The sequence below is a fragment of the Myxine glutinosa genome, chromosome 9 (assembly GCF_964187855.1).
Source record: "Myxine glutinosa chromosome 9, kmMyxGlut1.1, whole genome shotgun sequence".
Lineage (NCBI taxonomy): Eukaryota > Metazoa > Chordata > Myxini > Myxiniformes > Myxinidae > Myxine > Myxine glutinosa.
The window spans coordinates 141,679,230-141,751,318 of NC_136269.1; positions in this window are offsets into that span (position 1 = coordinate 141,679,230).

Below are 72,089 nucleotides of genomic sequence, written 5' to 3' on the forward strand. Positions count from 1 at the left end.
CACGAGCCTCATGCAATAATTGCAGCAGGCCAAATGCCAAAGGGATCCGGGGGGCTGGAGTTGACCAAGGATGTGTTCCTCTTTTACCACAACATGCTTGTGCACAAGGCCTGTCTTGTGAAGGCCACCATTCGCGACTGTGGCTTCCAGCAGCTGGACCACCTCATACAGCAGAGACCTGTGCTCCCCTACAGAGACTGTTATGTTTCAATATTTGAAGTTCCACCCACGTGACCATTGATTCACCGACGACGAGGAACTGACAGAAGCATTCCACAAACATTCTGCTTGTAAATATTGCATTGGACATGCATTTTATTATTATCGGACCACACTGCGATAGAGTGCGGTACCATAGCTATAAGATTGTATAAAGTATTATGCTTTCGAGTACTGAGATATACCTTGCTCTGAATTGTACAGTGTAGTGTGGTATCTGGTGTAGAACATCCAGGGCAAAAGTTTGGACTGTAAGCCAATTGGGACAATGTATACACCGCTCGTTCAAAAATAATTCAGGCCCAATCTAGAAGGATAAGTTTGACTTAAAATTTCATTTCGACACATGCACTATTAATATAATCCTTTGTGATATCAACACACTTCTTCCATCAGTATTCAAGTTTCTGGTGGTCCTTCAAGAAAATTGATTGATGGTCCTGAAACCAATTATCATAATTATCACATAACACCGCATCACATTTAGTTATGTGGCTGATGGTTAATATAGGATGTAGGATTGGAGCAAACCCTTTAATGAACTGGATGGTATTCATCGAATACTTACCCTGCGCAGTCAACTTGTTGCGAGGCAACTCTTGTGTTTTTGAACATTTTTCTTCTTTGATCCAATATGGCTGCCAGACCACGTGAGCGATTACATCATAAATTTATATTCTCTAATAAAATTGTTGCATAGATCACGCTCAATACATTTCAAACTGATCCGACTAAGCGTTGTCCCTGTCGAATTATGATGTCATAATTATGGCACCAATGACGTCATCGTTAACACCTATTCCCCATGTGGAGTTTTGCCAAAGAGCCATGTTTCAATTTTTCCAGTGGAGCGGTTTCGGAGATATAGAGGTGCAACCTTTTTCGATTTTCCCCAAGATGGCGTCTGTACCACGTGACCTATGACGTCATAATTATCCTTAAAAAATTCTACAGGAGGAGCTGCACATATTCTGAAAATTTCGTGTGCATCAGACTAACAGTTGCAGAGGAATTTTTGTTTTATTCATACTGATCAGATCAAGCGTTGTACTTGTCGAATTATGACATCATAATTAAGGCACCGATGACATCATCATCAACATATCTTATTCCACATGGTGAGTACTTGACAATGAGCCATGTTTCAATTTTGTTCCATTGAGTGGTTTGGGAGATATAGAGGTGTAACCTTTTTCCAAGATGGCGTCCGTACCACGTGACCTATGACGTCATAATCACGAATAAAAAAATTATACAGCCGGAGGCGCTTCTGTGGTAAAATTTCGTGTCAATCGGACCAACAGTTGACGAGAAAATGAATTTTTAAAATGCAGACACGTACGGCACACACACGTCCGGCACACGGCACACGTACGCACCTGAATGCTTAACCCCGCTTTTCGCTTCGCGAGTGCAGGGTAACCAGCTGGCCAGGTCTGAGGTTCAACTGAGGCCCTCATTCTGAAGGGCCAAGTCAAATTGAACCCACAACATTGCAACAAGGCAAAACAACAAGGCTTTACCCACTCAACCACCTTGTCTTTCCTCAAGAAACAACCAGTTATCAACATTATAAATGAATAATGCCTTCATCAAACCCAAAATGCTTTCCTTGGATAGTTATTTGTTTACCCCGTGTGCCCAAAGCGAAAAACGGGATTACGCACTTGGTTCACCTCTGTCTGTCTGTCCGTCTGTCTGTCTACAAAAGTCTATTTCTATGATCGATGAACAACTTGTTTCAATTTAATGTTATATTTTGGACGTGAATCAGAAAACTAACTTGTAGTTTAGTAGTACTTTGGCTCTGAATTTGGCCTAATCATACTTGCACAGAAAGGAGTGAGGTAACATTTTTTCATCTGTCTGCGTGTCTGGCAGTCAAGCTTGAAAACAATTCTAAGCAGGAAACGTAATGTTTTTAACAATGTCATAAAGGACATAAAGAGCAGGTGCTAAGAACTGATGTGACGTGTTAAACAAGGTGGTGTAAAAGGCGCTGCATCAACGGCGGTTAACTTCCGAATTATTTTTTATAATCTAAAACCTTTAAAATCTTTATTTTATTTCAATTAAATTATATACTTCAACACTGTAGAACACAAATCACCTTTTTAGCACTTTCAACCCATTTCCGTTTCGCAGATTTGGACAAAATATTCATGCCCCAAGGGTAGAGTAACTATGAGAAAATCTATTAGAATCAGTATTATTGCCATCATGCCCTGAGGGCAACATAACTGTTTGAGATTTTGCATTTCAATAAATATGGCTGCACATGGTGGTGTTTGTTTTGGGGCATCTTTTCCTCAATGAATGTTTTGATGAACTCAATGAACTCAATTAATTTTTCTCAATGTTTCTCAATTTCTCAATGAAAAATGAATTTTCTCAACACACATAATAAGGTGAGCGGGTGGAAGGACAGGTCAATCTAAAATAAATTTATATACACCACAAAATTACAACCCGTGTTGCAAAATCGTCGCTTTCTCCAAGAGCAGTTGGCAGAAGGTTTGTAATGACACAAATGCATGGATAAACCTTTATAGTGATGAAACACGCATCTTCTGGACTGTTCCCTTTGACCCATTGGCTTGGTATGGTTTCCATCACTCCTGTCATGCAAGGTTCACAACAAAATAGCATAAATCGGGCTTGGAAATGCAAAGCAAGAGATTAAAAGACTCTTCCCATGTCCTTTTTGTCAAACATACACGGGGAAGGTGTTCTCTGAACTCTCTAGTTATATATATATATAGAGTCGAGGTTCGTGGAAGAGCTGGAATGCAGAATTCACCAGGACATACCAATACGAAAAGAATAGTCAAAATAGGGGGTGGAGGAAACACACCAACAGCAGGGAAGAGGGACAAAATAGAGGGAGACATATTTGTTGCAAAAAGTATCTAATGCTCGTCGTGGAGCTGCCAAAACACACACACACACACACACACACGCACGCACGCACGCACGCACACACACACACACACACACACACACGACAAACACACAAGACACAGAACAGGACTGTTAGATGAGACAAACGCAGCCACTGAGCTTGGGGGAAGTGCCATTACTTCCAGGGGCACTCTGGGTACCAGCAACATAACAACAATGGCGTCGCCTTTCCCACCACACTCAGTGGGGCATTTCTTTCGGAGGAATTTCCTCTTTCCCATGAATGCCAACCTATGTGGATTGTCCATGCTCTTATCCTTTTTTTAAAATGGTGAACAGCAAGCAAGGAAGCAGAACATACTATTTTTATAGTCTTTGCTATAACTCAGAAAGACCTTCCAGACTTAGGGCGGGCAGTCTAACCATTACACCCCCGAGTCTGGTCAATGACTTGCAGGAAGAAATGATAAGTGGAAGAATGAGAGCGAGGGTTAGGGGAGGAAGACAGGTGTGATCAAGCTGGATACAGGTGCAAACCCTCAATCAAAAAAGTAGAAGGGAAAACTGGGGAAGAGCAGATATAGAATGAAAACAAACCAAGAGGAGGGTTAGGGAGAAGGGAATAACCTTATAATCTAGAAAGGGGTGGGTTTGGGGAGGGTTAATGAGGGTAGAAAAGGTCATACAATCGGTATGGGATGAAGGTGACGTGAGTCTGTGGTGAACAGCCCTGGATTGAAGATAGTGGTGAACGTATCCCTGTCTTGAGTGATGGATTGAAAAATGAGATGAAGCACACTTAGATAAGTGGTCCCACAGGTCAGAGAAAAGAGTAACGAATGAGTGGAAGTGAGCAGCGTACCTGGATCCTGGGACTTTCACTAGAAAGGTGGACCACATGAGTAGTAGGAAAATGTTGGTTCTAAGACACACCTAATTTTACATGTAAGTGAATCGGGAAAGTGCGTTAGAACTTATGGGCCACCCACCCAAAAACATCAAGAAATTTCTCCCTCCCCATCTAAGCCATAAACAAGGGTTAAATCCTCAATAGACCCCCAAACCCCTTATTGATTCTAAAACACATATTTTCTTTGAGCACCGCCTGAGCCACATATCATTTTTTTCCTAAGCCCTGACCACTTTTTTCCAAGCCCAGCCATTTTTCCCCAATCCCTGCCCACTTTCCCTAAGCCCCGCCCACTTTTACAAACCTCACCCACTATAACATCATTTCCAGTTAAGCCTTGCCCAGGCTTGCCGAGAGATTGTCTCAGAGAATTTACAAAGGAAGCCACACCCACCATTCTTATATAAAGGGTTGAACAACAGGCTAAATTTAAACAATATTTTACTTTATTGAGAATGGACGACTCTGCTGAGCTTGAGTGGGATGATTTTGGAGTTCCTTGGAGTCCTACTACCTGTGTGGAACTAAACCTTAAAATTGATGAACTGGATTCAAACCTCTTATCAATGGAGGAAAGAATTTCTTTGAATATTTACAGAGGTTGATTTATACATATAATAATTTTGAATTAAATTAATACATTGTTATTTTCTCTCACAGGAAATTGTATCGGAGATACAAAATGAAAATACTGCTTTTACCACAACTTGGGGTGAACTCAGTGATTTGTTTGAAGACCTTTTTTACAACCATGACCCACAGAACGAGTTTTACCTTGATAATCCAGCCAAAGAGTTATACCTTGGTGACTCGCTAAATTTGGGAAAAACACCATGAGTTCTGCCTGGATGGTTCTAAATGTGGAGCCTACATTGGAGACTCCCTAAATTTGGGTAAAACATATTATGAGTTCTGCCGAGATGGTTCTAAATGTGGAGCCCTCCTTGGAGACACTAAATTTGGGTAAAACATGTTATGAGTTCTTCCTAGATGGTTCTAAATGTGGAGCCTACATTGGAGACTCCCTAAATTTGGGTAAAACATGTTATGAGTTCTGCCTGGATGGTTCTAAATGTGGAGCCTACATTGGAGACTCCCTAAATTTGGGTAAAACATATTATGAGTTCTGCCTGGATGGTTGTAAATGTGGAGCCCTCCTTGGAGACACTAAATTTGGGTAAAACATATTATGAGTTCTGCCGAGATGGTTCTAAATGTGGAGCCCTCCTTGGAGACACTAAATTTGGGTAAAACATGTTATGAGTTCTGCCTGGATGGTTCTAAATGTGGAGCCCTCCTTGGAGACACTAAATTTGGGTAAAACATGTTATGAGTTCTTCCTTGATGGTTCTAAATGTGGAGCCTACATTGGAGACACTAAATTTGGGTAAAACATATTATGAGTTCTGCCTGGATGGTTCTAAATGTGGAGCCTACATTGGAGACTCACTAAATTTGGGTAAAACATATTATGAGTTCTGCCTGGATGGTTCTAAATGTGGAGCCCTCCTTGGAGACACTAAATTTGGGTAAAACATATTATAAGTTCTTCCTAGATTGTTCTAAATGTGGAGCCTACATTGGAGACTCCCGAAATTTGGGTAAATCATATTTTGAGTTCTGCCTAGATGGCTCTAACTGTGGATCCCTCCTTGGACACTCACTAAATTTGGGTAAAACATGTTATGAGTTCTGCCTGGATGGTTCTAAATGTGGAGCCTACATTGGACACTCACTAAATTTGGGTAAAACATGTTATGAGTTCTGCCGAGATGGTTCTAAATTTGGAGCCTACATTGGAGACTCACTAAATTTGGGTAAAACATGTTATGAGTTCTGCCTGGATGGTTCTAAATGTGGAGCCCTCCTTGGACACTCACTAAATTTGGGTAAAACATGTTATGAGTTCTGCCGAGATGGTTCTAAATGTGGAGCCTACATTGGAGACTCACTAAATTTGGGTAAAACATGTTATGAGTTCTGCCGAGATGGTTCTAAATGTGGAGCCCTCCTTGGACACTCACTAAATTTGGGTAAAACATGTTATGAGTTCTGCCGAGATGGTTCTAAATGTGGAGCCCTCCTTGGACACTCACTAAATTTGGGTAAAACATATTATGAGTTCTGCCGAGATGGTTCTAAATGTGGAGCCTACATTGGAGACTCCCTAAATTTGGCTAAATCATATCATGAGTTCTTCCTAGATGGTTCTAAATGTGGAGCCTACATTGGAGACTCCCGAAATTTGGGTTAAACATATTATAAGTTCTTCCTAGATGGTTCTAAATGTGGAGCCTACATTGGAGACTCCCGAAATTTGGGTAAATCATATTTTGAGTTCTGCCTAGATGGCTCTAACTGTGGATCCCTCCTTGGACACTCACTAAATTTGGGTAAAACATGTTATGAGTTCTGCCTGGATGGTTCTAAATGTGGAGCCTACATTGGACACTCACTAAATTTGGGTAAAACATATTATGAGTTCTGCCGAGATGGTTCTAAATGTGGAGCCCTCCTTGGAGACACTAAATTTGGGTAAAACATGTTATGAGTTCTGCCTGGATGGTTCTAAATGTGGAGCCCTCCTTGGAGACACTAAATTTGGGTAAAACATGTTATGAATTCTTCCTAGATGGTTCTAAATGTGGAGCCCTCATTGGAGACACTAAATTTGGGTAAAACATATTATGAGTTCTGCCTGGATGGTTCTAAATGTGGAGCCCTCCTTGGAGACACTAAATTTGGGTAAAACATGTTATGAGTTCTTCCTAGATGGTTCTAAATGTGGAGCCAACATTGGAGACACTAAATTTGGGTAAAACATGTTATGAGTTCTGCCTGGATGGTTCTAAATGTGGAGCCTACATTGGAGACTCACTAAATTTGGGTAAAACATATTATGAGTTCTGCCTGGATGGTTCTAAATGTGGAGCCCTCCTTGGAGACACTAAATTTGGGTAAAACATATTATAAGTTCTTCCTAGATGGTTCTAAATTTGGAGCCTACATTGGAGACTCACTAAATTTGGGTAAAACATGTTATGAGTTCTGCCTGGATGGTTCTAAATGTGGAGCCCTCCTTGGAGACTCACTAAATGTGGGTAAAAATATTATGAGTTCTGCCTAGATGGTTCTAAATGTGGGGCCTACCTTGGAGACTCACTAAATTTGGGTAAAACATGTTATGAGTTCTGCCTGGATGGTTCTAAATGTGGAGCCCTCCTTGGAGACACTAAATTTGGGTAAAACATATTATAAGTTCTTCCTAGATGGTTCTAAATTTGGAGCCTACATTGGAGACTCACTAAATTTGGGTAAAACATGTTATGAGTTCTGCCTGGATGGTTCTAAATGTGGAGCCCTCCTTGGAGACTCACTAAATGTGGGTAAAAATATTATGAGTTCTGCCTAGATGGTTCTAAATGTGGGGCCTACCTTGGAGACTCACTAAATTTGGGTAAAACATGTTATGAGTTCTGCCTGGATGGTTCTAAATGTGGAGCCCTCCTTGGAGACACTAAATTTGGGTAAAACATGTTATGAGTTCTTCCTTGATGGTTCTAAATGTGGAGCCTACATTGGAGACACTAAATTTGGGTAAAACATATTATGAGTTCTGCCTGGATGGTTCTAAATGTGGAGCCTACATTGGAGACTCACTAAATTTGGGTAAAACATATTATGAGTTCTGCCTGGATGGTTCTAAATGTGGAGCCCTCCTTGGAGACACTAAATTTGGGTAAAACATATTATAAGTTCTTCCTAGATTGTTCTAAATGTGGAGCCTACATTGGAGACTCCCGAAATTTGGGTAAATCATATTTTGAGTTCTGCCTAGATGGCTCTAACTGTGGATCCCTCCTTGGACACTCACTAAATTTGGGTAAAACATGTTATGAGTTCTGCCTGGATGGTTCTAAATGTGGAGCCTACATTGGACACTCACTAAATTTGGGTAAAACATGTTATGAGTTCTGCCGAGATGGTTCTAAATTTGGAGCCTACATTGGAGACTCACTAAATTTGGGTAAAACATGTTATGAGTTCTGCCTGGATGGTTCTAAATGTGGAGCCCTCCTTGGACACTCACTAAATTTGGGTAAAACATGTTATGAGTTCTGCCGAGATGGTTCTAAATGTGGAGCCTACATTGGAGACTCACTAAATTTGGGTAAAACATGTTATGAGTTCTGCCGAGATGGTTCTAAATGTGGAGCCCTCCTTGGACACTCACTAAATTTGGGTAAAACATGTTATGAGTTCTGCCGAGATGGTTCTAAATGTGGAGCCCTCCTTGGACACTCACTAAATTTGGGTAAAACATATTATGAGTTCTGCCGAGATGGTTCTAAATGTGGAGCCTACATTGGAGACTCCCTAAATTTGGGTAAATCATATCATGAGTTCTTCCTAGATGGTTCTAAATGTGGAGCCTACATTGGAGACTCCCGAAATTTGGGTTAAACATATTATAAGTTCTTCCTAGATGGTTCTAAATGTGGAGCCTACATTGGAGACTCCCGAAATTTGGGTAAATCATATTTTGAGTTCTGCCTAGATGGCTCTAACTGTGGATCCCTCCTTGGACACTCACTAAATTTGGGTAAAACATGTTATGAGTTCTGCCTGGATGGTTCTAAATGTGGAGCCTACATTGGACACTCACTAAATTTGGGTAAAACATATTATGAGTTCTGCCGAGATGGTTCTAAATGTGGAGCCCTCCTTGGAGACACTAAATTTGGGTAAAACATGTTATGAGTTCTGCCTGGATGGTTCTAAATGTGGAGCCCTCCTTGGAGACACTAAATTTGGGTAAAACATGTTATGAATTCTTCCTAGATGGTTCTAAATGTGGAGCCCTCATTGGAGACACTAAATTTGGGTAAAACATATTATGAGTTCTGCCTGGATGGTTCTAAATGTGGAGCCCTCCTTGGAGACACTAAATTTGGGTAAAACATGTTATGAGTTCTTCCTAGATGGTTCTAAATGTGGAGCCAACATTGGAGACACTAAATTTGGGTAAAACATGTTATGAGTTCTGCCTGGATGGTTCTAAATGTGGAGCCTACATTGGAGACTCACTAAATTTGGGTAAAACATATTATGAGTTCTGCCTGGATGGTTCTAAATGTGGAGCCCTCCTTGGAGACACTAAATTTGGGTAAAACATATTATAAGTTCTTCCTAGATGGTTCTAAATTTGGAGCCTACATTGGAGACTCACTAAATTTGGGTAAAACATGTTATGAGTTCTGCCTGGATGGTTCTAAATGTGGAGCCCTCCTTGGACACTCACTAAATTTGGGTAAAACATGTTATGAGTTCTGCTGAGATGGTTCTAAATGTGGAGCCTACATTGGAGACTCACTAAATTTGGGTAAAACATGTTATGAGTTCTGCCGAGATGGTTCTAAATGTGGAGCCCTCCTTGGACACTCACTAAATTTGGGTAAAACATGTTATGAGTTCTGCCGAGATGGTTCTAAATGTGGAGCCCTCCTTGGACACTCACTAAATTTGGGTAAAACATATTATGAGTTCTGCCGAGATGGTTCTAAATGTGGAGCCTACATTGGAGACTCCCTAAATTTGGGTAAATCATATCATGAGTTCTGCCGAGATGGTTCTAAATTTGGAGCCTACATTGGAGACTCACTAAATTTGGGTAAAACATGTTCTGAGTTCTGCTTGGATGGTTCTATATGTGGAGCCTACATTGGAGACTCCCTAAATTTGGGTAAAACATGTTATGAGTTCTGCCGAGATGGTTCTAAATGTGGAGCCTACATTGGAGACTCACTAAATTTGGGTAAAACATGTTATGAGTTCTGCCGAGATGGTTCTAAATGTGGAGCCCTCCTTGGACACTCACTAAATTTGGGTAAAACATGTTATGAGTTCTGCCGAGATGGTTCTAAATGTGGAGCCCTCCATGGACACTCACTAAATTTGGGTAAAACATATTATGAGTTCTGCCGAGATGGTTCTAAATGTGGAGCCTACATTGGAGACTCACTAAATTTGGGTAATTCATATTATGAGTTCTGCCGAGATGGTTCTAAATTTGGAGCCTACATTGGAGACTCACTAAATTTGGGTAAAACATGTTCTGAGTTCTGCTTGGATGGTTCTTTTTTGTGGAGCCTACATTGGAGACTCCCTAAATTTGGGTAAAACATATTATGAGTTCTGCCTGGATGGTTCTAAATGTGGAGCCCTCCTTGGACACTCACTAAATTTGGGTAAAACATGTTATGAGTTCTGCCTGGATGGTTCTAAATGTGGAGCCCTCCTTGGAGACACTAAATTTAGGTAAAACATGTTATGAGTTCTGCCTGGATGGTTCTAAATGTGGAGCCCTCCTTGGACACTCACTAAATTTGGGTAAAACATGTTATGAGTTCTGCCTGGATGGTTCTAAATGTGGAGCCTACATTGGAGACTCCCGAAATTTGGGTAAAACATATTATGAGTTCTGCCTGGATGGTTCTAAATGTGGAGCCCTCCTTGGACACTCACTAAATTTGGGTAAATCATATTATGAGTTCTGCCGAGATGGTTCTAAATGTGGAGCCTACATTGGAGACTCCCTAAATTTGGGTAAAACATGTTATGAGTTCTGCCTGGATGGTTCTAAATGTGGAGCCTATATTGGAGACACTAAATTTGGGTAAAACATGTTATGAGTTCTTCCTAGATGGTTCTAAATGTGGAGCCTACATTGGAGACTCCCTAAATTTGGGTAAATCATATTTTGAGTTCTGCCTGGATGGTTCTAAATGTGGAGCCTACATTGGAGACTCCCTAAATTTGGGTAAAACATATTATGAGTTCTGCCTGGATGGTTGTAAATGTGGAGCCCTCCTTGGAGACACTAAATTTGGGTAAAACATATTATGAGTTCTGCCTGGATGGTTTCAATACCTACCTTTCAGACTCACTAAATTTGGGTAAAACATATTATTAGTTCTGCCGAGATGGTTCTAAATGTGGAGCCTCCATTGGAGACTCCCTAAATTTGGGTAACAATATTATGATTTCTGCCGAGATGGTTCTAAATGTGGAGCCTACATTGGAGACTCCCTAAATTTGGGTAAAACATATTATGAGTTCTCCCTAGATGGTTCTAAATGTGGAGCCTACATTGGTGACTCCCTAAATTTGGGTAAAAATATTATGAGTTCTGCCGAGATGGTTCTAAAAGTGGAGCCTACCTTGGAGACTCACTAAATGTGGGTAAAAATATTATGAGTTCTGCCTAGATGGTTCTAAATGTGGGGCCTACATTGGAGACTCCCTAAATTTGGGTAAAAATATTATGAGTTCTGCCTAGATGGTTCTAAATGTGGAGCCTACATTGGAGACTCCCTAAATTTGGGTAAAAATATTATGAGTTCTGCCTAGATGGTTCTAAATGTGGAGCCTACATTGGAGACTCCCTAAATTTGGGTAAAACATATTATGAGTTCTGCCTAGATGGTTTCAATACCTACCTTGGAGACTCACTAAATTTGGGTAAAACATGTTATGAGTTCTGCCTAGATGGTTCTAAATGTGGGGCCTACCTTGGAGACTCACTAAATTTGGGTAAAACATGTTATGAGTTCTGCCTAGATGGTTCTAAATGTGGGGCCTACCTTGGAGACTCCCTAAATTTGGGTAAAACATGTTATGAGTTCTGCCGAGATGGTTCTAAATGTGGAGCCTACATTGGAGACTCACTAAATTTGGGTAAAACATGTTATGAGTTCTGCCGAGATGGTTCTAAATGTGGAGCCCTCCTTGGACACTCACTAAATTTGGGTAAAACATGTTATGAGTTCTGCCGAGATGGTTCTAAATGTGGAGCCCTCCTTGGACACTCACTAAATTTGGGTAAAACATATTATGAGTTCTGCCGAGATGGTTCTAAATGTGGAGCCTACATTGGAGACTCCCTAAATTTGGGTAAATCATATCATGAGTTCTTCCTAGATGGTTCTAAATGTGGAGCCTACATTGGAGACTCCCGAAATTTGGGTTAAACATATTATAAGTTCTTCCTAGATGGTTCTAAATGTGGAGCCTACATTGGAGACTCCCGAAATTTGGGTAAATCATATTTTGAGTTCTGCCTAGATGGCTCTAACTGTGGATCCCTCCTTGGACACTCACTAAATTTGGGTAAAACATGTTATGAGTTCTGCCTGGATGGTTCTAAATGTGGAGCCTACATTGGACACTCACTAAATTTGGGTAAAACATATTATGAGTTCTGCCGAGATGGTTCTAAATGTGGAGCCCTCCTTGGAGACACTAAATTTGGGTAAAACATGTTATGAGTTCTGCCTGGATGGTTCTAAATGTGGAGCCCTCCTTGGAGACACTAAATTTGGGTAAAACATGTTATGAATTCTTCCTAGATGGTTCTAAATGTGGAGCCCTCATTGGAGACACTAAATTTGGGTAAAACATATTATGAGTTCTGCCTGGATGGTTCTAAATGTGGAGCCCTCCTTGGAGACACTAAATTTGGGTAAAACATGTTATGAGTTCTTCCTAGATGGTTCTAAATGTGGAGCCAACATTGGAGACACTAAATTTGGGTAAAACATGTTATGAGTTCTGCCTGGATGGTTCTAAATGTGGAGCCTACATTGGAGACTCACTAAATTTGGGTAAAACATATTATGAGTTCTGCCTGGATGGTTCTAAATGTGGAGCCCTCCTTGGAGACACTAAATTTGGGTAAAACATATTATAAGTTCTTCCTAGATGGTTCTAAATTTGGAGCCTACATTGGAGACTCACTAAATTTGGGTAAAACATGTTATGAGTTCTGCCTGGATGGTTCTAAATGTGGAGCCCTCCTTGGACACTCACTAAATTTGGGTAAAACATGTTATGAGTTCTGCTGAGATGGTTCTAAATGTGGAGCCTACATTGGAGACTCACTAAATTTGGGTAAAACATGTTATGAGTTCTGCCGAGATGGTTCTAAATGTGGAGCCCTCCTTGGACACTCACTAAATTTGGGTAAAACATGTTATGAGTTCTGCCGAGATGGTTCTAAATGTGGAGCCCTCCTTGGACACTCACTAAATTTGGGTAAAACATATTATGAGTTCTGCCGAGATGGTTCTAAATGTGGAGCCTACATTGGAGACTCCCTAAATTTGGGTAAATCATATCGTGAGTTCTGCCGAGATGGTTCTAAATTTGGAGCCTACATTGGAGACTCACTAAATTTGGGTAAAACATGTTCTGAGTTCTGCTTGGATGGTTCTATATGTGGAGCCTACATTGGAGACTCCCTAAATTTGGGTAAAACATGTTATGAGTTCTGCCGAGATGGTTCTAAATGTGGAGCCTACATTGGAGACTCACTAAATTTGGGTAAAACATGTTATGAGTTCTGCCGAGATGGTTCGAAATGTGGAGCCCTCCTTGGACACTCACTAAATTTGGGTAAAACATGTTATGAGTTCTGCCGAGATGGTTCTAAATGTGGAGCCCTCCATGGACACTCACTAAATTTGGGTAAAACATATTATGAGTTCTGCCGAGATGGTTCTAAATGTGGAGCCTACATTGGAGACTCACTAAATTTGGGTAATTCATATTATGAGTTCTGCCGAGATGGTTCTAAATTTGGAGCCTACATTGGAGACTCACTAAATTTGGGTAAAACATGTTCTGAGTTCTGCTTGGATGGTTCTTTTTTGTGGAGCCTACATTGGAGACTCCCTAAATTTGGGTAAAACATATTATGAGTTCTGCCTGGATGGTTCTAAATGTGGAGCCCTCCTTGGACACTCACTAAATTTGGGTAAAACATGTTATGAGTTCTGCCTGGATGGTTCTAAATGTGGAGCCCTCCTTGGAGACACTAAATTTAGGTAAAACATGTTATGAGTTCTGCCTGGATGGTTCTAAATGTGGAGCCCTCCTTGGACACTCACTAAATTTGGGTAAAACATGTTATGAGTTCTGCCTGGATGGTTCTAAATGTGGAGCCTACATTGGAGACTCCCGAAATTTGGGTAAAACATATTATGAGTTCTGCCTGGATGGTTCTAAATGTGGAGCCCTCCTTGGAGACACTAAATTTAGGTAAAACATGTTATGAGTTCTGCCTGGATGGTTCTAAATGTGGAGCCCTCCTTGGACACTCACTAAATTTGGGTAAAACATGTTATGAGTTCTGCCTGGATGGTTCTAAATGTGGAGCCTACATTGGAGACTCCCGAAATTTGGGTAAATCATATTATGAGTTCTGCCGAGATGGTTCTAAATGTGGAGCCTACATTGGAGACTCCCTAAATTTGGGTAAAACATGTTATGAGTTCTGCCTGGATGGTTCTAAATGTGGAGCCTATATTGGAGACACTAAATTTGGGTAAAACATGTTATGAGTTCTTCCTAGATGGTTCTAAATGTGGAGCCTACATTGGAGACTCCCTAAATTTGGGTAAATCATATTTTGAGTTCTGCCTGGATGGTTCTAAATGTGGAGCCTACATTGGAGACTCCCTAAATTTGGGTAAAACATATTATGAGTTCTGCCTGGATGGTTGTAAATGTGGAGCCCTCCTTGGAGACACTAAATTTGGGTAAAACATATTATGAGTTCTGCCTGGATGGTTTCAATACCTACCTTTCAGACTCACTAAATTTGGGTAAAACATATTATTAGTTCTGCCGAGATGGTTCTAAATGTGGAGCCTCCATTGGAGACTCCCTAAATTTGGGTAACAATATTATGATTTCTGCCGAGATGGTTCTAAATGTGGAGCCTACATTGGAGACTCCCTAAATTTGGGTAAAACATATTATGAGTTCTCCCTAGATGGTTCTAAATGTGGAGCCTACATTGGTGACTCCCTAAATTTGGGTAAAAATATTATGAGTTCTGCCGAGATGGTTCTAAAAGCGGAGCCTACCTTGGAGACTCACTAAATGTGGGTAAAAATATTATGAGTTCTGCCTAGATGGTTCTAAATGTGGGGCCTACATTGGAGACTCCCTAAATTTGGGTAAAAATATTATGAGTTCTGCCTAGATGGTTCTAAATGTGGAGCCTACATTGGAGACTCCCTAAATTTGGGTAAAAATATTATGAGTTCTGCCTAGATGGTTCTAAATGTGGAGCCTACATTGGAGACTCCCTAAATTTGGGTAAAACATATTATGAGTTCTGCCTAGATGGTTTCAATACCTACCTTGGAGACTCACTAAATTTGGGTAAAACATGTTATGAGTTCTGCCTAGATGGTTCTAAATGTGGGGCCTACCTTGGAGACTCACTAAATTTGGGTAAAACATGTTATGAGTTCTGCCTAGATGGTTCTAAATGTGGGGCCTACCTTGGAGACTCCCTAAATTTGGGTAAAACATGTTATGAGTTCTGCCGAGATGGTTCTAAATGTGGAGCCTACATTGGAGACTCACTAAATTTGGGTAAAACATGTTATGAGTTCTGCCAAGATGGTTCTAAATGTGGAGCCCTCCTTGGACACTCACTAAATTTGGGTAAAACATGTTATGAGTTCTGCCGAGATGGTTCTAAATGTGGAGCCCTCCTTGGACACTCACTAAATTTGGGTAAAACATATTATGAGTTCTGCCGAGATGGTTCTAAATGTGGAGCCTACATTGGAGACTCCCTAAATTTGGGTAAATCATATCATGAGTTCTTCCTAGATGGTTCTAAATGTGGAGCCTACATTGGAGACTCCCGAAATTTGGGTTAAACATATTATAAGTTCTTCCTAGATGGTTCTAAATGTGGAGCCTACATTGGAGACTCCCGAAATTTGGGTAAATCATATTTTGAGTTCTGCCTAGATGGCTCTAACTGTGGATCCCTCCTTGGACACTCACTAAATTTGGGTAAAACATGTTATGAGTTCTGCCTGGATGGTTCTAAATGTGGAGCCTACATTGGACACTCACTAAATTTGGGTAAAACATATTATGAGTTCTGCCGAGATGGTTCTAAATGTGGAGCCCTCCTTGGAGACACTAAATTTGGGTAAAACATGTTATGAGTTCTGCCTGGATGGTTCTAAATGTGGAGCCCTCCTTGGAGACACTAAATTTGGGTAAAACATGTTATGAATTCTTCCTAGATGGTTCTAAATGTGGAGCCCTCATTGGAGACACTAAATTTGGGTAAAACATATTATGAGTTCTGCCTGGATGGTTCTAAATGTGGAGCCCTCCTTGGAGACACTAAATTTGGGTAAAACATGTTATGAGTTCTGCCGAGATGGTTCTAAATGTGGAGCCTACATTGGAGACTCCCTAAATTTGGGTAAATCATATCATGAGTTCTTCCTAGATGGTTCTAAATGTGGAGCCTACATTGGAGACTCCCGAAATTTGGGTTAAACATATTATAAGTTCTTCCTAGATGGTTCTAAATGTGGAGCCTACATTGGAGACTCCCGAAATTTGGGTAAATCATATTTTGAGTTCTGCCTAGATGGCTCTAACTGTGGATCCCTCCTTGGACACTCACTAAATTTGGGTAAAACATGTTATGAGTTCTGCCTGGATGGTTCTAAATGTGGAGCCTACATTGGACACTCACTAAATTTGGGTAAAACATATTATGAGTTCTGCCGAGATGGTTCTAAATGTGGAGCCCTCCTTGGAGACACTAAATTTGGGTAAAACATGTTATGAGTTCTGCCTGGATGGTTCTAAATGTGGAGCCCTCCTTGGAGACACTAAATTTGGGTAAAACATGTTATGAATTCTTCCTAGATGGTTCTAAATGTGGAGCCCTCATTGGAGACACTAAATTTGGGTAAAACATATTATGAGTTCTGCCTGGATGGTTCTAAATGTGGAGCCCTCCTTGGAGACACTAAATTTGGGTAAAACATGTTATGAGTTCTTCCTAGATGGTTCTAAATGTGGAGCCAACATTGGAGACACTAAATTTGGGTAAAACATGTTATGAGTTCTGCCTGGATGGTTCTAAATGTGGAGCCTACATTGGAGACTCACTAAATTTGGGTAAAACATATTATGAGTTCTGCCTGGATGGTTCTAAATGTGGAGCCCTCCTTGGAGACACTAAATTTGGGTAAAACATATTATAAGTTCTTCCTAGATGGTTCTAAATTTGGAGCCTACATTGGAGACTCACTAAATTTGGGTAAAACATGTTATGAGTTCTGCCTGGATGGTTCTAAATGTGGAGCCCTCCTTGGACACTCACTAAATTTGGGTAAAACATGTTATGAGTTCTGCTGAGATGGTTCTAAATGTGGAGCCTACATTGGAGACTCACTAAATTTGGGTAAAACATGTTATGAGTTCTGCCGAGATGGTTCTAAATGTGGAGCCCTCCTTGGACACTCACTAAATTTGGGTAAAACATGTTATGAGTTCTGCCGAGATGGTTCTAAATGTGGAGCCCTCCTTGGACACTCACTAAATTTGGGTAAAACATATTATGAGTTCTGCCGAGATGGTTCTAAATGTGGAGCCTACATTGGAGACTCCCTAAATTTGGGTAAATCATATCATGAGTTCTGCCGAGATGGTTCTAAATTTGGAGCCTACATTGGAGACTCACTAAATTTGGGTAAAACATGTTCTGAGTTCTGCTTGAATGGTTCTATATGTGGAGCCTACATTGGAGACTCCCTAAATTTGGGTAAAACATGTTATGAGTTCTGCCGAGATGGTTCTAAATGTGGAGCCTACATTGGAGACTCACTAAATTTGGGTAAAACATGTTATGAGTTCTGCCGAGATGGTTCTAAATGTGGAGCCCTCCTTGGACACTCACTAAATTTGGGTAAAACATGTTATGAGTTCTGCCGAGATGGTTCTAAATGTGGAGCCCTCCATGGACACTCACTAAATTTGGGTAAAACATATTATGAGTTCTGCCGAGATGGTTCTAAATGTGGAGCCTACATTGGAGACTCACTAAATTTGGGTAATTCATATTATGAGTTCTGCCGAGATGGTTCTAAATTTGGAGCCTACATTGGAGACTCACTAAATTTGGGTAAAACATGTTCTGAGTTCTGCTTGGATGGTTCTTTTTTGTGGAGCCTACATTGGAGACTCCCTAAATTTGGGTAAAACATATTATGAGTTCTGCCTGGATGGTTCTAAATGTGGAGCCCTCCTTGGACACTCACTAAATTTGGGTAAAACATATTATGAGTTCTGCCTGGATGGTTTCAATACCTACCTTTCAGACTCACTAAATTTGGGTAAAACATATTATTAGTTCTGCCGAGATGGTTCTAAATGTGGAGCCTCCATTGGAGACTCCCTAAATTTGGGTAACAATATTATGATTTCTGCCGAGATGGTTCTAAATGTGGAGCCTACATTGGAGACTCCCTAAATTTGGGTAAAACATATTATGAGTTCTCCCTAGATGGTTCTAAATGTGGAGCCTACATTGGTGACTCCCTAAATTTGGGTAAAAATATTATGAGTTCTGCCGAGATGGTTCTAAAAGTGGAGCCTACCTTGGAGACTCACTAAATGTGGGTAAAAATATTATGAGTTCTGCCTAGATGGTTCTAAATGTGGGGCCTACATTGGAGACTCCCTAAATTTGGGTAAAAATATTATGAGTTCTGCCTAGATGGTTCTAAATGTGGAGCCTACATTGGAGACTCCCTAAATTTGGGTAAAAATATTATGAGTTCTGCCTAGATGGTTCTAAATGTGGGGCCTACATTGGAGACTCCCTAAATTTGGGTAAAAATATTATGAGTTCTGCCTAGATGGTTCTAAATGTGGAGCCTACATTGGAGACTCCCGAAATTTGGGTAAATCATATTTTGAGTTCTGCCTAGATGGCTCTAACTGTGGATCCCTCCTTGGACACTCACTAAATTTGGGTAAAACATGTTATGAGTTCTGCCTGGATGGTTCTAAATGTGGAGCCTACATTGGACACTCACTAAATTTGGGTAAAACATATTATGAGTTCTGCCGAGATGGTTCTAAATGTGGAGCCCTCCTTGGAGACACTAAATTTGGGTAAAACATGTTATGAGTTCTGCCTGGATGGTTCTAAATGTGGAGCCCTCCTTGGAGACACTAAATTTGGGTAAAACATGTTATGAATTCTTCCTAGATGGTTCTAAATGTGGAGCCCTCATTGGAGACACTAAATTTGGGTAAAACATATTATGAGTTCTGCCTGGATGGTTCTAAATGTGGAGCCCTCCTTGGAGACACTAAATTTGGGTAAAACATGTTATGAGTTCTTCCTAGATGGTTCTAAATGTGGAGCCAACATTGGAGACACTAAATTTGGGTAAAACATGTTATGAGTTCTGCCTGGATGGTTCTAAATGTGGAGCCTACATTGGAGACTCACTAAATTTGGGTAAAACATATTATGAGTTCTGCCTGGATGGTTCTAAATGTGGAGCCCTCCTTGGAGACACTAAATTTGGGTAAAACATATTATAAGTTCTTCCTAGATGGTTCTAAATTTGGAGCCTACATTGGAGACTCACTAAATTTGGGTAAAACATGTTATGAGTTCTGCCTGGATGGTTCTAAATGTGGAGCCCTCCTTGGACACTCACTAAATTTGGGTAAAACATGTTATGAGTTCTGCTGAGATGGTTCTAAATGTGGAGCCTACATTGGAGACTCACTAAATTTGGGTAAAACATGTTATGAGTTCTGCCGAGATGGTTCTAAATGTGGAGCCCTCCTTGGACACTCACTAAATTTGGGTAAAACATGTTATGAGTTCTGCCGAGATGGTTCTAAATGTGGAGCCCTCCTTGGACACTCACTAAATTTGGGTAAAACATATTATGAGTTCTGCCGAGATGGTTCTAAATGTGGAGCCTACATTGGAGACTCCCTAAATTTGGGTAAATCATATCGTGAGTTCTGCCGAGATGGTTCTAAATTTGGAGCCTACATTGGAGACTCACTAAATTTGGGTAAAACATGTTCTGAGTTCTGCTTGGATGGTTCTATATGTGGAGCCTACATTGGAGACTCCCTAAATTTGGGTAAAACATGTTATGAGTTCTGCCGAGATGGTTCTAAATGTGGAGCCTACATTGGAGACTCACTAAATTTGGGTAAAACATGTTATGAGTTCTGCCGAGATGGTTCGAAATGTGGAGCCCTCCTTGGACACTCACTAAATTTGGGTAAAACATGTTATGAGTTCTGCCGAGATGGTTCTAAATGTGGAGCCCTCCATGGACACTCACTAAATTTGGGTAAAACATATTATGAGTTCTGCCGAGATGGTTCTAAATGTGGAGCCTACATTGGAGACTCACTAAATTTGGGTAATTCATATTATGAGTTCTGCCGAGATGGTTCTAAATTTGGAGCCTACATTGGAGACTCACTAAATTTGGGTAAAACATGTTCTGAGTTCTGCTTGGATGGTTCTTTTTTGTGGAGCCTACATTGGAGACTCCCTAAATTTGGGTAAAACATATTATGAGTTCTGCCTGGATGGTTCTAAATGTGGAGCCCTCCTTGGACACTCACTAAATTTGGGTAAAACATGTTATGAGTTCTGCCTGGATGGTTCTAAATGTGGAGCCCTCCTTGGAGACACTAAATTTAGGTAAAACATGTTATGAGTTCTGCCTGGATGGTTCTAAATGTGGAGCCCTCCTTGGACACTCACTAAATTTGGGTAAAACATGTTATGAGTTCTGCCTGGATGGTTCTAAATGTGGAGCCTACATTGGAGACTCCCGAAATTTGGGTAAAACATATTATGAGTTCTGCCTGGATGGTTCTAAATGTGGAGCCCTCCTTGGAGACACTAAATTTAGGTAAAACATGTTATGAGTTCTGCCTGGATGGTTCTAAATGTGGAGCCCTCCTTGGACACTCACTAAATTTGGGTAAAACATGTTATGAGTTCTGCCTGGATGGTTCTAAATGTGGAGCCTACATTGGAGACTCCCGAAATTTGGGTAAATCATATTATGAGTTCTGCCGAGATGGTTCTAAATGTGGAGCCTACATTGGAGACTCCCTAAATTTGGGTAAAACATGTTATGAGTTCTGCCTGGATGGTTCTAAATGTGGAGCCTATATTGGAGACACTAAATTTGGGTAAAACATGTTATGAGTTCTTCCTAGATGGTTCTAAATGTGGAGCCTACATTGGAGACTCCCTAAATTTGGGTAAATCATATTTTGAGTTCTGCCTGGATGGTTCTAAATGTGGAGCCTACATTGGAGACTCCCTAAATTTGGGTAAAACATATTATGAGTTCTGCCTGGATGGTTGTAAATGTGGAGCCCTCCTTGGAGACACTAAATTTGGGTAAAACATATTATGAGTTCTGCCTGGATGGTTTCAATACCTACCTTTCAGACTCACTAAATTTGGGTAAAACATATTATTAGTTCTGCCGAGATGGTTCTAAATGTGGAGCCTCCATTGGAGACTCCCTAAATTTGGGTAACAATATTATGATTTCTGCCGAGATGGTTCTAAATGTGGAGCCTACATTGGAGACTCCCTAAATTTGGGTAAAACATATTATGAGTTCTCCCTAGATGGTTCTAAATGTGGAGCCTACATTGGTGACTCCCTAAATTTGGGTAAAAATATTATGAGTTCTGCCGAGATGGTTCTAAAAGCGGAGCCTACCTTGGAGACTCACTAAATGTGGGTAAAAATATTATGAGTTCTGCCTAGATGGTTCTAAATGTGGGGCCTACATTGGAGACTCCCTAAATTTGGGTAAAAATATTATGAGTTCTGCCTAGATGGTTCTAAATGTGGAGCCTACATTGGAGACTCCCTAAATTTGGGTAAAAATATTATGAGTTCTGCCTAGATGGTTCTAAATGTGGAGCCTACATTGGAGACTCCCTAAATTTGGGTAAAACATATTATGAGTTCTGCCTAGATGGTTTCAATACCTACCTTGGAGACTCACTAAATTTGGGTAAAACATGTTATGAGTTCTGCCTAGATGGTTCTAAATGTGGGGCCTACCTTGGAGACTCACTAAATTTGGGTAAAACATGTTATGAGTTCTGCCTAGATGGTTCTAAATGTGGGGCCTACCTTGGAGACTCCCTAAATTTGGGTAAAACATGTTATGAGTTCTGCCGAGATGGTTCTAAATGTGGAGCCTACATTGGAGACTCACTAAATTTGGGTAAAACATGTTATGAGTTCTGCCAAGATGGTTCTAAATGTGGAGCCCTCCTTGGACACTCACTAAATTTGGGTAAAACATGTTATGAGTTCTGCCGAGATGGTTCTAAATGTGGAGCCCTCCTTGGACACTCACTAAATTTGGGTAAAACATATTATGAGTTCTGCCGAGATGGTTCTAAATGTGGAGCCTACATTGGAGACTCCCTAAATTTGGGTAAATCATATCATGAGTTCTTCCTAGATGGTTCTAAATGTGGAGCCTACATTGGAGACTCCCGAAATTTGGGTTAAACATATTATAAGTTCTTCCTAGATGGTTCTAAATGTGGAGCCTACATTGGAGACTCCCGAAATTTGGGTAAATCATATTTTGAGTTCTGCCTAGATGGCTCTAACTGTGGATCCCTCCTTGGACACTCACTAAATTTGGGTAAAACATGTTATGAGTTCTGCCTGGATGGTTCTAAATGTGGAGCCTACATTGGACACTCACTAAATTTGGGTAAAACATATTATGAGTTCTGCCGAGATGGTTCTAAATGTGGAGCCCTCCTTGGAGACACTAAATTTGGGTAAAACATGTTATGAGTTCTGCCTGGATGGTTCTAAATGTGGAGCCCTCCTTGGAGACACTAAATTTGGGTAAAACATGTTATGAATTCTTCCTAGATGGTTCTAAATGTGGAGCCCTCATTGGAGACACTAAATTTGGGTAAAACATATTATGAGTTCTGCCTGGATGGTTCTAAATGTGGAGCCCTCCTTGGAGACACTAAATTTGGGTAAAACATGTTATGAGTTCTGCCGAGATGGTTCTAAATGTGGAGCCTACATTGGAGACTCCCTAAATTTGGGTAAATCATATCATGAGTTCTTCCTAGATGGTTCTAAATGTGGAGCCTACATTGGAGACTCCCGAAATTTGGGTTAAACATATTATAAGTTCTTCCTAGATGGTTCTAAATGTGGAGCCTACATTGGAGACTCCCGAAATTTGGGTAAATCATATTTTGAGTTCTGCCTAGATGGCTCTAACTGTGGATCCCTCCTTGGACACTCACTAAATTTGGGTAAAACATGTTATGAGTTCTGCCTGGATGGTTCTAAATGTGGAGCCTACATTGGACACTCACTAAATTTGGGTAAAACATATTATGAGTTCTGCCGAGATGGTTCTAAATGTGGAGCCCTCCTTGGAGACACTAAATTTGGGTAAAACATGTTATGAGTTCTGCCTGGATGGTTCTAAATGTGGAGCCCTCCTTGGAGACACTAAATTTGGGTAAAACATGTTATGAATTCTTCCTAGATGGTTCTAAATGTGGAGCCCTCATTGGAGACACTAAATTTGGGTAAAACATATTATGAGTTCTGCCTGGATGGTTCTAAATGTGGAGCCCTCCTTGGAGACACTAAATTTGGGTAAAACATGTTATGAGTTCTTCCTAGATGGTTCTAAATGTGGAGCCAACATTGGAGACACTAAATTTGGGTAAAACATGTTATGAGTTCTGCCTGGATGGTTCTAAATGTGGAGCCTACATTGGAGACTCACTAAATTTGGGTAAAACATATTATGAGTTCTGCCTGGATGGTTCTAAATGTGGAGCCCTCCTTGGAGACACTAAATTTGGGTAAAACATATTATAAGTTCTTCCTAGATGGTTCTAAATTTGGAGCCTACATTGGAGACTCACTAAATTTGGGTAAAACATGTTATGAGTTCTGCCTGGATGGTTCTAAATGTGGAGCCCTCCTTGGACACTCACTAAATTTGGGTAAAACATGTTATGAGTTCTGCTGAGATGGTTCTAAATGTGGAGCCTACATTGGAGACTCACTAAATTTGGGTAAAACATGTTATGAGTTCTGCCGAGATGGTTCTAAATGTGGAGCCCTCCTTGGACACTCACTAAATTTGGGTAAAACATGTTATGAGTTCTGCCGAGATGGTTCTAAATGTGGAGCCCTCCTTGGACACTCACTAAATTTGGGTAAAACATATTATGAGTTCTGCCGAGATGGTTCTAAATGTGGAGCCTACATTGGAGACTCCCTAAATTTGGGTAAATCATATCATGAGTTCTGCCGAGATGGTTCTAAATTTGGAGCCTACATTGGAGACTCACTAAATTTGGGTAAAACATGTTCTGAGTTCTGCTTGAATGGTTCTATATGTGGAGCCTACATTGGAGACTCCCTAAATTTGGGTAAAACATGTTATGAGTTCTGCCGAGATGGTTCTAAATGTGGAGCCTACATTGGAGACTCACTAAATTTGGGTAAAACATGTTATGAGTTCTGCCGAGATGGTTCTAAATGTGGAGCCCTCCTTGGACACTCACTAAATTTGGGTAAAACATGTTATGAGTTCTGCCGAGATGGTTCTAAATGTGGAGCCCTCCATGGACACTCACTAAATTTGGGTAAAACATATTATGAGTTCTGCCGAGATGGTTCTAAATGTGGAGCCTACATTGGAGACTCACTAAATTTGGGTAATTCATATTATGAGTTCTGCCGAGATGGTTCTAAATTTGGAGCCTACATTGGAGACTCACTAAATTTGGGTAAAACATGTTCTGAGTTCTGCTTGGATGGTTCTTTTTTGTGGAGCCTACATTGGAGACTCCCTAAATTTGGGTAAAACATATTATGAGTTCTGCCTGGATGGTTCTAAATGTGGAGCCCTCCTTGGACACTCACTAAATTTGGGTAAAACATGTTATGAGTTCTGCCTGGATGGTTCTAAATGTGGAGCCCTCCTTGGAGACACTAAATTTAGGTAAAACATGTTATGAGTTCTGCCTGGATGGTTCTAAATGTGGAGCCCTCCTTGGACACTCACTAAATTTGGGTAAAACATGTTATGAGTTCTGCCTGGATGGTTCTAAATGTGGAGCCTACATTGGAGACTCCCGAAATTTGGGTAAAACATATTATGAGTTCTGCCTGGATGGTTCTAAATGTGGAGCCCTCCTTGGACACTCACTAAATTTGGGTAAATCATATTATGAGTTCTGCCGAGATGGTTCTAAATGTGGAGCCTACATTGGAGACTCCCTAAATTTGGGTAAAACATGTTATGAGTTCTGCCTGGATGGTTCTAAATGTGGAGCCTATATTGGAGACACTAAATTTGGGTAAAACATGTTATGAGTTCTTCCTAGATGGTTCTAAATGTGGAGCCTACATTGGAGACTCCCTAAATTTGGGTAAATCATATTTTGAGTTCTGCCTGGATGGTTCTAAATGTGGAGCCTACATTGGAGACTCCCTAAATTTGGGTAAAACATATTATGAGTTCTGCCTGGATGGTTGTAAATGTGGAGCCCTCCTTGGAGACACTAAATTTGGGTAAAACATATTATGAGTTCTGCCTGGATGGTTTCAATACCTACCTTTCAGACTCACTAAATTTGGGTAAAACATATTATTAGTTCTGCCGAGATGGTTCTAAATGTGGAGCCTCCATTGGAGACTCCCTAAATTTGGGTAACAATATTATGATTTCTGCCGAGATGGTTCTAAATGTGGAGCCTACATTGGAGACTCCCTAAATTTGGGTAAAACATATTATGAGTTCTCCCTAGATGGTTCTAAATGTGGAGCCTACATTGGTGACTCCCTAAATTTGGGTAAAAATATTATGAGTTCTGCCGAGATGGTTCTAAAAGTGGAGCCTACCTTGGAGACTCACTAAATGTGGGTAAAAATATTATGAGTTCTGCCTAGATGGTTCTAAATGTGGGGCCTACATTGGAGACTCCCTAAATTTGGGTAAAAATATTATGAGTTCTGCCTAGATGGTTCTAAATGTGGAGCCTACATTGGAGACTCCCTAAATTTGGGTAAAAATATTATGAGTTCTGCCTAGATGGTTCTAAATGTGGAGCCTACATTGGAGACTCCCTAAATTTGGGTAAAACATATTATGAGTTCTGCCTAGATGGTTTCAATACCTACCTTGGAGACTCACTAAATTTGGGTAAAACATGTTATGAGTTCTGCCTAGATGGTTCTAAATGTGGGGCCTACCTTGGAGACTCACTAAATTTGGGTAAAACATGTTATGAGTTCTGCCTAGATGGTTCTAAATGTGGGGCCTACCTTGGAGACTCCCTAAATTTGGGTAAAACATGTTATGAGTTCTGCCGAGATGGTTCTAAATGTGGAGCCTACATTGGAGACTCACTAAATTTGGGTAAAACATGTTATGAGTTCTGCCGAGATGGTTCTAAATGTGGAGCCCTCCTTGGACACTCACTAAATTTGGGTAAAACATGTTATGAGTTCTGCCGAGATGGTTCTAAATGTGGAGCCCTCCTTGGACACTCACTAAATTTGGGTAAAACATATTATGAGTTCTGCCGAGATGGTTCTAAATGTGGAGCCTACATTGGAGACTCCCTAAATTTGGGTAAATCATATCATGAGTTCTTCCTAGATGGTTCTAAATGTGGAGCCTACATTGGAGACTCCCGAAATTTGGGTTAAACATATTATAAGTTCTTCCTAGATGGTTCTAAATGTGGAGCCTACATTGGAGACTCCCGAAATTTGGGTAAATCATATTTTGAGTTCTGCCTAGATGGCTCTAACTGTGGATCCCTCCTTGGACACTCACTAAATTTGGGTAAAACATGTTATGAGTTCTGCCTGGATGGTTCTAAATGTGGAGCCTACATTGGACACTCACTAAATTTGGGTAAAACATATTATGAGTTCTGCCGAGATGGTTCTAAATGTGGAGCCCTCCTTGGAGACACTAAATTTGGGTAAAACATGTTATGAGTTCTGCCTGGATGGTTCTAAATGTGGAGCCCTCCTTGGAGACACTAAATTTGGGTAAAACATGTTATGAATTCTTCCTAGATGGTTCTAAATGTGGAGCCCTCATTGGAGACACTAAATTTGGGTAAAACATATTATGAGTTCTGCCTGGATGGTTCTAAATGTGGAGCCCTCCTTGGAGACACTAAATTTGGGTAAAACATGTTATGAGTTCTTCCTAGATGGTTCTAAATGTGGAGCCAACATTGGAGACACTAAATTTGGGTAAAACATGTTATGAGTTCTGCCTGGATGGTTCTAAATGTGGAGCCTACATTGGAGACTCACTAAATTTGGGTAAAACATATTATGAGTTCTGCCTGGATGGTTCTAAATGTGGAGCCCTCCTTGGAGACACTAAATTTGGGTAAAACATATTATAAGTTCTTCCTAGATGGTTCTAAATTTGGAGCCTACATTGGAGACTCACTAAATTTGGGTAAAACATGTTATGAGTTCTGCCTGGATGGTTCTAAATGTGGAGCCCTCCTTGGACACTCACTAAATTTGGGTAAAACATGTTATGAGTTCTGCTGAGATGGTTCTAAATGTGGAGCCTACATTGGAGACTCACTAAATTTGGGTAAAACATGTTATGAGTTCTGCCGAGATGGTTCTAAATGTGGAGCCCTCCTTGGACACTCACTAAATTTGGGTAAAACATGTTATGAGTTCTGCCGAGATGGTTCTAAATGTGGAGCCCTCCTTGGACACTCACTAAATTTGGGTAAAACATATTATGAGTTCTGCCGAGATGGTTCTAAATGTGGAGCCTACATTGGAGACTCCCTAAATTTGGGTAAATCATATCGTGAGTTCTGCCGAGATGGTTCTAAATTTGGAGCCTACATTGGAGACTCACTAAATTTGGGTAAAACATGTTCTGAGTTCTGCTTGGATGGTTCTATATGTGGAGCCTACATTGGAGACTCCCTAAATTTGGGTAAAACATGTTATGAGTTCTGCCGAGATGGTTCTAAATGTGGAGCCTACATTGGAGACTCACTAAATTTGGGTAAAACATGTTATGAGTTCTGCCGAGATGGTTCTAAATGTGGAGCCCTCCTTGGACACTCACTAAATTTGGGTAAAACATGTTATGAGTTCTGCCGAGATGGTTCTAAATGTGGAGCCCTCCATGGACACTCACTAAATTTGGGTAAAACATATTATGAGTTCTGCCGAGATGGTTCTAAATGTGGAGCCTACATTGGAGACTCACTAAATTTGGGTAATTCATATTATGAGTTCTGCCGAGATGGTTCTAAATTTGGAGCCTACATTGGAGACTCACTAAATTTGGGTAAAACATGTTCTGAGTTCTGCTTGGATGGTTCTTTTTTGTGGAGCCTACATTGGAGACTCCCTAAATTTGGGTAAAACATATTATGAGTTCTGCCTGGATGGTTCTAAATGTGGAGCCCTCCTTGGACACTCACTAAATTTGGGTAAAACATGTTATGAGTTCTGCCTGGATGGTTCTAAATGTGGAGCCCTCCTTGGAGACACTAAATTTAGGTAAAACATGTTATGAGTTCTGCCTGGATGGTTCTAAATGTGGAGCCCTCCTTGGACACTCACTAAATTTGGGTAAAACATGTTATGAGTTCTGCCTGGATGGTTCTAAATGTGGAGCCTACATTGGAGACTCCCGAAATTTGGGTAAAACATATTATGAGTTCTGCCTGGATGGTTCTAAATGTGGAGCCCTCCTTGGAGACACTAAATTTAGGTAAAACATGTTATGAGTTCTGCCTGGATGGTTCTAAATGTGGAGCCCTCCTTGGACACTCACTAAATTTGGGTAAAACATGTTATGAGTTCTGCCTGGATGGTTCTAAATGTGGAGCCTACATTGGAGACTCCCGAAATTTGGGTAAATCATATTATGAGTTCTGCCGAGATGGTTCTAAATGTGGAGCCTACATTGGAGACTCCCTAAATTTGGGTAAAACATGTTATGAGTTCTGCCTGGATGGTTCTAAATGTGGAGCCTATATTGGAGACACTAAATTTGGGTAAAACATGTTATGAGTTCTTCCTAGATGGTTCTAAATGTGGAGCCTACATTGGAGACTCCCTAAATTTGGGTAAATCATATTTTGAGTTCTGCCTGGATGGTTCTAAATGTGGAGCCTACATTGGAGACTCCCTAAATTTGGGTAAAACATATTATGAGTTCTGCCTGGATGGTTGTAAATGTGGAGCCCTCCTTGGAGACACTAAATTTGGGTAAAACATATTATGAGTTCTGCCTGGATGGTTTCAATACCTACCTTTCAGACTCACTAAATTTGGGTAAAACATATTATTAGTTCTGCCGAGATGGTTCTAAATGTGGAGCCTCCATTGGAGACTCCCTAAATTTGGGTAACAATATTATGATTTCTGCCGAGATGGTTCTAAATGTGGAGCCTACATTGGAGACTCCCTAAATTTGGGTAAAACATATTATGAGTTCTCCCTAGATGGTTCTAAATGTGGAGCCTACATTGGTGACTCCCTAAATTTGGGTAAAAATATTATGAGTTCTGCCGAGATGGTTCTAAAAGCGGAGCCTACCTTGGAGACTCACTAAATGTGGGTAAAAATATTATGAGTTCTGCCTAGATGGTTCTAAATGTGGGGCCTACATTGGAGACTCCCTAAATTTGGGTAAAAATATTATGAGTTCTGCCTAGATGGTTCTAAATGTGGAGCCTACATTGGAGACTCCCTAAATTTGGGTAAAAATATTATGAGTTCTGCCTAGATGGTTCTAAATGTGGAGCCTACATTGGAGACTCCCTAAATTTGGGTAAAACATATTATGAGTTCTGCCTAGATGGTTTCAATACCTACCTTGGAGACTCACTAAATTTGGGTAAAACATGTTATGAGTTCTGCCTAGATGGTTCTAAATGTGGGGCCTACCTTGGAGACTCACTAAATTTGGGTAAAACATGTTATGAGTTCTGCCTAGATGGTTCTAAATGTGGGGCCTACCTTGGAGACTCCCTAAATTTGGGTAAAACATGTTATGAGTTCTGCCGAGATGGTTCTAAATGTGGAGCCTACATTGGAGACTCACTAAATTTGGGTAAAACATGTTATGAGTTCTGCCAAGATGGTTCTAAATGTGGAGCCCTCCTTGGACACTCACTAAATTTGGGTAAAACATGTTATGAGTTCTGCCGAGATGGTTCTAAATGTGGAGCCCTCCTTGGACACTCACTAAATTTGGGTAAAACATATTATGAGTTCTGCCGAGATGGTTCTAAATGTGGAGCCTACATTGGAGACTCCCTAAATTTGGGTAAATCATATCATGAGTTCTTCCTAGATGGTTCTAAATGTGGAGCCTACATTGGAGACTCCCGAAATTTGGGTTAAACATATTATAAGTTCTTCCTAGATGGTTCTAAATGTGGAGCCTACATTGGAGACTCCCGAAATTTGGGTAAATCATATTTTGAGTTCTGCCTAGATGGCTCTAACTGTGGATCCCTCCTTGGACACTCACTAAATTTGGGTAAAACATGTTATGAGTTCTGCCTGGATGGTTCTAAATGTGGAGCCTACATTGGACACTCACTAAATTTGGGTAAAACATATTATGAGTTCTGCCGAGATGGTTCTAAATGTGGAGCCCTCCTTGGAGACACTAAATTTGGGTAAAACATGTTATGAGTTCTGCCTGGATGGTTCTAAATGTGGAGCCCTCCTTGGAGACACTAAATTTGGGTAAAACATGTTATGAATTCTTCCTAGATGGTTCTAAATGTGGAGCCCTCATTGGAGACACTAAATTTGGGTAAAACATATTATGAGTTCTGCCTGGATGGTTCTAAATGTGGAGCCCTCCTTGGAGACACTAAATTTGGGTAAAACATGTTATGAGTTCTTCCTAGATGGTTCTAAATGTGGAGCCAACATTGGAGACACTAAATTTGGGTAAAACATGTTATGAGTTCTGCCTGGATGGTTCTAAATGTGGAGCCTACATTGGAGACTCACTAAATTTGGGTAAAACATATTATGAGTTCTGCCTGGATGGTTCTAAATGTGGAGCCCTCCTTGGAGACACTAAATTTGGGTAAAACATATTATAAGTTCTTCCTAGATGGTTCTAAATTTGGAGCCTACATTGGAGACTCACTAAATTTGGGTAAAACATGTTATGAGTTCTGCCTGGATGGTTCTAAATGTGGAGCCCTCCTTGGACACTCACTAAATTTGGGTAAAACATGTTATGAGTTCTGCTGAGATGGTTCTAAATGTGGAGCCTACATTGGAGACTCACTAAATTTGGGTAAAACATGTTATGAGTTCTGCCGAGATGGTTCTAAATGTGGAGCCCTCCTTGGACACTCACTAAATTTGGGTAAAACATGTTATGAGTTCTGCGGAGATGGTTCTAAATGTGGAGCCCTCCTTGGACACTCACTAAATTTGGGTAAAACATATTATGAGTTCTGCCGAGATGGTTCTAAATGTGGAGCCTACATTGGAGACTCCCTAAATTTGGGTAAATCATATCGTGAGTTCTGCCGAGATGGTTCTAAATTTGGAGCCTACATTGGAGACTCACTAAATTTGGGTAAAACATGTTCTGAGTTCTGCTTGGATGGTTCTATATGTGGAGCCTACATTGGAGACTCCCTAAATTTGGGTAAAACATGTTATGAGTTCTGCCGAGATGGTTCTAAATGTGGAGCCTACATTGGAGACTCACTAAATTTGGGTAAAACATGTTATGAGTTCTGCCGAGATGGTTCTAAATGTGGAGCCCTCCTTGGACACTCACTAAATTTGGGTAAAACATGTTATGAGTTCTGCCGAGATGGTTCTAAATGTGGAGCCCTCCATGGACACTCACTAAATTTGGGTAAAACATATTATGAGTTCTGCCGAGATGGTTCTAAATGTGGAGCCTACATTGGAGACTCACTAAATTTGGGTAATTCATATTATGAGTTCTGCCGAGATGGTTCTAAATTTGGAGCCTACATTGGAGACTCACTAAATTTGGGTAAAACATGTTCTGAGTTCTGCTTGGATGGTTCTTTTTTGTGGAGCCTACATTGGAGACTCCCTAAATTTGGGTAAAACATATTATGAGTTCTGCCTGGATGGTTCTAAATGTGGAGCCCTCCTTGGACACTCACTAAATTTGGGTAAAACATGTTATGAGTTCTGCCTGGATGGTTCTAAATGTGGAGCCCTCCTTGGAGACACTAAATTTAGGTAAAACATGTTATGAGTTCTGCCTGGATGGTTCTAAATGTGGAGCCCTCCTTGGACACTCACTAAATTTGGGTAAAACATGTTATGAGTTCTGCCTGGATGGTTCTAAATGTGGAGCCTACATTGGAGACTCCCGAAATTTGGGTAAAACATATTATGAGTTCTGCCTGGATGGTTCTAAATGTGGAGCCCTCCTTGGACACTCACTAAATTTGGGTAAATCATATTATGAGTTCTGCCGAGATGGTTCTAAATGTGGAGCCTACATTGGAGACTCCCTAAATTTGGGTAAAACATGTTATGAGTTCTGCCTGGATGGTTCTAAATGTGGAGCCTATATTGGAGACACTAAATTTGGGTAAAACATGTTATGAGTTCTGCCTAGATGGTTCTAAATGTGGGGCCTACCTTGGAGACTCACTAAATTTGGGTAAAACATGTTATGAGTTCTGCCTAGATGGTTCTAAATGTGGGGCCTACCTTGGAGACTCCCTAAATTTGGGTAAAACATGTTATGAGTTCTGCCGAGATGGTTCTAAATGTGGAGCCTACATTGGAGACTCACTAAATTTGGGTAAAACATGTTATGAGTTCTGCCGAGATGGTTCTAAATGTGGAGCCCTCCTTGGACACTCACTAAATTTGGGTAAAACATGTTATGAGTTCTGCCGAGATGGTTCTAAATGTGGAGCCCTCCTTGGACACTCACTAAATTTGGGTAAAACATATTATGAGTTCTGCCGAGATGGTTCTAAATGTGGAGCCTACATTGGAGACTCCCTAAATTTGGGTAAATCATATCATGAGTTCTTCCTAGATGGTTCTAAATGTGGAGCCTACATTGGAGACTCCCGAAATTTGGGTTAAACATATTATAAGTTCTTCCTAGATGGTTCTAAATGTGGAGCCTACATTGGAGACTCCCGAAATTTGGGTAAATCATATTTTGAGTTCTGCCTAGATGGCTCTAACTGTGGATCCCTCCTTGGACACTCACTAAATTTGGGTAAAACATGTTATGAGTTCTGCCTGGATGGTTCTAAATGTGGAGCCTACATTGGACACTCACTAAATTTGGGTAAAACATATTATGAGTTCTGCCGAGATGGTTCTAAATGTGGAGCCCTCCTTGGAGACACTAAATTTGGGTAAAACATGTTATGAGTTCTGCCTGGATGGTTCTAAATGTGGAGCCCTCCTTGGAGACACTAAATTTGGGTAAAACATGTTATGAATTCTTCCTAGATGGTTCTAAATGTGGAGCCCTCATTGGAGACACTAAATTTGGGTAAAACATATTATGAGTTCTGCCTGGATGGTTCTAAATGTGGAGCCCTCCTTGGAGACACTAAATTTGGGTAAAACATGTTATGAGTTCTTCCTAGATGGTTCTAAATGTGGAGCCAACATTGGAGACACTAAATTTGGGTAAAACATGTTATGAGTTCTGCCTGGATGGTTCTAAATGTGGAGCCTACATTGGAGACTCACTAAATTTGGGTAAAACATATTATGAGTTCTGCCTGGATGGTTCTAAATGTGGAGCCCTCCTTGGAGACACTAAATTTGGGTAAAACATATTACAAGTTCTTCCTAGATGGTTCTAAATTTGGAGCCTACATTGGAGACTCACTAAATTTGGGTAAAACATGTTATGAGTTCTGCCTGGATGGTTCTAAATGTGGAGCCCTCCTTGGACACTCACTAAATTTGGGTAAAACATGTTATGAGTTCTGCTGAGATGGTTCTAAATGTGGAGCCTACATTGGAGACTCACTAAATTTGGGTAAAACATGTTATGAGTTCTGCCGAGATGGTTCTAAATGTGGAGCCCTCCTTGGACACTCACTAAATTTGGGTAAAACATGTTATGAGTTCTGCCGAGATGGTTCTAAATGTGGAGCCCTCCTTGGACACTCACTAAATTTGGGTAAAACATATTATGAGTTCTGCCGAGATGGTTCTAAATGTGGAGCCTACATTGGAGACTCCCTAAATTTGGGTAAATCATATCGTGAGTTCTGCCGAGATGGTTCTAAATTTGGAGCCTACATTGGAGACTCACTAAATTTGGGTAAAACATGTTCTGAGTTCTGCTTGGATGGTTCTATATGTGGAGCCTACATTGGAGACTCCCTAAATTTGGGTAAAACATGTTATGAGTTCTGCCGAGATGGTTCTAAATGTGGAGCCTACATTGGAGACTCACTAAATTTGGGTAAAACATGTTATGAGTTCTGCCGAGATGGTTCTAAATGTGGAGCCCTCCTTGGACACTCACTAAATTTGGGTAAAACATGTTATGAGTTCTGCCGAGATGGTTCTAAATGTGGAGCCCTCCATGGACACTCACTAAATTTGGGTAAAACATATTATGAGTTCTGCCGAGATGGTTCTAAATGTGGAGCCTACATTGGAGACTCACTAAATTTGGGTAATTCATATTATGAGTTCTGCCGAGATGGTTCTAAATTTGGAGCCTACATTGGAGACTCACTAAATTTGGGTAAAACATGTTCTGAGTTCTGCTTGGATGGTTCTTTTTTGTGGAGCCTACATTGGAGACTCCCTAAATTTGGGTAAAACATATTATGAGTTCTGCCTGGATGGTTCTAAATGTGGAGCCCTCCTTGGACACTCACTAAATTTGGGTAAAACATGTTATGAGTTCTGCCTGGATGGTTCTAAATGTGGAGCCCTCCTTGGAGACACTAAATTTAGGTAAAACATGTTATGAGTTCTGCCTGGATGGTTCTAAATGTGGAGCCCTCCTTGGACACTCACTAAATTTGGGTAAAACATGTTATGAGTTCTGCCTGGATGGTTCTAAATGTGGAGCCTACATTGGAGACTCCCGAAATTTGGGTAAAACATATTATGAGTTCTGCCTGGATGGTTCTAAATGTGGAGCCCTCCTTGGAGACACTAAATTTAGGTAAAACATGTTATGAGTTCTGCCTGGATGGTTCTAAATGTGGAGCCCTCCTTGGACACTCACTAAATTTGGGTAAAACATGTTATGAGTTCTGCCTGGATGGTTCTAAATGTGGAGCCTACATTGGAGACTCCCGAAATTTGGGTAAATCATATTATGAGTTCTGCCGAGATGGTTCTAAATGTGGAGCCTACATTGGAGACTCCCTAAATTTGGGTAAAACATGTTATGAGTTCTGCCTGGATGGTTCTAAATGTGGAGCCTATATTGGAGACACTAAATTTGGGTAAAACATGTTATGAGTTCTTCCTAGATGGTTCTAAATGTGGAGCCTACATTGGAGACTCCCTAAATTTGGGTAAATCATATTTTGAGTTCTGCCTGGATGGTTCTAAATGTGGAGCCTACATTGGAGACTCCCTAAATTTGGGTAAAACATATTATGAGTTCTGCCTGGATGGTTGTAAATGTGGAGCCCTCCTTGGAGACACTAAATTTGGGTAAAACATATTATGAGTTCTGCCTGGATGGTTTCAATACCTACCTTTCAGACTCACTAAATTTGGGTAAAACATATTATTAGTTCTGCCGAGATGGTTCTAAATGTGGAGCCTCCATTGGAGACTCCCTAAATTTGGGTAACAATATTATGATTTCTGCCGAGATGGTTCTAAATGTGGAGCCTACATTGGAGACTCCCTAAATTTGGGTAAAACATATTATGAGTTCTCCCTAGATGGTTCTAAATGTGGAGCCTACATTGGTGACTCCCTAAATTTGGGTAAAAATATTATGAGTTCTGCCGAGATGGTTCTAAAAGCGGAGCCTACCTTGGAGACTCACTAAATGTGGGTAAAAATATTATGAGTTCTGCCTAGATGGTTCTAAATGTGGGGCCTACATTGGAGACTCCCTAAATTTGGGTAAAAATATTATGAGTTCTGCCTAGATGGTTCTAAATGTGGAGCCTACATTGGAGACTCCCTAAATTTGGGTAAAAATATTATGAGTTCTGCCTAGATGGTTCTAAATGTGGAGCCTACATTGGAGACTCCCTAAATTTGGGTAAAACATATTATGAGTTCTGCCTAGATGGTTTCAATACCTACCTTGGAGACTCACTAAATTTGGGTAAAACATGTTATGAGTTCTGCCTAGATGGTTCTAAATGTGGGGCCTACCTTGGAGACTCACTAAATTTGGGTAAAACATGTTATGAGTTCTGCCTAGATGGTTCTAAATGTGGGGCCTACCTTGGAGACTCCCTAAATTTGGGTAAAACATGTTATGAGTTCTGCCGAGATGGTTCTAAATGTGGAGCCTACATTGGAGACTCACTAAATTTGGGTAAAACATGTTATGAGTTCTGCCAAGATGGTTCTAAATGTGGAGCCCTCCTTGGACACTCACTAAATTTGGGTAAAACATGTTATGAGTTCTGCCGAGATGGTTCTAAATGTGGAGCCCTCCTTGGACACTCACTAAATTTGGGTAAAACATATTATGAGTTCTGCCGAGATGGTTCTAAATGTGGAGCCTACATTGGAGACTCCCTAAATTTGGGTAAATCATATCATGAGTTCTTCCTAGATGGTTCTAAATGTGGAGCCTACATTGGAGACTCCCGAAATTTGGGTTAAACATATTATAAGTTCTTCCTAGATGGTTCTAAATGTGGAGCCTACATTGGAGACTCCCGAAATTTGGGTAAATCATATTTTGAGTTCTGCCTAGATGGCTCTAACTGTGGATCCCTCCTTGGACACTCACTAAATTTGGGTAAAACATGTTATGAGTTCTGCCTGGATGGTTCTAAATGTGGAGCCTACATTGGACACTCACTAAATTTGGGTAAAACATATTATGAGTTCTGCCGAGATGGTTCTAAATGTGGAGCCCTCCTTGGAGACACTAAATTTGGGTAAAACATGTTATGAGTTCTGCCTGGATGGTTCTAAATGTGGAGCCCTCCTTGGAGACACTAAATTTGGGTAAAACATGTTATGAATTCTTCCTAGATGGTTCTAAATGTGGAGCCCTCATTGGAGACACTAAATTTGGGTAAAACATATTATGAGTTCTGCCTGGATGGTTCTAAATGTGGAGCCCTCCTTGGAGACACTAAATTTGGGTAAAACATGTTATGAGTTCTTCCTAGATGGTTCTAAATGTGGAGCCAACATTGGAGACACTAAATTTGGGTAAAACATGTTATGAGTTCTGCCTGGATGGTTCTAAATGTGGAGCCTACATTGGAGACTCACTAAATTTGGGTAAAACATATTATGAGTTCTGCCTGGATGGTTCTAAATGTGGAGCCCTCCTTGGAGACACTAAATTTGGGTAAAACATATTATAAGTTCTTCCTAGATGGTTCTAAATTTGGAGCCTACATTGGAGACTCACTAAATTTGGGTAAAACATGTTATGAGTTCTGCCTGGATGGTTCTAAATGTGGAGCCCTCCTTGGACACTCACTAAATTTGGGTAAAACATGTTATGAGTTCTGCTGAGATGGTTCTAAATGTGGAGCCTACATTGGAGACTCACTAAATTTGGGTAAAACATGTTATGAGTTCTGCCGAGATGGTTCTAAATGTGGAGCCCTCCTTGGACACTCACTAAATTTGGGTAAAACATGTTATGAGTTCTGCGGAGATGGTTCTAAATGTGGAGCCCTCCTTGGACACTCACTAAATTTGGGTAAAACATATTATGAGTTCTGCCGAGATGGTTCTAAATGTGGAGCCTACATTGGAGACTCCCTAAATTTGGGTAAATCATATCGTGAGTTCTGCCGAGATGGTTCTAAATTTGGAGCCTACATTGGAGACTCACTAAATTTGGGTAAAACATGTTCTGAGTTCTGCTTGGATGGTTCTATATGTGGAGCCTACATTGGAGACTCCCTAAATTTGGGTAAAACATGTTATGAGTTCTGCCGAGATGGTTCTAAATGTGGAGCCTACATTGGAGACTCACTAAATTTGGGTAAAACATGTTATGAGTTCTGCCGAGATGGTTCTAAATGTGGAGCCCTCCTTGGACACTCACTAAATTTGGGTAAAACATGTTATGAGTTCTGCCGAGATGGTTCTAAATGTGGAGCCCTCCATGGACACTCACTAAATTTGGGTAAAACATATTATGAGTTCTGCCGAGATGGTTCTAAATGTGGAGCCTACATTGGAGACTCACTAAATTTGGGTAATTCATATTATGAGTTCTGCCGAGATGGTTCTAAATTTGGAGCCTACATTGGAGACTCACTAAATTTGGGTAAAACATGTTCTGAGTTCTGCTTGGATGGTTCTTTTTTGTGGAGCCTACATTGGAGACTCCCTAAATTTGGGTAAAACATATTATGAGTTCTGCCTGGATGGTTCTAAATGTGGAGCCCTCCTTGGACACTCACTAAATTTGGGTAAAACATGTTATGAGTTCTGCCTGGATGGTTCTAAATGTGGAGCCCTCCTTGGAGACACTAAATTTAGGTAAAACATGTTATGAGTTCTGCCTGGATGGTTCTAAATGTGGAGCCCTCCTTGGACACTCACTAAATTTGGGTAAAACATGTTATGAGTTCTGCCTGGATGGTTCTAAATGTGGAGCCTACATTGGAGACTCCCGAAATTTGGGTAAAACATATTATGAGTTCTGCCTGGATGGTTCTAAATGTGGAGCCCTCCTTGGACACTCACTAAATTTGGGTAAATCATATTATGAGTTCTGCCGAGATGGTTCTAAATGTGGAGCCTACATTGGAGACTCCCTAAATTTGGGTAAAACATGTTATGAGTTCTGCCTGGATGGTTCTAAATGTGGAGCCTATATTGGAGACACTAAATTTGGGTAAAACATGTTATGAGTTCTTCCTAGATGGTTCTAAATGTGGAGCCTACATTGGAGACTCCCTAAATTTGGGTAAATCATATTTTGAGTTCTGCCTGGATGGTTCTAAATGTGGAGCCTACATTGGAGACTCCCTAAATTTGGGTAAAACATATTATGAGTTCTGCCTGGATGGTTGTAAATGTGGAGCCCTCCTTGGAGACACTAAATTTGGGTAAAACATATTATGAGTTCTGCCTGGATGGTTTCAATACCTACCTTTCAGACTCACTAAATTTGGGTAAAACATATTATTAGTTCTGCCGAGATGGTTCTAAATGTGGAGCCTCCATTGGAGACTCCCTAAATTTGGGTAACAATATTATGATTTCTGCCGAGATGGTTCTAAATGTGGAGCCTACATTGGAGACTCCCTAAATTTGGGTAAAACATATTATGAGTTCTCCCTAGATGGTTCTAAATATGGAGCCTACATTGGTGACTCCCTAAATTTGGGTAAAAATATTATGAGTTCTGCCGAGATGGTTCTAAAAGTGGAGCCTACCTTGGAGACTCACTAAATGTGGGTAAAAATATTATGAGTTCTGCCTAGATGGTTCTAAATGTGGGGCCTACATTGGAGACTCCCCAAATTTGGGTAAAAATATTATGAGTTCTGCCTAGATGGTTCTAAATGTGGGGCCTACATTGGAGACTCCCTAAATTTGGGTAAAAATATTATGAGTTCTGCCTAGATGGTTCTAAATGTGGAGCCTACATTGGAGACTCCCCAAATTTGGGTAAAAATATTATGAGCTCTGCCTAGATGGTTCTAAATGTGGAGCCTACATTGGAGACTCCCTAAATTTGGGTAAAAATATTATGAGTTCTGCCTAGATGGTTCTAAATGTGGAGCCTACATTGGAGACTCCCTAAATTTGGGTAAAAATATTATGAGTTCTGCCTAGATGGTTCTAAATGTGGAGCCTACATTGGAGACTCCCTAAATTTGGGTAAAACATATTATGAGTTCTGCCTAGATGGTTTCAATACCTACCTTGGAGACTCACTAAATTTGGGTAAAACATGTTATGAGTTCTGCCTAGATGGTTCTAAATGTGGGGCCTACCTTGGAGACTCACTAAATTTGGGTAAAACATGTTATGAGTTCTGCCTAGATGGTTCTAAATGTGGGGCCTACCTTGGAGACTCCCTAAATTTGGGTAAAACATGTTATGAGTTCTGCCGAGATGGTTCTAAATGTGGAGCCTACATTGGAGACTCACTAAATTTGGGTAAAACATGTTATGAGTTCTGCCTAGATGGTTCTAAATGTGGGGCCTACCTTGGAGACTCCCTAAATTTGGGTAAAACATGTTATGAGTTCTGCCTAGATGGTTCTAAATGTGGAGCCTACATTGGAGACTCCCTAAATTTGGGTAAAAATATTATGAGTTCTGCCTAGATGGTTCTAAATGTGGAGCCTACATTGGAGACTCCCTAAATTTGGGTAAAACATATTATGAGTTCTGCCTAGATGGTTTCAATACCTACCTTGGAGACTCACTAAATTTGGGTAAAACATGTTATGAGTTCTGCCTAGATGGTTCTAAATGTGGGGCCTACCTTGGAGACTCACTAAATTTGGGTAAAACATGTTATGAGTTCTGCCTAGATGGTTCTAAATGTGGGGCCTACCTTGGAGACTCCCTAAATTTGGGTAAAACATGTTATGAGTTCTGCCGAGATGGTTCTAAATGTGGAGCCTACATTGGAGACTCACTAAATTTGGGTAAAACATGTTATGAGTTCTGCCAAGATGGTTCTAAATGTGGAGCCCTCCTTGGACACTCACTAAATTTGGGTAAAACATGTTATGAGTTCTGCCGAGATGGTTCTAAATGTGGAGCCCTCCTTGGACACTCACTAAATTTGGGTAAAACATATTATGAGTTCTGCCGAGATGGTTCTAAATGTGGAGCCTACATTGGAGACTCCCTAAATTTGGGTAAATCATATCATGAGTTCTTCCTAGATGGTTCTAAATGTGGAGCCTACATTGGAGACTCCCGAAATTTGGGTTAAACATATTATAAGTTCTTCCTAGATGGTTCTAAATGTGGAGCCTACATTGGAGACTCCCGAAATTTGGGTAAATCATATTTTGAGTTCTGCCTAGATGGCTCTAACTGTGGATCCCTCCTTGGACACTCACTAAATTTGGGTAAAACATGTTATGAGTTCTGCCTGGATGGTTCTAAATGTGGAGCCTACATTGGACACTCACTAAATTTGGGTAAAACATATTATGAGTTCTGCCGAGATGGTTCTAAATGTGGAGCCCTCCTTGGAGACACTAAATTTGGGTAAAACATGTTATGAGTTCTGCCTGGATGGTTCTAAATGTGGAGCCCTCCTTGGAGACACTAAATTTGGGTAAAACATGTTATGAATTCTTCCTAGATGGTTCTAAATGTGGAGCCCTCATTGGAGACACTAAATTTGGGTAAAACATATTATGAGTTCTGCCTGGATGGTTCTAAATGTGGAGCCCTCCTTGGAGACACTAAATTTGGGTAAAACATGTTATGAGTTCTTCCTAGATGGTTCTAAATGTGGAGCCAACATTGGAGACACTAAATTTGGGTAAAACATGTTATGAGTTCTGCCTGGATGGTTCTAAATGTGGAGCCTACATTGGAGACTCACTAAATTTGGGTAAAACATATTATGAGTTCTGCCTGGATGGTTCTAAATGTGGAGCCCTCCTTGGAGACACTAAATTTGGGTAAAACATATTATAAGTTCTTCCTAGATGGTTCTAAATTTGGAGCCTACATTGGAGACTCACTAAATTTGGGTAAAACATGTTATGAGTTCTGCCTGGATGGTTCTAAATGTGGAGCCCTCCTTGGACACTCACTAAATTTGGGTAAAACATGTTATGAGTTCTGCTGAGATGGTTCTAAATGTGGAGCCTACATTGGAGACTCACTAAATTTGGGTAAAACATGTTATGAGTTCTGCCGAGATGGTTCTAAATGTGGAGCCCTCCTTGGACACTCACTAAATTTGGGTAAAACATGTTATGAGTTCTGCGGAGATGGTTCTAAATGTGGAGCCCTCCTTGGACACTCACTAAATTTGGGTAAAACATATTATGAGTTCTGCCGAGATGGTTCTAAATGTGGAGCCTACATTGGAGACTCCCTAAATTTGGGTAAATCATATCGTGAGTTCTGCCGAGATGGTTCTAAATTTGGAGCCTACATTGGAGACTCACTAAATTTGGGTAAAACATGTTCTGAGTTCTGCTTGGATGGTTCTATATGTGGAGCCTACATTGGAGACTCCCTAAATTTGGGTAAAACATGTTATGAGTTCTGCCGAGATGGTTCTAAATGTGGAGCCTACATTGGAGACTCACTAAATTTGGGTAAAACATGTTATGAGTTCTGCCGAGATGGTTCTAAATGTGGAGCCCTCCTTGGACACTCACTAAATTTGGGTAAAACATGTTATGAGTTCTGCCGAGATGGTTCTAAATGTGGAGCCCTCCATGGACACTCACTAAATTTGGGTAAAACATATTATGAGTTCTGCCGAGATGGTTCTAAATGTGGAGCCTACATTGGAGACTCACTAAATTTGGGTAATTCATATTATGAGTTCTGCCGAGATGGTTCTAAATTTGGAGCCTACATTGGAGACTCACTAAATTTGGGTAAAACATGTTCTGAGTTCTGCTTGGATGGTTCTTTTTTGTGGAGCCTACATTGGAGACTCCCTAAATTTGGGTAAAACATATTATGAGTTCTGCCTGGATGGTTCTAAATGTGGAGCCCTCCTTGGACACTCACTAAATTTGGGTAAAACATGTTATGAGTTCTGCCTGGATGGTTCTAAATGTGGAGCCCTCCTTGGAGACACTAAATTTAGGTAAAACATGTTATGAGTTCTGCCTGGATGGTTCTAAATGTGGAGCCCTCCTTGGACACTCACTAAATTTGGGTAAAACATGTTATGAGTTCTGCCTGGATGGTTCTAAATGTGGAGCCTACATTGGAGACTCCCGAAATTTGGGTAAAACATATTATGAGTTCTGCCTGGATGGTTCTAAATGTGGAGCCCTCCTTGGACACTCACTAAATTTGGGTAAATCATATTATGAGTTCTGCCGAGATGGTTCTAAATGTGGAGCCTACATTGGAGACTCCCTAAATTTGGGTAAAACATGTTATGAGTTCTGCCTGGATGGTTCTAAATGTGGAGCCTATATTGGAGACACTAAATTTGGGTAAAACATGTTATGAGTTCTGCCTAGATGGTTCTAAATGTGGGGCCTACCTTGGAGACTCACTAAATTTGGGTAAAACATGTTATGAGTTCTGCCTAGATGGTTCTAAATGTGGGGCCTACCTTGGAGACTCCCTAAATTTGGGTAAAACATGTTATGAGTTCTGCCGAGATGGTTCTAAATGTGGAGCCTACATTGGAGACTCACTAAATTTGGGTAAAACATGTTATGAGTTCTGCCGAGATGGTTCTAAATGTGGAGCCCTCCTTGGACACTCACTAAATTTGGGTAAAACATGTTATGAGTTCTGCCGAGATGGTTCTAAATGTGGAGCCCTCCTTGGACACTCACTAAATTTGGGTAAAACATATTATGAGTTCTGCCGAGATGGTTCTAAATGTGGAGCCTACATTGGAGACTCCCTAAATTTGGGTAAATCATATCATGAGTTCTTCCTAGATGGTTCTAAATGTGGAGCCTACATTGGAGACTCCCGAAATTTGGGTTAAACATATTATAAGTTCTTCCTAGATGGTTCTAAATGTGGAGCCTACATTGGAGACTCCCGAAATTTGGGTAAATCATATTTTGAGTTCTGCCTAGATGGCTCTAACTGTGGATCCCTCCTTGGACACTCACTAAATTTGGGTAAAACATGTTATGAGTTCTGCCTGGATGGTTCTAAATGTGGAGCCTACATTGGACACTCACTAAATTTGGGTAAAACATATTATGAGTTCTGCCGAGATGGTTCTAAATGTGGAGCCCTCCTTGGAGACACTAAATTTGGGTAAAACATGTTATGAGTTCTGCCTGGATGGTTCTAAATGTGGAGCCCTCCTTGGAGACACTAAATTTGGGTAAAACATGTTATGAATTCTTCCTAGATGGTTCTAAATGTGGAGCCCTCATTGGAGACACTAAATTTGGGTAAAACATATTATGAGTTCTGCCTGGATGGTTCTAAATGTGGAGCCCTCCTTGGAGACACTAAATTTGGGTAAAACATGTTATGAGTTCTTCCTAGATGGTTCTAAATGTGGAGCCAACATTGGAGACACTAAATTTGGGTAAAACATGTTATGAGTTCTGCCTGGATGGTTCTAAATGTGGAGCCTACATTGGAGACTCACTAAATTTGGGTAAAACATATTATGAGTTCTGCCTGGATGGTTCTAAATGTGGAGCCCTCCTTGGAGACACTAAATTTGGGTAAAACATATTATAAGTTCTTCCTAGATGGTTCTAAATTTGGAGCCTACATTGGAGACTCACTAAATTTGGGTAAAACATGTTATGAGTTCTGCCTGGATGGTTCTAAATGTGGAGCCCTCCTTGGACACTCACTAAATTTGGGTAAAACATGTTATGAGTTCTGCTGAGATGGTTCTAAATGTGGAGCCTACATTGGAGACTCACTAAATTTGGGTAAAACATGTTATGAGTTCTGCCGAGATGGTTCTAAATGTGGAGCCCTCCTTGGACACTCACTAAATTTGGGTAAAACATGTTATGAGTTCTGCCGAGATGGTTCTAAATGTGGAGCCCTCCTTGGACACTCACTAAATTTGGGTAAAACATATTATGAGTTCTGCCGAGATGGTTCTAAATGTGGAGCCTACATTGGAGACTCCCTAAATTTGGGTAAATCATATCGTGAGTTCTGCCGAGATGGTTCTAAATTTGGAGCCTACATTGGAGACTCACTAAATTTGGGTAAAACATGTTCTGAGTTCTGCTTGGATGGTTCTATATGTGGAGCCTACATTGGAGACTCCCTAAATTTGGGTAAAACATGTTATGAGTTCTGCCGAGATGGTTCTAAATGTGGAGCCTACATTGGAGACTCACTAAATTTGGGTAAAACATGTTATGAGTTCTGCCGAGATGGTTCTAAATGTGGAGCCCTCCTTGGACACTCACTAAATTTGGGTAAAACATGTTATGAGTTCTGCCGAGATGGTTCTAAATGTGGAGCCCTCCATGGACACTCACTAAATTTGGGTAAAACATATTATGAGTTCTGCCGAGATGGTTCTAAATGTGGAGCCTACATTGGAGACTCACTAAATTTGGGTAATTCATATTATGAGTTCTGCCGAGATGGTTCTAAATTTGGAGCCTACATTGGAGACTCACTAAATTTGGGTAAAACATGTTCTGAGTTCTGCTTGGATGGTTCTTTTTTGTGGAGCCTACATTGGAGACTCCCTAAATTTGGGTAAAACATATTATGAGTTCTGCCTGGATGGTTCTAAATGTGGAGCCCTCCTTGGACACTCACTAAATTTGGGTAAAACATGTTATGAGTTCTGCCTGGATGGTTCTAAATGTGGAGCCCTCCTTGGAGACACTAAATTTAGGTAAAACATGTTATGAGTTCTGCCTGGATGGTTCTAAATGTGGAGCCCTCCTTGGACACTCACTAAATTTGGGTAAAACATGTTATGAGTTCTGCCTGGATGGTTCTAAATGTGGAGCCTACATTGGAGACTCCCGAAATTTGGGTAAAACATATTATGAGTTCTGCCTGGATGGTTCTAAATGTGGAGCCCTCCTTGGAGACACTAAATTTAGGTAAAACATGTTATGAGTTCTGCCTGGATGGTTCTAAATGTGGAGCCCTCCTTGGACACTCACTAAATTTGGGTAAAACATGTTATGAGTTCTGCCTGGATGGTTCTAAATGTGGAGCCTACATTGGAGACTCCCGAAATTTGGGTAAATCATATTATGAGTTCTGCCGAGATGGTTCTAAATGTGGAGCCTACATTGGAGACTCCCTAAATTTGGGTAAAACATGTTATGAGTTCTGCCTGGATGGTTCTAAATGTGGAGCCTATATTGGAGACACTAAATTTGGGTAAAACATGTTATGAGTTCTTCCTAGATGGTTCTAAATGTGGAGCCTACATTGGAGACTCCCTAAATTTGGGTAAATCATATTTTGAGTTCTGCCTGGATGGTTCTAAATGTGGAGCCTACATTGGAGACTCCCTAAATTTGGGTAAAACATATTATGAGTTCTGCCTGGATGGTTGTAAATGTGGAGCCCTCCTTGGAGACACTAAATTTGGGTAAAACATATTATGAGTTCTGCCTGGATGGTTTCAATACCTACCTTTCAGACTCACTAAATTTGGGTAAAACATATTATTAGTTCTGCCGAGATGGTTCTAAATGTGGAGCCTCCATTGGAGACTCCCTAAATTTGGGTAACAATATTATGATTTCTGCCGAGATGGTTCTAAATGTGGAGCCTACATTGGAGACTCCCTAAATTTGGGTAAAACATATTATGAGTTCTCCCTAGATGGTTCTAAATGTGGAGCCTACATTGGTGACTCCCTAAATTTGGGTAAAAATATTATGAGTTCTGCCGAGATGGTTCTAAAAGCGGAGCCTACCTTGGAGACTCACTAAATGTGGGTAAAAATATTATGAGTTCTGCCTAGATGGTTCTAAATGTGGGGCCTACATTGGAGACTCCCTAAATTTGGGTAAAAATATTATGAGTTCTGCCTAGATGGTTCTAAATGTGGAGCCTACATTGGAGACTCCCTAAATTTGGGTAAAAATATTATGAGTTCTGCCTAGATGGTTCTAAATGTGGAGCCTACATTGGAGACTCCCTAAATTTGGGTAAAACATATTATGAGTTCTGCCTAGATGGTTTCAATACCTACCTTGGAGACTCACTAAATTTGGGTAAAACATGTTATGAGTTCTGCCTAGATGGTTCTAAATGTGGGGCCTACCTTGGAGACTCACTAAATTTGGGTAAAACATGTTATGAGTTCTGCCTAGATGGTTCTAAATGTGGGGCCTACCTTGGAGACTCCCTAAATTTGGGTAAAACATGTTATGAGTTCTGCCGAGATGGTTCTAAATGTGGAGCCTACATTGGAGACTCACTAAATTTGGGTAAAACATGTTATGAGTTCTGCCAAGATGGTTCTAAATGTGGAGCCCTCCTTGGACACTCACTAAATTTGGGTAAAACATGTTATGAGTTCTGCCGAGATGGTTCTAAATGTGGAGCCCTCCTTGGACACTCACTAAATTTGGGTAAAACATATTATGAGTTCTGCCGAGATGGTTCTAAATGTGGAGCCTACATTGGAGACTCCCTAAATTTGGGTAAATCATATCATGAGTTCTTCCTAGATGGTTCTAAATGTGGAGCCTACATTGGAGACTCCCGAAATTTGGGTTAAACATATTATAAGTTCTTCCTAGATGGTTCTAAATGTGGAGCCTACATTGGAGACTCCCGAAATTTGGGTAAATCATATTTTGAGTTCTGCCTAGATGGCTCTAACTGTGGATCCCTCCTTGGACACTCACTAAATTTGGGTAAAACATGTTATGAGTTCTGCCTGGATGGTTCTAAATGTGGAGCCTACATTGGACACTCACTAAATTTGGGTAAAACATATTATGAGTTCTGCCGAGATGGTTCTAAATGTGGAGCCCTCCTTGGAGACACTAAATTTGGGTAAAACATGTTATGAGTTCTGCCTGGATGGTTCTAAATGTGGAGCCCTCCTTGGAGACACTAAATTTGGGTAAAACATGTTATGAATTCTTCCTAGATGGTTCTAAATGTGGAGCCCTCATTGGAGACACTAAATTTGGGTAAAACATATTATGAGTTCTGCCTGGATGGTTCTAAATGTGGAGCCCTCCTTGGAGACACTAAATTTGGGTAAAACATGTTATGAGTTCTTCCTAGATGGTTCTAAATGTGGAGCCAACATTGGAGACACTAAATTTGGGTAAAACATGTTATGAGTTCTGCCTGGATGGTTCTAAATGTGGAGCCTACATTGGAGACTCACTAAATTTGGGTAAAACATATTATGAGTTCTGCCTGGATGGTTCTAAATGTGGAGCCCTCCTTGGAGACACTAAATTTGGGTAAAACATATTATAAGTTCTTCCTAGATGGTTCTAAATTTGGAGCCTACATTGGAGACTCACTAAATTTGGGTAAAACATGTTATGAGTTCTGCCTGGATGGTTCTAAATGTGGAGCCCTCCTTGGACACTCACTAAATTTGGGTAAAACATGTTATGAGTTCTGCTGAGATGGTTCTAAATGTGGAGCCTACATTGGAGACTCACTAAATTTGGGTAAAACATGTTATGAGTTCTGCCGAGATGGTTCTAAATGTGGAGCCCTCCTTGGACACTCACTAAATTTGGGTAAAACATGTTATGAGTTCTGCGGAGATGGTTCTAAATGTGGAGCCCTCCTTGGACACTCACTAAATTTGGGTAAAACATATTATGAGTTCTGCCGAGATGGTTCTAAATGTGGAGCCTACATTGGAGACTCCCTAAATTTGGGTAAATCATATCGTGAGTTCTGCCGAGATGGTTCTAAATTTGGAGCCTACATTGGAGACTCACTAAATTTGGGTAAAACATGTTCTGAGTTCTGCTTGGATGGTTCTATATGTGGAGCCTACATTGGAGACACCCTAAATTTGGGTAAAACATGTTATGAGTTCTGCCGAGATGGTTCTAAATGTGGAGCCTACATTGGAGACTCACTAAATTTGGGTAAAACATGTTATGAGTTCTGCCGAGATGGTTCTAAATGTGGAGCCCTCCTTGGACACTCACTAAATTTGGGTAAAACATGTTATGAGTTCTGCCGAGATGGTTCTAAATGTGGAGCCCTCCATGGACACTCACTAAATTTGGGTAAAACATATTATGAGTTCTGCCGAGATGGTTCTAAATGTGGAGCCTACATTGGAGACTCACTAAATTTGGGTAATTCATATTATGAGTTCTGCCGAGATGGTTCTAAATTTGGAGCCTACATTGGAGACTCACTAAATTTGGGTAAAACATGTTCTGAGTTCTGCTTGGATGGTTCTTTTTTGTGGAGCCTACATTGGAGACTCCCTAAATTTGGGTAAAACATATTATGAGTTCTGCCTGGATGGTTCTAAATGTGGAGCCCTCCTTGGACACTCACTAAATTTGGGTAAAACATGTTATGAGTTCTGCCTGGATGGTTCTAAATGTGGAGCCCTCCTTGGAGACACTAAATTTAGGTAAAACATGTTATGAGTTCTGCCTGGATGGTTCTAAATGTGGAGCCCTCCTTGGACACTCACTAAATTTGGGTAAAACATGTTATGAGTTCTGCCTGGATGGTTCTAAATGTGGAGCCTACATTGGAGACTCCCGAAATTTGGGTAAAACATATTATGAGTTCTGCCTGGATGGTTCTAAATGTGGAGCCCTCCTTGGACACTCACTAAATTTGGGTAAATCATATTATGAGTTCTGCCGAGATGGTTCTAAATGTGGAGCCTACATTGGAGACTCCCTAAATTTGGGTAAAACATGTTATGAGTTCTGCCTGGATGGTTCTAAATGTGGAGCCTATATTGGAGACACTAAATTTGGGTAAAACATGTTATGAGTTCTTCCTAGATGGTTCTAAATGTGGAGCCTACATTGGAGACTCCCTAAATTTGGGTAAATCATATTTTGAGTTCTGCCTGGATGGTTCTAAATGTGGAGCCTACATTGGAGACTCCCTAAATTTGGGTAAAACATATTATGAGTTCTGCCTGGATGGTTGTAAATGTGGAGCCCTCCTTGGAGACACTAAATTTGGGTAAAACATATTATGAGTTCTGCCTGGATGGTTTCAATACCTACCTTTCAGACTCACTAAATTTGGGTAAAACATATTATGATTTCTGCCGAGATGGTTCTAAATGTGGAGCCTACATTGGAGACTCCCTAAATTTGGGTAAAACATATTATGAGTTCTCCCTAGATGGTTCTAAATATGGAGCCTACATTGGTGACTCCCTAAATTTGGGTAAAAATATTATGAGTTCTGCCGAGATGGTTCTAAAAGTGGAGCCTACCTTGGAGACTCACTAAATGTGGGTAAAAATATTATGAGTTCTGCCTAGATGGTTCTAAATGTGGGGCCTACATTGGAGACTCCCCAAATTTGGGTAAAAATATTATGAGTTCTGCCTAGATGGTTCTAAATGTGGGGCCTACATTGGAGACTCCCTAAATTTGGGTAAAAATATTATGAGTTCTGCCTAGATGGTTCTAAATGTGGAGCCTACATTGGAGACTCCCCAAATTTGGGTAAAAATATTATGAGCTCTGCCTAGATGGTTCTAAATGTGGAGCCTACATTGGAGACTCCCTAAATTTGGGTAAAAATATTATGAGTTCTGCCTAGATGGTTCTAAATGTGGAGCCTACATTGGAGACTCCCTAAATTTGCGTAAAACATATTATGAGTTCTGCCTAGATGGTTTCAATACCTACCTTGGAGACTCACTAAATTTGGGTAAAACATGTTATGAGTTCTGCCTAGATGGTTCTAAATGTGGGGCCTACCTTGGAGACTCACTAAATTTGGGTAAAACATGTTATGAGTTCTGCCTAGATGGTTCTAAATGTGGGGCCTACCTTGGAGACTCACTAAATTTGGGTAAAACATGTTATGAGTTCTGCCTAGATGGTTCTAAATGTGGGGCCTACCTTGGAGACACTAAATTTGGGCAAAACATGTTATAAGTTCTGCCTAGATGGTTCTAAATGTGGGGCCTACCTTGGAGACTCACTAAATTTGGGTAAAACATGTTATGAGTTCTGCCTAGATGGTTCTAAATGTGGGGCCTACCTTGGAGACTCACTAAATGTGGGTAAAAATATTATGAGTTTTGCCTAGATGGTTCTAAATGTGGGGCCTACATTGGAGACTCACTAAATGTGGGTAAAACATGTTATGAGTTCTGCCTGGATGGTTCTAAATGTGGAGCCTACATTGGAGACTCCCGAAATTTGGGTAAAACATATTATGAGTTCTGCCTGGATGGTTCTAAATGTGGAGCCCTCCTTGGAGACACTAAATTTAGGTAAAACATGTTATGAGTTCTGCCTGGATGGTTCTAAATGTGGAGCCCTCCTTGGACACTCACTAAATTTGGGTAAAACATGTTATGAGTTCTGCCTGGATGGTTCTAAATGTGGAGCCTACATTGGAGACTCCCGAAATTTGGGTAAATCATATTATGAGTTCTGCCGAGATGGTTCTAAATGTGGAGCCTACATTGGAGACTCCCTAAATTTGGGTAAAACATGTTATGAGTTCTGCCTGGATGGTTCTAAATGTGGAGCCTATATTGGAGACACTAAATTTGGGTAAAACATGTTATGAGTTCTTCCTAGATGGTTCTAAATGTGGAGCCTACATTGGAGACTCCCTAAATTTGGGTAAATCATATTTTGAGTTCTGCCTGGATGGTTCTAAATGTGGAGCCTACATTGGAGACTCCCTAAATTTGGGTAAAACATATTATGAGTTCTGCCTGGATGGTTGTAAATGTGGAGCCCTCCTTGGAGACACTAAATTTGGGTAAAACATATTATGAGTTCTGCCTGGATGGTTTCAATACCTACCTTTCAGACTCACTAAATTTGGGTAAAACATATTATTAGTTCTGCCGAGATGGTTCTAAATGTGGAGCCTCCATTGGAGACTCCCTAAATTTGGGTAACAATATTATGATTTCTGCCGAGATGGTTCTAAATGTGGAGCCTACATTGGAGACTCCCTAAATTTGGGTAAAACATATTATGAGTTCTCCCTAGATGGTTCTAAATGTGGAGCCTACATTGGTGACTCCCTAAATTTGGGTAAAAATATTATGAGTTCTGCCGAGATGGTTCTAAAAGCGGAGCCTACCTTGGAGACTCACTAAATGTGGGTAAAAATATTATGAGTTCTGCCTAGATGGTTCTAAATGTGGGGCCTACATTGGAGACTCCCTAAATTTGGGTAAAAATATTATGAGTTCTGCCTAGATGGTTCTAAATGTGGAGCCTACATTGGAGACTCCCTAAATTTGGGTAAAAATATTATGAGTTCTGCCTAGATGGTTCTAAATGTGGAGCCTACATTGGAGACTCCCTAAATTTGGGTAAAACATATTATGAGTTCTGCCTAGATGGTTTCAATACCTACCTTGGAGACTCACTAAATTTGGGTAAAACATGTTATGAGTTCTGCCTAGATGGTTCTAAATGTGGGGCCTACCTTGGAGACTCACTAAATTTGGGTAAAACATGTTATGAGTTCTGCCTAGATGGTTCTAAATGTGGGGCCTACCTTGGAGACTCCCTAAATTTGGGTAAAACATGTTATGAGTTCTGCCGAGATGGTTCTAAATGTGGAGCCTACATTGGAGACTCACTAAATTTGGGTAAAACATGTTATGAGTTCTGCCAAGATGGTTCTAAATGTGGAGCCCTCCTTGGACACTCACTAAATTTGGGTAAAACATGTTATGAGTTCTGCCGAGATGGTTCTAAATGTGGAGCCCTCCTTGGACACTCACTAAATTTGGGTAAAACATATTATGAGTTCTGCCGAGATGGTTCTAAATGTGGAGCCTACATTGGAGACTCCCTAAATTTGGGTAAATCATATCATGAGTTCTTCCTAGATGGTTCTAAATGTGGAGCCTACATTGGAGACTCCCGAAATTTGGGTTAAACATATTATAAGTTCTTCCTAGATGGTTCTAAATGTGGAGCCTACATTGGAGACTCCCGAAATTTGGGTAAATCATATTTTGAGTTCTGCCTAGATGGCTCTAACTGTGGATCCCTCCTTGGACACTCACTAAATTTGGGTAAAACATGTTATGAGTTCTGCCTGGATGGTTCTAAATGTGGAGCCTACATTGGACACTCACTAAATTTGGGTAAAACATATTATGAGTTCTGCCGAGATGGTTCTAAATGTGGAGCCCTCCTTGGAGACACTAAATTTGGGTAAAACATGTTATGAGTTCTGCCTGGATGGTTCTAAATGTGGAGCCCTCCTTGGAGACACTAAATTTGGGTAAAACATGTTATGAATTCTTCCTAGATGGTTCTAAATGTGGAGCCCTCATTGGAGACACTAAATTTGGGTAAAACATATTATGAGTTCTGCCTGGATGGTTCTAAATGTGGAGCCCTCCTTGGAGACACTAAATTTGGGTAAAACATGTTATGAGTTCTTCCTAGATGGTTCTAAATGTGGAGCCAACATTGGAGACACTAAATTTGGGTAAAACATGTTATGAGTTCTGCCTGGATGGTTCTAAATGTGGAGCCTACATTGGAGACTCACTAAATTTGGGTAAAACATATTATGAGTTCTGCCTGGATGGTTCTAAATGTGGAGCCCTCCTTGGAGACACTAAATTTGGGTAAAACATATTATAAGTTCTTCCTAGATGGTTCTAAATTTGGAGCCTACATTGGAGACTCACTAAATTTGGGTAAAACATGTTATGAGTTCTGCCTGGATGGTTCTAAATGTGGAGCCCTCCTTGGACACTCACTAAATTTGGGTAAAACATGTTATGAGTTCTGCTGAGATGGTTCTAAATGTGGAGCCTACATTGGAGACTCACTAAATTTGGGTAAAACATGTTATGAGTTCTGCCGAGATGGTTCTAAATGTGGAGCCCTCCTTGGACACTCACTAAATTTGGGTAAAACATGTTATGAGTTCTGCGGAGATGGTTCTAAATGTGGAGCCCTCCTTGGACACTCACTAAATTTGGGTAAAACATATTATGAGTTCTGCCGAGATGGTTCTAAATGTGGAGCCTACATTGGAGACTCCCTAAATTTGGGTAAATCATATCGTGAGTTCTGCCGAGATGGTTCTAAATTTGGAGCCTACATTGGAGACTCACTAAATTTGGGTAAAACATGTTCTGAGTTCTGCTTGGATGGTTCTATATGTGGAGCCTACATTGGAGACTCCCTAAATTTGGGTAAAACATGTTATGAGTTCTGCCGAGATGGTTCTAAATGTGGAGCCTACATTGGAGACTCACTAAATTTGGGTAAAACATGTTATGAGTTCTGCCGAGATGGTTCTAAATGTGGAGCCCTCCTTGGACACTCACTAAATTTGGGTAAAACATGTTATGAGTTCTGCCGAGATGGTTCTAAATGTGGAGCCCTCCATGGACACTCACTAAATTTGGGTAAAACATATTATGAGTTCTGCCGAGATGGTTCTAAATGTGGAGCCTACATTGGAGACTCACTAAATTTGGGTAATTCATATTATGAGTTCTGCCGAGATGGTTCTAAATTTGGAGCCTACATTGGAGACTCACTAAATTTGGGTAAAACATGTTCTGAGTTCTGCTTGGATGGTTCTTTTTTGTGGAGCCTACATTGGAGACTCCCTAAATTTGGGTAAAACATATTATGAGTTCTGCCTGGATGGTTCTAAATGTGGAGCCCTCCTTGGACACTCACTAAATTTGGGTAAAACATGTTATGAGTTCTGCCTGGATGGTTCTAAATGTGGAGCCCTCCTTGGAGACACTAAATTTAGGTAAAACATGTTATGAGTTCTGCCTGGATGGTTCTAAATGTGGAGCCCTCCTTGGACACTCACTAAATTTGGGTAAAACATGTTATGAGTTCTGCCTGGATGGTTCTAAATGTGGAGCCTACATTGGAGACTCCCGAAATTTGGGTAAAACATATTATGAGTTCTGCCTGGATGGTTCTAAATGTGGAGCCCTCCTTGGACACTCACTAAATTTGGGTAAATCATATTATGAGTTCTGCCGAGATGGTTCTAAATGTGGAGCCTACATTGGAGACTCCCTAAATTTGGGTAAAACATGTTATGAGTTCTGCCTGGATGGTTCTAAATGTGGAGCCTATATTGGAGACACTAAATTTGGGTAAAACATGTTATGAGTTCTTCCTAGATGGTTCTAAATGTGGAGCCTACATTGGAGACTCCCTAAATTTGGGTAAATCATATTTTGAGTTCTGCCTGGATGGTTCTAAATGTGGAGCCTACATTGGAGACTCCCTAAATTTGGGTAAAACATATTATGAGTTCTGCCTGGATGGTTGTAAATGTGGAGCCCTCCTTGGAGACACTAAATTTGGGTAAAACATATTATGAGTTCTGCCTGGATGGTTTCAATACCTACCTTTCAGACTCACTAAATTTGGGTAAAACATATTATTAGTTCTGCCGAGATGGTTCTAAATGTGGAGCCTACATTGGAGACTCCCTAAATTTGGGTAAAACATATTATGAGTTCTCCCTAGATGGTTCTAAATATGGAGCCTACATTGGTGACTCCCTAAATTTGGGTAAAAATATTATGAGTTCTGCCGAGATGGTTCTAAAAGTGGAGCCTACCTTGGAGACTCACTAAATGTGGGTAAAAATATTATGAGTTCTGCCTAGATGGTTCTAAATGTGGGGCCTACATTGGAGACTCCCCAAATTTGGGTAAAAATATTATGAGTTCTGCCTAGATGGTTCTAAATGTGGGGCCTACATTGGAGACTCCCTAAATTTGGGTAAAAATATTATGAGTTCTGCCTAGATGGTTCTAAATGTGGAGCCTACATTGGAGACTCCCCAAATTTGGGTAAAAATATTATGAGCTCTGCCTAGATGGTTCTAAATGTGGAGCCTACATTGGAGACTCCCTAAATTTGGGTAAAAATATTATGAGTTCTGCCTAGATGGTTCTAAATGTGGAGCCTACATTGGAGACTCCCTAAATTTGCGTAAAACATATTATGAGTTCTGCCTAGATGGTTTCAATACCTACCTTGGAGACTCACTAAATTTGGGTAAAACATGTTATGAGTTCTGCCTAGATGGTTCTAAATGTGGGGCCTACCTTGGAGACTCACTAAATTTGGGTAAAACATGTTATGAGTTCTGCCTAGATGGTTCTAAATGTGGGGCCTACCTTGGAGACTCACTAAATTTGGGTAAAACATGTTATGAGTTCTGCCTAGATGGTTCTAAATGTGGGGCCTACCTTGGAGACTCCCTAAATTTGGGTAAAAATATTATGAGTTCTGCCTAGATGGTTCTAAATGTGGGGCCTACCTTGGAGACACTAAATTTGGGCAAAACATGTTATAAGTTCTGCCTAGATGGTTCTAAATGTGGGGCCTACCTTGGAGACTCACTAAATTTGGGTAAAACATGTTATGAGTTCTGCCTAGATGGTTCTAAATGTGGGGCCTACCTTGGAGACTCACTAAATGTGGGTAAAAATATTATGAGTTTTGCCTAGATGGTTCTAAATGTGGGGCCTACATTGGAGACTCACTAAATGTGGGTAAAACATGTTATGAGTTCTGCCTAGATGGTTCTAAATGTGGGGCCTACCTTGGAGACTCACTAAATGTGGGTAAAACATGTTATGAGTTCTGCCTAGATGGTTCTAAATGTGGGGCCTACATTGGAGACTCACTAAATGTGGGTAAAACATGTTATGAGTTCTGCCTAGATGGTTCTAAATGTGGGGCCTACCTTGGAGACTCACTAAATTTGGGTAAAACATGTTATGAGTTCTGCCTAGATGGTTCTAAATGTGGGGCCTACCTTGGAGACTCACTAAATGTGGGTAAAACATGTTATGAGTTTTGCCTAGATGGTTCTAAATGTGGGGCCTACATTGGAGACTCACTAAATGTGGGTAAAAATATTATGAGTTTTGCCTAGATGGTTCTAAATGTGGGGCCTACCTTGGAGACTCACTAAATGTGGGTAAAACATGTTATGAGTTTTGCCTAGATGGTTCTAAATGTGGGGCCTACCTTGGAGACTCACTAAATGTGGGTAAAACATGTTATGAGTTTTGCCTAGATGGTTCTAAATGTGGGGCCTACCTTGGAGACTCACTAAATGTGGGTAAAACATGTTATGAGTTTTGCCTAGATGGTTCTAAATGTGGGGCCTACATTGGAGACTCACTAAATGTGGGTAAAACATGTTATAAGTTCTGCCTAGATGGTTCTAAATGTGGGGCCTACCTTGGAGACACTAAATGTGGGTAAAAATATTATGAGTTTTGCCTAGATGGTTCTAAATGTGGGGCCTACATTGGAGACTCACTAAATGTGGGTAAAACATGTTATGAGTTTTGCCTAGATGGTTCTAAATGTGGGGCCTACCTTGGAGACTCACTAAATGTGGGTAAAACATGTTATGAGTTCTGCCTAGATGGTTCTAAATGTGGGGCCTACCTTGGAGACTCACTAAATGTGGGTAAAAATATTATGAGTTTTGCCTAGATGGTTCTAAATGTGGGGCCTACATTGGAGACTCACTAAATGTGGGTAAAAATATTATGAGTTCTGCCTAGATGGTTCTAAATGTGGGGCCTACCTTGGAGACTCACTAAATTTGGGTAAAACATGTTATGAGTTCTGCCTAGATGGTTCTAAATGTGGGGCCTACCTTGGAGACTCACTAAATTTGGGTAAAACATGTTATGAGTTCTGCCTGGATGGTTCTAAATGTGGGGCCTACCTTGGAGACTCACTAAATTTGGGTAAAACATGTTATGAGTTCTGCCTGGATGGTTCTAAATGTGGGGCCTACCTTGGAGACTCACTAAATTTGGGTAAAACATGTTATGAGTTCTGCCTAGATGGTTCTAAATGTGGGGCCTACCTTGGAGACACTAAATTTGGGTAAAACATATTATGAGTTCTGCCTAGATGGTTCTAAATGTGGGGCCTACCTTGGAGACTCACTAAATTTGGGTAAAACATGTTATGAGTTCTGCCTAGATGGTTCTAAATGTGGGGCCTACCTTGGAGACTCACTAAATGTGGGTAAAACATGTTATGAGTTTTGCCTAGATGGTTCTAAATGTGGGGCCTACCTTGGAGACTCACTAAATTTGGGTAAAACATGTTATGAGTTCTGCCTAGATGGTTCTAAATGTGGGGCCTACCTTGGAGACTCACTAAATTTGGGTAAAACATGTTATGAGTTCTTCCTAGATGGTTCTAAATGTGGGGCCTACCTTGGAGACTCACTAAATTTGGGTAAAACATGTTATGAGTTCTGCCTAGATGGTTCTAAATGTGGGGCCTTCCTTGGAGACTCACTAAATGTGGGTAAAACATGTTATGAGTTCTGCCTAGATGGTTCTAAATGTGGGGCCTACCTTGGAGACTCACTAAATTTGGGTAAAACATGTTATGAGTTCTGCCTAGATGGTTCTAAATGTGGGGCCTACCTTGGAGACTCACTAAATTTGGGTAAAAATATTATGAGTTTTGCCTAGATGGTTCTAAATGTGGGGCCTACATTGGAGACTCACTAAATTTGGGTAAAACATGTTATGAGTTCTGCCTAGATGGTTCTAAATGTGGGGCCTACCTTGGAGACTCACTAAATGTGGGTAAAACATGTTATGAGTTCTGCCTAGATGGTTCTAAATGTGGGGCCTACATTGGAGACTCACTAAATTTGGGTAAAACATGTTATGAGTTCTGCCTAGATGGTTCTAAATGTGGGGCCTACCTTGGAGACTCACTAAATGTGGGTAAAACATGTTATGAGTTCTGCCTAGATGGTTCTAAATGTGGGGCCTACCTTGGAGACTCACTAAATTTGGGTAAAACATGTTATGAGTTCTGCCTAGATGGTTCTAAATGTGGGGCCTACCTTGGAGACTCACTAAATGTGGGTAAAAATATTATGAGTTTTGCCTAGATGGTTCTAAATGTGGGGCCTACATTGGAGACTCACTAAATTTGGGTAAAACATGTTATGAGTTCTGCCTAGATCCGGAAGTGAACAGATGCCAACGGTTTGCTGATTTGATAATATCAATACAATCGTGAATTAACGTAGTATTTTGTGAAATTAATGCTTTAGTATTAATTTACGATTGGAAAGATATTGTTTGGAATTAAAATATAGAGATAATGAGTTTAAATGAATGAGGAAATGATGTAAGAGTTTCTACTTTCTGACCGTGACATTCATGAATTCGTTCGCCTTTGACTGCGTGTCGAAACATTCAGACCTTTACGAACTGGTTGTCCATGCCTGACGTTCGACTGAAGGTGGCACAGCAATGAGGGATTTATTGGTTCCGTGGTTTCTCGTTCACCATTTCTGCATTGTTTGTTTGCATTTGGCTTCCCTCCCATGCGTACCGCAGGTACCTTCCTAGTAAAGCATGACGATAACGAGAACGACACTCTTCAACATCATGACGTCGTCCGATATTCCTCCACCCACATGATGACATCATTATAATACTTGCACCAAATTGGCTTTAAATACATACAGCTGTTCTCAAGTTATCACATTTTTACCTGAAATGACCTCTGACCTTTGCCCTCTTGACCCCAAAATTTAATCACTTCATGTTTACATCATTATACACACCTGTCCCAAGTTTAAATTAGATTCCTTTAGTCGTTCTCAAGTTATAGACATATAGCAGACTTTGACCTCTTGACGCCAAAATTTAATCAGTTAACCTTTATGTCATTACTAGCAGAAGTACCCGGCATTGCCGGGAGGGGGAGGGGAGGGGGAGGGGGAAGGGGAGGGGAGGGGAACGGGGGGGGGGGGGGGGAGCGAGCCCCTTGGCAAAGCGAGCGATTTTTTTTTCATAGCGTTCATAGCGTCATAGCGTTCATAGCGTTTCATAGCGTCATAGCGATTTTTTTTTTCATAGCGTCATAGCGGTCATAGCGTCATATCGTTCATAGCGTCATAGCGTTTCATAGCGTCATAGCGATTTTTTTTTTCATAGCGTCATAGCGTTCATAGCGTCATATCGTTCATAGCGTCATAGCGTTCATAGCATCATCAGGTGATCGCTCTGAGCGAATCAGCGCCCACCTGCTCTGATTCCATTGATTCCGTGCGCTGAAATGCGCTGAGGTAAATATGAATAAAAAATATGGATCGTCAAATATTTTGAGTTCGGCCATGTTCGTCCCAGGCTCAATGGCCATGTCTATGCCAAATATCAAGCACGTAAGCCTCTCTGTTTAGGAGTCTATCGGTAACATTACACACACACACACACACACACACACACACACACACTGTGTTTTATATATATAGATACATACCTGTGCCAAGTTTTAATTAGGTCACTTCAGCCATTCTCAAGTTATAGACCCATAACAGACTTTGACCTTTGACCTCGTGGCCCCAAATTATAATCGGTTAATCTTTTTATTATACATACCTGTCCCAAGTTTGAATTAGATCACTTCAGCCGTTCTCAAGTTATAGACCTATTAGGACTTTGACCTTTGACCTCCTGGCCCCAAATTCTAATCAGTTAATCTTTACATCATCATACATACCTGTACCAAGTTTTAATTAGATCACTTCAGCTGTTCTCAAGTTATAGACCCATTAGTACTTTGACCTTTGACCTTTGACCTCTTCGCCCCAAATTATCATCAATTAATCATTACATCATTATACACACCTGTACCAATTTTGATTTAGATCACTTCTGCCGTTCTCAAGTTATGGACATATTAGACTTTGACCTTTGACCTCTGACCTCTTGACCCCAAAATATATTCATTTAATCTTTACATGATTCTACATAAGTGTACCAAATTTGGTCAGAATCCCATCATTGGTTCACAAGTTATCGCTGTAACAGGATTTTTACCTAACATGACCTTTGGCCTTTGACCTCGTGACCCCAAAATATAATCAGTTCATCATTACCTCATTATACACACACCTGTACCAAGTTTGACTAAGATCGCTTCAGCCGTTCTCAAGTTATCGCGGTAACGAAAACCTATCACGGACAGACAGACAGACAGACGGACTGACGGACATCCAAACGGACAACCTGAAAACGTAATGACTTCGTCAACGGAGGCATAAAAATATAGATAAATAGAAAAGCAGTCGGTGGAGAGCATAGCTCCGCCAAGCTGAACAGCTTATGTTTGTGTATCCTACCGATAGGCCAGATCTGTATTTGGACATGAGCCAAAATCGAATCGGGTTGTTCTTGTCACCTAACCAACTCATCCACCGATCAAGTCGTTCACAATCTTTTGAAACATCATGTTATTTAGCCCTATCACTTACAATACAACGTCATGTTATTTAGCCCGATCACTTACTTAGTGAAGAATCACTTACAATATTAAAAAGAACTCTCGTAAATGGATCCGGATTTGAATCTTCACCAAAATCTAATTAATTCTTCCTTTTCACACACACATCCTTTCCACCCAATTTCGTCCGAATCCGTCCACAGTGTTTTTGAGATATCCTGTTCACAGACAGACAGACAGACAAACAAGAGGACGCTATGCAGAGCACGATACTTGCAAAATCCACCCCCCCTCCCGCCAAGAGGATGCCATTGGTCCAGCAAATTGTCCATTTCATCAAGATCAAAATTGACAATCTTGATCAAAGCTCGGGTCAATAGGATTAAAAGTGATGATTTCAGATGAAAATTGATGATTTTAGAAGTTTGACCTATAGTTGACCTTTAACCTTTTGACCTAAAAAAAGTTGGTTTCCCATTTCAGTGAGGCACTATGCAAATGCTGTTAAAATTTCAATTAAAGGAGATGAAAATTGATGATTTTTTATATGAAAATTGATGATTTTGGAAGTTTGACTTTGAGTTGATATTTGACCTTTTGACCTCATCAAATAGTTGGTTTCCCATTTCAGTGAGGCGCGATGCAAATGCTGTTAAATTTTAAAGCCAATCGGATGAAAATTGATGATTTTGCAGATGAAAATTGATGATTTTGGTAGTTTTACCTTGAGTTGACCTTTGATCTTTTGACCTCAAAAATAGTTGGTTTCCCAATTCAGTGAGACACTATGCAAAGTGAGTGAGGTCTGCTGTTAAAATTGACGATTTTAGAAATTTGACGTCAAGATGACCTTTGAACTTTGACCTCAAAATCAATAGGCGTCTCAGTTGTGGCAACCTGTACAACATAGTGAAGTTTTGCGATCGGGTTGCAATTGTGACGTGTGAGCGATTGCCAAACAAACAGACAAACAGACAGAAAGAAGAACAAAGTCGACTGATCAACATACTTTAAAAACTTTGATTTTGCAAGAAACAAGATCTTTGCAACGACAGACCAATCAGCCTTCTCCCAATTATCAGCAAAGTCATGGAATCCATAATTGCTTCGGATATCAAATCCTTCCTCTTCTCCAATGGCTTGATCTCCGATCATCAATTTGGATTCAGACCAGGTCATTCTACTCTGGACATGTTGCTTCTGCTGTCTCAACAATGGATGGAGGTCCTCAATGCCAAACAGGAAATCAGAGCTGTCTCGCTTGACATATCACGTGCCTTCGATACGGTCTGGCACTTCGCTCTGCTCACCAAACTCTCCTCCTATGGTATCCATGGAAATCTCCTCGCATGGCTTGCAGACTTCCTCTCTGGTCGTAGTCAACGTGTGGCCCTGAATGGATTTCTCTCATCTCCCGTTCCTCTTCTGGCTGGAGTTCCCCAAGGTAGTGTTCTGGGCCCTGGGCTATTTCTGGTCTTCATCAATGATCTCTCCGACTCTCTGGAAAATCCTCTCTATCTCTTTGCTGATGACTCCACTCACTGCCGCTCCATTCCTCATCCCTCAGATCGGCAGTCCGCAGCCTCCACACTCTCTGCAGACCTGGACAAAATCACAGACTGGTCAAACAAGTGGAACATGTCTTTCAATCTTGACAAATCTCACACTCTTACTATGTCTCTCCGAAAAGACCGACTGGAAAACCCTCCCATCCACTTTCTCAACAATCCTCTCCAAGAAGTTCTGTCGCTCAAGCTTTTGGGTCTCACTATCTGCGATGATCTTTCTTGGGAAAACCACATTTCCAAGCTGGCCTCCAAAGCCAGTCGCCGTCTGGGCATCCTCCATCGTGCGAAGTCCTTCCTTGGCACACCTGAGCTCCCCACCACATACAAGGCTTTCATCCGCAGCTCAATGGAATACTGTTCCCACCCTCTGGGCCGGTGCTCCTGCCTCACACCTAGCTCGGCTTCACGCTTTTGAAACCAAAGCTTTCAGAATCATTGGAATCTCCTGCGATGAAGCTAACTCCGAGGGCCTTTCACTCACTCACCGCAGGCAGGTTGGTGGTCTTTCTGTCTTCGACCGACTCCTCTCCGGCCTTGCTCCCCCAGCTCTCTCTGTGCTCTGTCCCCCAAATTTTCCTACAGGTCGCACAAGATCTGCCTGCAACCCTCTTATGGTTGAACTGCCAAAATCAAGACTCTCTGCTCACCTTCACTCTTTCATTCCCCTTTTCTCCCGCCTCTGGAACAAACTCCCACACTCCCTTCAATCCCACTCCTCCCTCCAGGTCTTTAAAACAGCTGTTCACCACCATCTCTTATCTTCCCCCATCGAAAACCTTGATCTTTTCTACCCCCGCTAATTTTCACCCCAGATACACTTTTTTGAAATTCCAACTTCTTTCCTGGAAGTCCTTGCAGTGTCCATATGTTTTATACCTCTCCCACCTCCCCCCAAGCCCTCTCCATCCCACAGTTCTCTCGATGTCCTTGCTCTCAAATGTTGTGCTTGTGTCCGTCCTTACCCCTCTCTCTCCATCTTGTCTACCGCTCCCCTTATTTTGTGTTTTGTGTGTCGGTTTGAATTTTTGTGTGATGAATGATAGCTCTTTCACGAGCCTCGATCTTGTATACAAAAAAAGAAGAAACAAACAGACAAGGGTGAAAACCTAATCCACCTTCGGTGGTGGAGTGAACAATATTTTTTGCAAGTTTTATTTTATGCAACATGAAGAATATAAATAAATAAATAAAGATTCCCGTTTTTTGTGTTTTCTTCCAATAACAACACAATTTATTTTTTTTGCAAATATAATCGATAGCATAAACATTGTATAAAATAAAAATAGCCTAACAATAAAAACAGAAATACCAATATACTCGTATTTAGGAAGTTAACTGTTTTTCCCGGTTCTATTGGATCAGTGTTATGCGGATTTTTTTCCCATGTATCCTTGGTTTAAAGATACCTGTAAAAATCCTGCTGTGCAATTGCGTGCGCACTGGAAGCATCGGTAGCTTCCATGGAGGCTCGAGGAGAGACGATGGACCAAGTGAGCGGTACGTGTTATGTAGACAGAGTAGCTGTTACAATTCTGCTTTTTTTCATTTCCTAAGAGCCCTCTCTGGCGGTCAGAGAACTAAAGCGATCAGAGACTGATCCTCCATAAACCTGGATCAGGTGTAATCACATCGCCATCGGTGAGGATGAAGGTGTCATAGAAATACTTACTTACAGTATAATAGAGAAAATAATGTTTGAGTGGTCACGTTTCTTATTATCTGTTCCATATCACCATATATATTATTTTGTGTACATGTGATAGTGTGACGTCATTATTGTTATTGCACAATGAGCGTTAGACGTGACGTTTTGAGGACACGAAGCATAGAAGTGTGCTTTAAACGTGCTCACTACGTATCGTCGAGACTCATATAATGACCCAGGTGCTGTGTCTGTCTCATCCACAGAAATGGACCGATGACGAGGAACCAGCATTAGGGAGGGGTACAAAGTTCGAGGCTGCAGGTGCACCCGCAGGTGCATTGTTGGTGAAAAGCTAATGAGGTGAGGCTAACGTGCCAGGTGAATTTATCTATCATGGAATTACCATTGAAAGTCGATGGTCGAGCATGGGAACCTTCACGAGGTCGAATATGCGGTCTCGTCTCTGAAGGCCAGAAAATTTTGATGATTAATTTGGATATAACTCCACAATGCTACCTGTGTCTGTCCGTCAAACCTACCTGTGCCTGGAGCCTGTGCTAGTGTGCTAACCTGTGCACAATATTGCAATTGCACAATTGCAATGTGCATTGTGCGCAATGATAACCTGTGCTACTTGTGTCCGCAATGCTACCTGTGTCTGTGTAATCTGAAAATGCAAAGCCCGTCCATGTCCGTTTGTATTTAGACCTCCTTCTTCTTCTTCTTCCTCTTCTTCTTCTTCCATATACTCAAAATAACGAAAACAGTGTAAAAAAAAAAAAAATGAAAATTGATGATTTTATGCAGCCTTGACCTTTGAGCTTTAGAACTAAAAATAATCAGCGTCTAGCTTTTGATTGGTGAACCAATTATGTCATAATATGCAAATTCTTTAAATTTCAGTTAAATTGGACGAAAATTGATGATTTTATGTGACGCTGACTTTTTTTGACATTTTGACCTTTTGACCAAATTATTAAGTTGCCTCCTCCATATTGTCATAATAAAGCTTTTGTGAAAATGTGATGACAAAACTCAATTGTTAAAAAATTATGGCCCAGACAGACACAGCCACAGACAGATACGCAGACACACACACACACACACACACACACACACACACACACACACACACACACACACACACACATACACAGACACACAGACACACAGACACACACACACACAGACAGACAGACACACACACACACACACATAGACACACAGACATACACACACACACACACACACACACACACACACAGATACAGACACACAGATACAGACACACAGATACATATACACACACACACACAGACACACAGACACACACACACACACACACACACACAGATACACACACACACACACACACACACACACAGATAGACAACCAGACACACAGACAGACAGACAGGCACACACACACACACACACACACACACACACACACACACACAGAGATACAGACACACAGATACAGACACACACACACACACACACACACACACTCACACACACACTCACACATAGAAGTGTTCACAAAACCCGTGTCGTGCTGCGCAGGGGACAGGCTAATAACACACACAATTCAGCAGAAGAGTGGGCGGAAGAAAGTTTGATTTGGATCATGGTCACGTGACTTCACTGCAATTTTCCAATTGCAAAAAGGTAAATTAAGGGTGACTGTGACACAAGCGAATTAATTTATGAGGAAAAGGGCAGTTTCCATTGAAATACAGAGGATAATTCGTTTGGCCCGTCGTGCCTGTGCTGCACCCCCATTGCCCATGAACGAATTCCCACCATTCGTTCCTCGCGCTCGAGCTGCGTGAGTGTGGAGTTTATAATCGATCACGCATGTTCGCCCCACGGTAGATCAGCATGATCTGCCACTCATCATGCTGGTGCTTCTCATTGCTAGTCCCATTACTACAGGTTACCCAAAGAGCTTGTCCCCCTACAGCCCCCACAAACACCCCCACACCCCAACACCTCTATTTCAAACATCCGTCCCTCCAGGCGTTTCTGCTACTTAATCCAGTCGAGCTCCAACTGGATTAGAGCAATGGCGCTGAAACGAAATAGCAAACAGCCATTCGAGGCCGACAGAGCCCGTACCAGGGAATCAGGAAGAGATTAGAGGCAGACACCCGATTATAACATTTTCCAATCTGGGGTTCTTCCCAAAGTAGATATTTTTCAGGGTACTTTCAGTTCCATTTCCATATTTCCTATTTCGTGGGAACTATACACCTCAGCCTCTTCCTCGCGGTGAGATGAATGGGAGGAACAAGGATTTGGAGAGATGCGTAAAAATGGAGCAGAAAGAGCGTGTGCGCAGGAAAATCTATTAGGTATAGAGTAGACATCCTATTCCTCCGCCATCTCTTCTCTAAGCCAGGTAACTCTCACGGTATCTGCTACAACCCGTACTTAAATGTCATGGTTTCGTACAGCTTTTAAGATAAGACAGGCGGCGACCCACTTAATGTAACTTGCCACACTCCTTCACTTTGAGATAAGAATGTCAAAATGGCAGTGATGTGTAAAATGCGCTCTCACCTCCGCTATATGGCCAAATTGAGCTCATATACTGCAGGTGTACTGAGCTACATTCCGTACACCTGATTTTATTACACCGAGACACCACCAAGCTTATATTCTACTCTTTAAAACAATACACGAAGATACACAAAGAGATTGGACATGTGACCCATCATACCTGTGCTCTAAGTACACCGAACGAGTTCAAATTATCAGTATATCTACCTGATGTCACAAAGGATGGGGGAACTGTTGGTTGGAAGCACAAGCTCATCACTGTTTTTGCGCGCACACACACACACACACACACACACACACACACACACACACACACACACACACACACACACACACATACACACACACACACCTTCTCCAACGGCCACAATTATTCCCACAATTATTGCCACGGGAAGTTTTTGGCCCAAGTCTTTCACGAACCGGCTGGTCAGGCCTGACGTTCGACAAAGTTGTTAAGGCGGGAATTTGTAACTTACTCCGAGTGCCAGAGATAGCTCGACAACTCTTCGTGACACTGTGGGGTCTTTAACTCCACCAACTAATTCCGACAAATGTGTCGCCCAGTTAAACGTGTATCCAATGGACCGCAGACACATTGATGAATTTACCGACTTATATATATATTATATTTATTTATATATATATTTATTTATTTATATATATATATATATATATATATATATATATATATATATATACACACATATATATATATATATATATACACATATATATATATATATATATACAGTCGTGGCCAAAATATTGGCACCCTTGCACTTTTTTCAAATAACTCAAAATTTTCTCAAAATTAAGTTTAAATTGACAAAAGTATTTTGTTTCCACAATTCTTTATTTCACTGTTAATATTACAGAATCTTTGTTTTTGATTCAGAACTTAATATATCTTTTTAAATCAGAAAATAAAAAGAAATGACGTTGACAAAATTATTGACACCCCAGACTTAATATTTGGTAGCACAGACTTTGGACAAAATAACTGCAGTCAAGCGCTTCCTGTAGCCATGAATGAGCTTTCTACTCCTCTCTACTGGCAGATTGGCCCACTCTTCTTGTGCAAACTGCTCCATTTCTTCCAGATTAGAAGGGTAACTTCACCCAACTGCTGTTTTCAGATCTCCCCACAGGTCTTCAATGGGATTTCGATCTGGACTCATTGCTGGTCTCTTCAGAACAGTCCAGCGTTTTGTCTGGAATAATTCCTGGGTGCTTCTAGAACTGTGTTTGGGGTCATTGTCCTGCTGCCCGACCCATGACCTTTGACGAAGACCCAGGTTTCTGACACTAGGTTGAACATTGCGCTCCAAAATGCCTTGATAATCCCCTGATTTCATGATTTCATGCACACATTCAAGGCACACACAGTGCCAGAGGCAGCACAGCAACCCCAAAACATCACTGAACCTCCTCCATGTTTGACTGTAGGGAAGGTCTTCTTTTCTTTGAAGGCTTCATTTTGTTTTCTGTAAACATAGAGATGATGTGATTTACCAAAATGCTCTAATTTGGTCTCGTCTGTCCACAGGACATTCTCCCAGAAGGATTTTGGCTTGTTCAGGTGTGTTTTTGGAAAACTCCAGTCAGGATTTCTTATGTCTCTCTCTCAGCAGTGGGGTCCTCCTGGGTCTCCTACCATAGAACCCCCTTTCATTGAGTTGGCGACGGATGGTGCGAGTTGAAACTGTCGTACCTTGTGTCTGAAGGTCAGCTTGAATCTGTTTGGCAGTTGATTGAGGTGCTTTCTCCACCATTCGAACAATCCTTTGCTGTAATCTTCGATGAAGTTTTCTCTTGCGGCCACATCCAGAGAGGATGGCTGCAGTGCCATGGGCCTTAAACTTCCTGATGACATTGCGTACGGTGGACACAAGAACACCAAGGTATCTGGAGGTGGACTTGTAGCCTTGAGATTGTCAATGCTTGGCTACAATCGTGTGTCTGACGTCCTCAGACAATTCGCTGGTTTTCTTTATTTTCTCCATGCTCATTGTGATACACACAGTGACAATAAACAGCAGAATGACTCCTTTTCTATATTCAAACCGGTTGAATGAGTGATTTTTATATTGCAGGCGCCTGCAACTCAGCACAGGTGAGTTCAATTCCAAAGTAAAGGAGAATCACCTGCTTGAAATGGAATTATTTGTAACATCTTCTAAAAGGTGCCAATAATATTGTCCGGCCATTTCATGATTTCTGTATGGAATAAGCTAAGATTTAGTAATTGTTTCAGGTTTTTTTTTGTGTTGTTCCACCGCAAAGCAAATAAATACAAATATGGATACCAAAATATTTTCTAATTTCAACAATTTTCTGGAAGAAATGGCGCATTATTTGAAAAAAGTGCAAGGGTGTCAATATTTTTGGCCACGACGGTGTATATATATATGTATATATATATATATATATATGCACATAATGTACGATTGTCACGTGGTTGCACTCAGAGTTCACTTACCAGAGAAGGGAGAAAACATGTTTATTGAGACATCGATTAAGCTTCCTCTCTCTTTTATCCGGCTGCGCTTTTTAAAAGATCTGAACGACATGTCTGTTGACGGCTCTGTATCGATCGGCAGATCGAAATGTATATAGAACCCCTTTTCATTTGAGCCCCCGGGTCTGTGGAAGGCGAGAGACGCGGATTTGTTTTTATCGCAACATAAATAGTCCATCAGGTGTAAAATATCTGAGCTCGTTTAGGAGAAATTGGATTTTCAAATCGATACTCGAGGATTTGCATGTTGGTTTTGTTTGATTTTATCGATTGTGTGTGCATTAGGACGAGAAAATTAAGTTAATGGATTTAATCAAATTACCGGAATTTATGATAATTCCGATACAAGCTGTAAGTTGTCGCTGCCCGAACAGGTAGACAGGTGAAAGAGACGACCGTTCGCTTGAGTTATATATATTTTTTGTATTTGCTTTTCGCGCCCCCCTCTCGGTTGAAGGTTGAAAGCAGCTGCTTAATCGAAAAAGGCAATTTGCTGAATGCTCCCGCTCCCCAAGCGGATAATTTCGCAATAATCCGGCCGCAGCCCATATCCCCCCGTATCCCCCATATCCCCCATATCCCTTCGTATCGTGGATCGCTTCGCGACGGCCCAAGCGGAGCGAGCTTTGCGCAAACCTTCTATGAGCGACAACTCGCCGTTTGAACGAGTCCTGCCGCGCACGGCCGAGCGACCGTGCAATCGAACGGGTTCAAAAGCACGGGGCACGGTAACTCGACGGACGATCCTGAGATGGCTAAGGGCGTCTCGTCGGCCGTTAATTTATTCCGTTACACATGGCTCGGCGCTGCACACTCTGCGGCACATCTTTGAAATTGCGCGCGCTCACAAAGGCCCTTTGTGACTCGAGACGGCGCGTCACAGTGAATATGCTTATGGGAGCTGTCGTGTGCGTCACTGGGCACGTTTCGGAAAGTTTTGTGATGTATAATTTTTTATTCTCGCTTCCCTTCCCCATTGGCGGCTCGACCCACAGCCGGCACGCTTGAGCTGCCCAAGCAAATGAAAAGCGTATTTTGTCCGTGTAAGGCAGAAATGAGTTTTGGGCTCCGTCACCTCAACTAACTGGTGGAGCGCTAAATCACGAGAAAAGAAGAGGAGGAAGAATGTAATAAAGAGAACGATATATATATATATATATATATATATATATATATATATATATATATATATATATATATATATATATATATATAATCTGTGCAGCGTCTGTCTTGTGTTGTGTTGTCACTGAACTACTTTCTCAAACTTTTGTGAAATCGTACCAAACTTATGGTAAACACATATCTCTCCCGTCGGTATGTCCGAAAGGTATTTTTTTTAGAATTTAAAAAAAAAAAAATTTCAACTTAAATCTACAAGTTCATTTGTTTAGAAAATATAATATCACATACATTACAAATACAAATGTGCAAAATAAATGTTTGTATTATGATTAGTTTAAATCATGGCAACTCAGGTGCAGACATCTATCTATATATCTACATATCTGGGCAGTGTCTGTGTTGTCACTGAACTACTCCCTCAAACTTTTGTTTCTGTGGTTTTGAAGGGTTTTTAATAATGTGGTGGTGAGGTGTTTTGAATTACGTGGTGGTGAGGTGTTTTGAATTACTTGGTGGTGAGGTGTTTTGAATTACTTGGTGGTGAGGTGTTTTGAATTACTTGGTGGTGAGGTGTTTTGAATTACTTGTTAGTGAGGTGTTTTGAATTACTTGGTGGTGAGGTGTTTTGAATTACTTGTTTTTGAGGTGTTTTGAATTACTTGTTAGTGAGGTGTTTTGAATTACTTGGTGGTGAGGTGTTTTGAATTACTTGGTGGTGAGGTGTTTTGAATTACTTGGTGGTGAGGTGTTTTGAATTACGTGGTGGTGAGGTGTTTTGAATTACTTGGTGGTGAGGTGTTTTGAATTACTTGGTGGTGAGGTGTTTTGAATTACTTGGTGGTGAGGTGTTTTGAATTACTTGTTAGTGAGGTGTTTTGAATTACTTGGTGGTGAGGTGTTTTGAATTACTTGTTTTTGAGGTGTTTTGAATTACTTGTTAGTGAGGTGTTTTGAATTACTTGGTGGTGAGGTGTTTTGAATTACTTGGTGGTGAGGTGTTTTGAATTACTTGGTGGTGAGGTGTTTTGAATTACTTGTTGGTGAGGTGTTTTGAATTACTTGGTGTTTTGAATTACTTGGTGGTGTGTGAGGTGTTTTGAATTACGTGGTGGTGTGTTTTGAATTACGTGGTGGTGAGGTGTTTTGAATTACTTGGTGGTGCGGTGTTTTGAATTACTTGGTGGTGACGTGTTTTGAATTACTTGGTGGTGAGGTGTTTTGAATTACTTGTTGGTGAGGTGTTTTGAATTACTTGTTGGTGAGGTGTTTTGAATTACTTGGTGGTGAGGTGTTTTGAATTACTTGTTGGTGAGGTGTTTTGAATTACTTGGTGGTGAGGTGTTTTGAATTACTTGGTGGTGAGGTGTTTTGAATTACTTGTTGGTGAGGTGTTTTGAATTACTTGTTGGTGAGGTGTTTTGAATTACTTGGTGTTTTTTGAAT